The following is a 72089-nucleotide window of genomic DNA, read 5'->3' on the forward strand; positions in this document are numbered from 1 at the left end:
AGACGAACACTCATCTCGAGCGGCAAGCTCATCCTTAAGTTCTTTGGCTAGTCCTTTGTAAAAAATCATTCGAAGAGCCGGGTCTCCCCAGCCACTTTCAGCTGCCAAAATCCGAAAATTTACCGCGTATACTGAGACTGATTGACTGCCCTGCCGAAGGTCAAGTAACTGACTCAACGCCTCTCTGCCCTTGACGGGGTGGTCGAAAACCCGCTTCATCTCTTCAGTAAAAAGAAGGTAAATAGATAATAAATCTGAATTCTGTTTTGAGATGGCTAACGACCATGCTGCGGCTTCCCCTGACAGTAAGCTCATTACAAAGGCGATTCTTGACTGGTGGGTGGCATAAGTGGAGGGCTGCTGACTGAACACTAGCGAACATTGATGGAGGAATTGAGCGCAAGTGCCCAAATCCCCGGAGTATCTGGCTGGGATGGGGATGTAGGGCTCCCTAGCTTGAGGAGCGGATACAGCAGGCAGGTCGGCGGCTGGAGGAAGAGGTGGAGGTTCGGCCGGCGAAGCTGGAGAGGTGAGCCGGTCCCGGATGTCGGACAGCTGTCCTCCCAGCTGAGTGACGCTGGTAGTCAGCTGCTGGAGATGATCCGACAGTTGGCGCAGCGTCGCTTCATGTTGTCCCAGCAGGACCCCCTGAGTGGAGAGAATCTGTTTCAGCCGGTCGGTCTCCGCTGAGTCCATTCTGGCCAGATGATTCTGTTACGGCCGGGGCTGAGAAAACCGGACTCAGAAGTGGAGAACAGGAACAACAGTTTATTGAACAAAATTCAATAAGGCAAAAATGAAAATCAGCCTGAAGGCGATAACCAGAACCAAGGGTGGCAGTCTAGCTGGAGATCCCTCGACAGCTTCTGGAGAAAGAACACAAAACACTGTTAAATGGGAAAGCACTCAGGCTATAATAATCCGCAGGTGCTGGAGGGAAAACTCATCAGACACCGGGTGAGTCACTTGTCTCTCTGAGAGCGGCTGAGGCAGAAGTGGGCCGGTCAGCGTGGGACGAAACTCAAAACTCCTCTTCAGGAAAACGCTCTCGGGCAAACCAAAAACGACAAGAGCTGGAGGAACTCAACAGACTCAGGTAAGAAACAAAAAACTCCTAATGGGAAAAAGCTCACAGGCTGAAACAGAAACTCACAAGAAAAACTCAGAACAGCGTGCAGATGCTCGGGCAACAGGACACGTGGCAGAGGGTGAGAGATCGTTTCTGGCGAGACACAATGGCTAGAACAAAGGATCATCTGGCACCAGAGTATGGGAGAAGCCTGCTTAAGAAGGCGGACCCTAATGAGGGAGATTAGAGACCGGTGTGTTGACTCGCTGCTCACCGCGGAGGAGATCAGCTCCGCCCTTGCCACGCTCCGGCCCTAGACGCACATTAGGAAAAAAGAAAAAAGAGAAAACAAAAACATAGCCAGGAACCACAGCCATAACAAGAATCACGCTAACACAAGAACATTTGATTGTGTTTGAGGTGAATCCATCATCTCATGAACTTTTTCATGTTGTGTGAGTATTGGGTCAGATTTTGTATCATTTCCAAAACTGAAAATTCTGTGGCTGCTGCCTCTGCTGGTCACTCAGGTACCCTCTGAAATCATTTGGGATAGTTATCAATACAAAGTAAAATGGGTTTGTGAGGTGGTGTGCACTCTTATGGAAGCCCTGTGTTCGTGTTGAATGATGATGATCATTAGGCCTTGCAGTGTGTATCAGGCTGTGCTGTCATAAATCTACTGAGCCCTCTGACAGACGACACCATTCTCTAACCTTGATGTAATGTACCTTTAACTGCCTTTAAATGCAGCTTTCACCCAAGCAAAGAGCAGACACTGAGCTCCTTGCCCCTGCCTTATATCTACAGTCCATCTGCTCAGGCTAACCTGGCCCCACTGGCTTCATATCCACTTTCATCTGAATGCCAGCAGCTAAAATGGCTGTAGTCACAAAGAAGCTTTTTACTCTGACTAAAGAAGTCTGAATCAAGACAATTTTAAACAAAGTGTTTTATTTGATGTTTTCCCTTATTTACAACATGGAGTATTCAGCAATTGTGCGTTTGCAGAGAGGGTCCGGGTCATCTACAGCAGTGTGCAGGTTTTCTTTTGGCTCCCTCGACCTCCCTCATTGGTGGTGTTGCTTGCTCCACCCACCTCTCTGCCAGCTATGAAATGCAAAACCTTTATGCTGCAATCTGACAGTAAATACTGGTGAGGTTCAACCAATAAAGCTGAAGCATGAGAGGCTGTTACAGCAGGAAAAATTTGAATATTCTTAAGGCCTGCACCAGATAGGAATGAGTAATACCAGCTGCATGTGAAGAAACATTTCCAAGTTGATTGAGATGATCTGTGGTACATAGTGAGCAGAAGATATTTAGCTTTATTGTTAAAAGGGGAATATTCTTAAAGCCTGCACCAGATAAAAATAAGAATGAGTAAAAACCAGTTCCATGTGAAGAAACAGAAGATTGAGATGATCTGTGGTACAAACAGTCAGCAGAGGATATCCAGCTTTCTGTTGTGGAATCAGGTTTATTCAAAAAGTTTCCCCTTAGCAATCACTGCATGCATCCCAGAGGATAAAGTTAGGTGTATAGAAGAGCTGATTAGTTATGATGATAAAGTTTCTTCTAAAACAGTATAAAGAAACTGTAAGTGAGGCACAACAACAACTTTACAGTACACTCCTTGATAAGTCAAGTGCTGCAGCATTCTTTTCTCTGACATTTGAGGACGAAACCAAAACAGTCAAAGACTGTGATCTACTCAGTCCTTAAAAATTTCACATATTGTTTGGATGTTTAGGAATACATTTACAATAATCTGTCACATTTTACACCGATATAACACTTAAGTGGATCATATTTTTTAGTAAACCTCAATATTCAAAGCAGTTACAATAGCAAGTTGCATAAATGCAGCTAAGTGCAAAGTACAATATTGTCTGAAATATAATGGAGTAAAAGTATAGCAGCAGAAAGTGGAGGGGACAGTATTTGTGTAAATATACTCAGCCTTAAGTGTGATATAGGCGTAACTTGGACAAAGCCATAACCTGACATGACTGGCTGTTGTAACTATCTGCAGCCTTATGGGGTTATGTGCTCAATCTCCCATATAAAACTATGGTTCTATATTACCTAGTGGGAGGACATTTTTCTCGAAGTATTCCTTCACATTCATGTTGCCAGCTGGCCGGTACTGCCCAACCACAAAGACCTTGTTGCCGTCTGTGGCCACGCCCACGCCCAGTTTTGTGCTGTCTTTCCACACCACCTGAGTGAAATGACCTGCAGGAGGAAACACAAGGGTGGTGCTGTGTTTCTAACTCGCAAAAGAAGACACAATCTTCCAATGTTGTATGAAATTCATCATACTGTGTTCCTACATCTAAAACACTATGAAACAAAATTCATAGAAACAACTTCTGACTGATGTAAACCCTGATTTTTATCTTTCTCAATTAACTAATTAATACAGAGCACAATAAGAAATGAGTAACCTTATTTATTCTGATTCTTGTGTCTCAGTTTTCAAGTGATACATGCTTTAGGGTTGCAGGTATACACGTCTATAACATTAACTATTGTACTCATCTACACAATCTACCTCTGTTTACGGACTTCCTCATTAGGTGGGCTGTGTTTTACCAGTGCTGTTGCTGAACCCAGGTTTGCTCCAGTTGTAATCCTTGATCTCACTGTACCACGAATCTACAGCTTCCTTCCCTGGAGTGTGGAAGAGTCAAAGATGCAGAAAATGAACATGATATGAAGATTTGAACTGGGAGTTGATTGATTTATTTAGAAACAGGTGAACAAATAGAGGAATGAATGAGGTTTGGAAAGTTTGACTGAATGACTTGGAATATACTGAAAAAAGAATGACTTGATGAAAGGACAGAAAAGAAATTGATCAGGTCTGTAACCCACCTGTCAGTTTAATGGTTGCTGAGCTGAACATATTGTAGATATTCTCCCCGTCCTTAGTGTCACTGTGGTTCAGGGCGCCGATTGACAGCAGGTGATTGGCCCATTTCTGAGCCGAAGCACTCAGCTCGCTGCAAAGGGTCATTGGCGGTGAGCTGTGCTTTGCCCTGTAATCATTGTGGGTTTTCAGGAACTCCTGTTGAAAGCTTGCATCTGTAGATAAAGAAATTGTCAATTCATGAGCTTTTAGTACTTAAAGGAAACCTGTCTTGTGCAATTACTGAGTGTTGACAGGTTCAAACATTATGAATGTTGAGGGATGAATCAATGATGATGTCTTCTATGTTCTTGTTGTGGAAAATAATTCCTGAGTAAACAGTGCACTAACCTGCCATCGTGCCAGTGATTATGAAGGCTGGAAGCAAATGAGAACAGAGTTAAGAATAATGAACAAACACACACTCCAAACAAATTTGAAAATAACCCAAAAATTCAATCAATGATTAAATTCACAAATATTGTGAAAAAGCATTAGCTCCGTGCTGGTGATGAAAGGAGTCATTTCATACAGCCCAGGCCTTATCTTGTGGCAGTAAATACAAATACCTTCCTGTTACTGCAGGCTCTTCAAATGTCACGCTGGCACTTACCTGGCTCAGGGTACTTCCTCAGGTCTGGAGAGATGTCCTGTAAAGATACTGTTCCTTTTGGTGTCTTGAAGCTGAAATTTATATACATGAGCCACACCTCTCCCCCTGCATCTCTTTGTAGGAGGAGACAGACACCCAAGCCTTGCCTCTAATTATTTCACTGTGGCCCTTATCCTTTTGGAAATGACTCACAGTGCATGGTGTGGTTGTTTACAGGATATTCCACATTCTCCACATGGCCATTTCAATTCAATTCAATTCATGATTTTTCTGCAGCGTTTTTTTTTTTTTTTTTTTTGTCATTTTTGTCTCCCTAATTTCCTAGATTCCCCAGTTACATTAAGGCATTGTCAGGCCCGAACTCAAAACAGGACTCAGGAGCAGAGAATGACAGTGAGCAGTCTTTTATTGAGTCAAGACAACCTCTATGCAGAGCAAACAAAGGGGCTATGAAACCTGATCTATGAAAATACTCAACAACTCTAGAGAAAACAAAAAACACTCCAAAGGAGGAAAATATCTCAATCACGGATCTATAAAAATTATCAAACTCAAAATCACTCACAGAGAGGAAAATCAAAAGGCTACAAAACTTTAAACTAAAGTCTCTCCGAATGGAGAAAGAGCTAACAAAGAAACAGAAAGAACAGGACAGAAACAAAAAACTCTCCTAAAAGATGGAGGCTAGACTCACTACAACTATGAACTATATGAACTGAAAATCACTCCAAAGGGAGGCAAACCAAGAAAGCAAATTACTCAAAAGACTATAAATGCTAAACTAAACTACAGAAGTTACAACAAAAAATCACTCTGACGAGGAAACAAGACTTACAAATACAGACTGTGGCTGTGAGCTATGATGCAGGCTTTGGTGATCGGACATAAGACGAAACACTTCGGCACAGGACAAAGGGAGACGCAGACTATTTAAACACATGAGGGTAATGGGGAACAGGTGGACACAATCAGGAATCAGGGATGACGAACAGGTGACACAAGAGGAAGGGCAAGTGATCTGAAACGAGAGGAGAGTTAGACTTTCAAAATAAAACAGGAAATGACAAGACAATAACCCAAGACAGGACGACCTCACCGCAGTGTGACAGGCATATCAGACTGAAGATGAAAAAAAAAAATTGCAGTGGGTAATCAAGCATGTGATAATGAGTGGGCGTTTTCTGGTTCTTTGGTATTTCTTTGTTTAGGGTTTGCTCATACAACCAAGTTAATCCAGATAATAACCAGGTGTACAGCTTGGGTTGGGTTACCACCCTGGATCTCAGTGTCTTTTAACAACAAGTCATTAATAAGTCACTTAAAGAGCAGCAGACAAAGCCTGCATTCTGCCAAAAGAGATGTAAACAAAGAGCAAATGAGTTGGCAAGGTGCTGTCGAACAGGTTGTTGTAAACACTCCAGTAAAGAAGTAACTTTTTCCTGCCATCTGAAAGCAGTCATATAGAGCTACAAGTGGTTTTAACAAGTTGAGGCCTGAATTAGACACATACAAACAGAAGGCTTCAAAAGCACATGGATCTCATTAGCTCACTATGAAACACTGTACTCCTAGGCCCTTAATTCAGCATACGTGTACCACAAATCCAGCAAATGTCGTCCTAATCATAGTGACATGATGAGTTGCTCTCCCCAAAGCTTTAATGAGAACTCTCACTCTGAATCTATCAGGACATCTGTATTTCTTAACCATCTTCAGCTCACAAGAAATAAAGCTGTCATGTGTGTTAGGCTAGATCACTGGACCGGCAGAGTGAATGTCCTGAAGCAATGGAAAGAAAAAAAAAAAAAAAAAAAGAAAAAAAAATTGTTATGGACGCTCTATTCAGAAAATCTCACTGAGCTCAAGATCTGGTTTACATGACACCTGAGAGCTCATTCTGAAGTGGTAGAAACTCCATCACAAGTCCCACATTCAAAATGATGAAGTAAAAGTGATGATGAAGTAGACTTCAAAAATGTATAAAGTAGCCCACAGTACTTGAGTATATGTAATTAACCACTTTCCACCACTGCATTTATACATTACAGCAGGAGAATACAGTCCCAAAAAGCATTCATTACTAAAGTAAACAAATAGTATAAACATGAGCAAGGAGAAATGAAATGGCCCTCAGAAGATTCATCTCTCTAATTGTCTTTGTTGTGCAATTCATTCCAGTACTAAAGTGCATAATGCCAGAAGCCAGTCTCTTCCAGTTCCAAGTTAGTCTGAGGAATCTATGTAATCCCGTGTCATGGTTCACTTTTTCTTAATGTTAAGATCAGCGAGGCTGATAAAGTACAGATGATTCCTTCATCATTCCTGTCAGTGATGATTATTTGACCTTTTCATGCAACTCTGAGTACAAAAGCTGTCTTGAGGAATGGGATGGGGTGTAGTGCTTTGGCATCAGCCTCAGCATGAGCATGATACATGATATCTCCATAATCCAAATTACATAGTAAAGTTGATTGTAAATTGTTTTTCTCTTGTCGAAGGAGAAATGAGGTGTAGTGTGAGATATGCGTTTTTGTAAGACAATTTGCCAAAACGCATAAGTATTTCTAATGCACTATATAGATTAGATTCCCACTGAAGACATTCATCAGAGCAGGGATACCAATGATTCTCCCTGTTTCAGTCTGAACACCTGCTAAGGATGGTGATAGTATCTGCATAAGTTCTATTTCATGTATCTCATTATTCAATGGCAAATTGCTGCTTTAATTCACTTGAGAGTGTTGATCATCGTGAGCAGACTGTTGCAATGGAGAGGATTTTGCTCAATGTGTGTTACTGAAAAACAGCAGATAACTGAGTTTGTTCAACGTCCTTATTGTTCTCTTCAGAAACTTGTTGGAGAAAACACATAGTTCATGTGGTCTGCATGCAGTATTTCTGCAGTGGCTGTATCCTCGATGTGTAGTCATGTTTTTGAGGAGGTGCATTTCAGCGTGCGTGTCTCTGACTCTCCCAAATCAAGCCACTTGCTTTGTGCTGATCTAGTTTGGTTTTGGCTGCCAGGACTTTCTGCATTTACCACCCTGTTTGATTCAGCATCTCAGCTTCTCACTGGAAAACAAAATACGACAAACACAATTTATCTTGAGACTTTCATTTCAAAATTGAGATCATTATTACATTCTGCATTCTGATATTTTTTGTTGCAGTTCTTCCTAGGAGGAAGTCTTTTCAACGTTCCTGATGTCTACATGTACAAACTCGTAACAAGGATCCTCCACAGTCTTGACTCAAAAATCTGTCTTTGACACTTGATTTGCTGGTCAGACAGTTTTGCATGTAGATAACTGACAGTCAGGAACCTGTTCTGATCTGTCTCAGAGTGATTATTATAAATCCCACATATAAATATGCAAAAGGATTCCTCTGTTTTGTACAGAGATGGAATCTTTCATTATGAATGACAGGAAGGGATGTAGAGATTTGTCAGAAGACCTTGAGAGCAGCTCTAAACTCAGAGGCGTTGAGGGAGCGGTGAACAGTCACTTTATGTCTGATGAGATGATTGCTCTGTGAGTAGCTTTGCAAAGTACTACTGTCACTGTCTGCAGTGACGTAACATGTTTGTGCCTGTCATCTGATTTTTAACTTTAGCCCTGTGCAGTCCACCTAAAGTCCTAACTGTGCTCCTCATTTTAAAAGTCTAAAACTGAAATTTAACTTTCCCACACACATTACAGCACATAATCTGTTAACTGACTGGTCAGAATCCTCATTTTTGTGGTTTGCATGTCTATGGGCAGATTAAAATCTGTAGACTGATGGATATTTAATGGCATGTTAACCCACATTACAAATTTGTGACCACTTTATTGCTAAATATCTAGTAAAGAGCTTTATGGCTCTGACTCATCTCAGTAGCCTGCAAGCAGTAAAACATTGAACCAACTTAAAGTAAAGCTGAATATACTCCACAGCAATGACAACAATGGCCAATTTGCAATGACATGATGCCACAGTAGCAAACCTCCCTTATGGGGCTTTGCCCCATCAGCCTTCAGCCTGCACCTGACCCTGTATTGCGTGAAAAGTGAAATTTAAGTGTGACGTCCAGTGTTGTGCCGAAACGTGATTTTGTCCCACTGCCCCCCTGGGTCAAGCTCTCCCACCCTGAATGTAAAAGAAATGAAGAGGAGTTATCCCTCTGGAGCCAAAAAAAGGAAGCAGAGAAAAGAAAAGGAGGAAAAAGAAAGAGAGACAGTGTTAAGTGCATTGTTGCCTACTGACTTACTGTGTTGTCACGGACTCTATAGGGGCTAACACAGCTAGCTAAGCTAACAATTAAGACATGATGAATGCTATGAAAACAGGACACAACAACATTAGCTGGCTAGCTAGCAGCAGCCACTAGCCTGATGCTGGTAAGTCCCGCTAGATTTGCTCCACTCACCACCAGCAAAAAAACAACAAAACTTCCTACTACTACTACTACTACTACTACTACTACTACCACTACTACTACTACTACTTGAACTTGAGTTAATAAATATGTTATAAAAATATTTCTTTCTTATCTCTCCTCAGGATCATTACTAACATTTTGAAATGATAATGTTCGCCCTCCCAACAATGATAATGAAAACTGTAAGTTCAGTATTCCACTTTAATTGATAATATATGCTATGCCCTCTAAATATTCTTTATGACAGTAGCATAAAGTAGTAGTAGTAGAAAGTGCTGTGTACATGCATAATCATATGCTTGCCCTTAAAGATTCTTATATGCCCTGTTGTTGTTATTATTTTTTGTATCAGTTCTGTCAACGTCAGCTAAAACTCATAAAAACCTACCTCAGGTCAACCAGGAGAGACTTTCAGGACTTGTTCTTATTTCCATCGAGCGCAAGATGTGAAGGTCTTCGGATCTGGAGATCCTTCTTCTGGAGTCCACTGTTATGCCATTGCCATTCCACTGTTAATTTTGCACTAGCCAAGCCAATTTTGTACTATTTATTTTATTTGACGTTATTTATTTCCAGACAGCTGGGATAGGCTCCAGCAAAGTTCATATTTTATATATTTTTCTTGGTGTCACATTATTAACAACAACAATTACTGATAGGCCTGGGCTTTCAGGGACCTCTGTTGGTCCATGGACCTCATTTTGAGAATCACATATCTAGTTTTTCAGTATTCATTTCAAACGTCCTCAAAATTGTGCATTTATTTGTGTGCAAAAACCAAATTTTTGCAGCGGGCATGGGTGGGGTGGGGGTCCAAGGGATTTCTTGCTTGGAGCCCCAAGAGACCCTAGCAATGCCACTGATTGCAATGAAATTTCATATAGACATTCAGGGTCCTTAGAGGATGAATCTTACAGACTGATTGTTTGTCTAGTGCCATGATGAAGTCAAAATTTGTTTTATGGTTCTGGTTAGATATTCACAGCACAACCAGACAAAATTAGGAAAAGTCCAATTCACTTTGCTTTAAGCTCTGGTTTGGGCTCCATCAACTCTGTACTCAGCTTCTAAATGCCCCACTGTGCTCGCCAGCTAGTGCTCCATTTGGTGCTGGTCATGTGGTGTACATTGGGTTTATCAGAGGTTTTAAGATGAAAACACCCGTCTGCTGCTGGAAATGATGCTGATACATGATATTGTTTTGGGTTTTAGTTTAGTCATTTCATGTTTTATGTTGAAACTTCACTCTCCTCATTTGTCATGTTTGTTTTACTTCCTGTCCTTGTGTGTGTGTTGCCACTTGTTTCCTGTCACCTGTGTTTCATCCATTAATGTGCCTCTGTGCAAACTCTATGCATTGCATGTTTTGTTTTTTTTTTGCCATGGGAAAAATTACATGAATGTGTTGCAATTTTTTCTGTTTTACTTCAGGTAATATCATGAAGCTTTAGATTTTATCCAGCAGATCATCCATATACTAAAAGATTGATGAAGGCATAGAAGCTGTACACCACTTTGGACTATGTTTTTGATTCTTGGTCCTGATTTGCTGTCTCGTTGCCAGGCTAAAAACCAGAGTGATTTCCACATATCCTTCATTTGGGGACAATGGAAGACCGAAATGCAATTGTTGAGTATAATGTTTAAATATGCTGCATCAGCTTTGGAGTTTTAAAGCTGGAGAATGTGCAGTCCTCATATTAGAAATTCTTCATAGCTCTCCATCATAACGACCTGTTCTCCTTGCCTGAAGTAGGTGGCACGACATCAGTCCATTCAAATGTCCTATTTTATGGGAACATGCATAGAGCTTGATGAAGAAAACCTGGGTTAACAACTAAAGTAGATAACCATCAGTGGGACTCACTATCTTTGATTGGTGTTATAGGTTTTGTCGAGCCAGCCTGACTGTGTTAAACTTGCTCCATGGTATACCCCCCAGATGTCGTGCATTTTCATATGCACTATGTAAACAAAAACCAAATCTGCAGTATGCTAAAAATAACCGCAGGCCATGTTGATTTGGCAATAAGCTCCAGTAATAATTGAACCAGTCTGTCTCACCTACTGTCTGACTGTCCCACAATGCAAAGCACTGGAGCAGTCATAATAACCAGCTGGGCTAACAGTGGGAAGTTTTTTTTTTATAATTTGCGTATGCTGTTTCATCAATGAATTTACTTCTGACAATGTTTGACGTGAGAAATCAGATGTGTAGATTTCAAATATCAGCAGTTCTACAAAATAAATAAAACAAATAAAATAATAATAATAACAATGATGATGAATTAAAAAAGCACTTGGCCCCCAATGGCCTGTGGGGGTAGCAAACCAGTTGCCCAGTGATGCTCACAGACCCCACTTACCCCACAGTCACGCAGACCACTACAGCCAACTCAGCAGACTGCAGCAACATTAGCAGAAGAAAGCCAAACCCACAACTGAAAGAGAGTTTTAAGTTTCATACCTCTGTTATTCTGTCATTAATCTATGAATAATGAATAATGATGTATTCAGCATGGGCATTCATATTAACAAAAATACCATCAATCAACAACTTTAATGAAAAGACATCTAGTTAGATTGAAGCAAGGATAACAGGAATAAAATGATGCTTCCAAAACAACAGAAACACTGGGAGAACGACTTCTAACTCATGTTACATTCGCAGTGAAGTAATGTGACCAAATGCTGGTGGATCTGGTTACTTCCTTTGCTCACCTCTCAAAAATTGTGAAATCCACATTTAGAATTTTTTCTCTTTTTTTTTAGTGCTTGAGGGGATGCTGCACAGTAGTGATGGGTTGTCATCAGCCATGTTATTGTTTGTTTCCACTATCCAAAACTGGAAACTGGCTAATCCTGGCCTTACATACTGCACAATAAATCGATTTAACATCATACTGTAGTAGTAGGCTGTAGTAGGCAGTTCTGAATACAGCCAGTGTCTATGTAGGAGTCTTAATCACAGGATATAGGATGCAGCTGGAGAGGCTCTGCTCTGGCTTCTGCAGTCTGACCAATCAGCTGTCTGAAGACTGAGATCAGCTGATGAAATCAGTCAAGTCTGGTGTGCTGCTGCTTGGTTGGAAAGAAAACCTTCAGCCACTCGGCCCTTTGTGGAATACTTTTGACATGCCTGACTTAGGCAATCACAGACCATACAGACACACAGGGAGATACAGAGAGAGAGACATTGAGGGGGACAGGTGGTTACTGCAGATTACACTATGATCTGTGGCAGATGTAACGAGATGAAAAATCAGGATCATCAAAATGATTACAATGTACAATTTGAGGGGGGCTTGATGTTTGAAGCAAGTTTCATAGCTACCCAGCCAATATTTCACTCTAAACCACAAATGTCAACCTCATGGTGGCGCCGGTTAGGGCATCACTAGTTATTAGGGTTCATCCTCTGGGAACCATGAATGTCATTCCGTCTAAGAGGAGCGACATAACCATGCTGCTAGCAAAACTATGAAGTATTATATGAACATCATTTCTATGAGACAGGGTTGCATTAGGTTACTGCTTGTTCCACTTGCTTGTTGTGGCAGTAATCATGTGTATTACTAATTGAAAAGGTCTGTTGTACTTTATTTCTGTTCTTGATGAGCTGTGTGGGAGTGAATGCTGACTCTCTGTCAGAGTCTCTGCAGTGTTGCAGGAATGCATTTGTCGTGGGAGCACAACAGCTGGTATACATCAATGAATGCATTTTTATTCACATCAGATCATGTAACTGCAACATGATCATAATCAAAATCTATAATCAAATAGTTTATAGCTGATACAAAGTTGCAATTGGTGCTTCCCTTCACAGACCAGCTACTGCCACTCTTTGAGAACAAATACAGTCAACCAGTGTCACCACCACCACCACTACAGAGAAGCAAAGAAGTGTTTACCCTCGTTCTTCAAAAAAATGTCCTCACCAATCAGCTTTTGTTCAAAGTTTCCCAACTCTAACATTTGGAACCCAGTCTTGTTACCTCTGCCATATGTATTCCATTTCTAAGAGAGCACATTGTTAAACTATTTAGTCACAGGCCTCAAACAAACAAAGAACTATTTCTATTTGTGAATTACTGTAGCAAATGAGTAGTTTTTCCAAAAGAGGCTCCAAAAAGATCCAAAATTGCTCAAAAAGGACAGATCATATTGTCACTACAGCAAACCACAAAATATGGTGACATTGGACACATAGGAAGCCTGCAATTCAGACTCTATCACAGCTCCATATTCAATATGGAATTGAACTTGCCACCAACTGAAAAAAACAAAAAATGTAACTCACAAAAAGTGCCTGTTAAAGTTTGTCATTGAAGAAGATAAATGCAAATTTTTTGCACAAGCCAACACAATACGCTGTTAGTGATACTGTAACTGGCTGAACAGGTTTTAGGGTTTTTCTGCCAACTACATGTTTGCACAAGACCTCTGACAGCTTACAGCCTCACAGTGCCAGGCTGTCAAACACAGAGGAGACAGACGTGCACATAGCTGACCAATAATCAGCATGAGAGGACAGTATGAAAGAAATGTGTGAAGTGAAACTTGGGTTTTATCTGAAGTAGCTGATGGCTCCTCGTGATCAGAGATGAGGTTGTGTAGCCATAGTGTTCTGGTTTCGGGGTTTGCTTTCTTGTTTCTTCTTGTATGTTGAAAGTTCACTCTCCTCATGTAACATGTTTTCTTTGACTTCCTGCATGTGTGTGTTTTGCCTCTTTTAGTTATCTGGTCATCTGCGTTTGGTTGTTGTGTTCTGTGTGTTCTGAGTTCAGCGTTTGTGTTTCTCTTCAGTCCTTTGATTTGCCTCAGCTGACTGCTACAGTTTTTGTTGCCTGTTTGTTTTTGTGGAATGGAATCATCTTGATTTCATTAAAGCTTACTTTTGTTTCTTGTACTTGCATGTCCTGTGTTTGCATCCCACCCCTTGTTTCCTTGCACCTCTGCATACACAAGAGTGTGATGGATAATGAAACTCCATGTTCTGATCAGGTCGAAAGACAGCTGTTTTGATTGCAGTGAGATCATTCTAAGGAAAACATCAAAGAGAGAGGGAAAATAAGAGATATTCCCACATGTGGGGCACAAGACTTGACAATATGTACAGGAAAATTAAATGTATCATCACATTGATTTAATATTGAATAGATGGCCGAATAAGTCTTAATGTGACCTGAAACTCATTCTGCTATAATCATATGGAGGGGTAATTATTACAACAATCAAGGGAGGACAGGTGAGGAGAAGCAGGTACTTATCCTGTCAGTGGTGATTCGTGGATTGGCTGCAGCTGTGGTGGCTGATTGGCATAGGGAGCAGGTGTAAGTGAGCCATGACTGCGGAGGAACTGCTCTGTCCAGACACACACACACACACACACACACACACACACACACACACACACACACACACACACACACACACACACACACACACACACACACACACAGAAGGACAGACACAGGGAGGGGGCTCACATGACACAAAGGGACAGGGGGGAGAAAGGAGGCTTCCTACAGGCAGCCCGATAAGGAGAGGCAGAGTCTGTGTTACATGGTGATGCTTGATGCACAAACATGAAGTGGATGTACAATGTTTCCCTTTGTCAAGATTTTAATGTACTGATGCTAACCATATCACCAACAGTATTTTGTTGCTGCTCTTTACATTCCCCGATTTTTACTTTGTGGTTGTGTATGTATATACATGTATATAAACAACAGCATGTATTGCTCTATTCTATTTTATTTTATTCTAAATAAAAACAATTACACATATGTTCTATGTTTATAGCATGAAGATGCTCACAGCGATTACACTCATTATGAATTCTTTTTACCAGCCAGAGCGAGCGTACAAGGCAACTACAGCCAAAACTAACTAAACTAATAGAGTCTGTGTCATTACAGGAGGAAGCTGCTATCGTTAAACACTTTTATGGACAGTAATTACCCCACATTAGGAGATTTGGCCATCTCTTTGGCTAATACAAATATTAAAACAGATTTTTTTTTTTAAATTCAAAAATCTTTTCTCTTCAAAAACCTATCTGTCATGTTCATCCAACTAAACTGACTTCAGGCACAGTTTTATTTGTCAGATTTTATTCATATTCAGCAGATACGATTGGGATCTATGTTTTTCCAGTTGTCAGCAAATCTCATGAAACACTAAAAGCAACATGATATGTCCATCTCCATTTCTATGAAAAGCTCGGAAATTTCGTAAACCAGCTGGGTGCTGTAGGTTTTAGCAAACACTCAAACAAGAGGAAGCGTGCATTTGAATCTTTTTGAGACAGCTGGAGGTCTGTAGTACGGAGAAATGATCAGGGGTATTGATACTTACTTGTATCAGTAAATTACAGTAAACTTTTCTGCAATTAATGTTTATTAAGTGTGCCAGGGTTAACTCAACAGCTCATTTACACCTGCAGACCCAACACAGCTAAAATCTGTCACATGATAAAAGGCGTTGGTACACGGCACAAGTGTAACGATGTTACAATGAAAATGAGAAGAGAAAGAAACTGGAGGAAATGTACATTTTGTTCTAATAATCTTAAACCAACAACACACAGACATAGTAGAGTTATCTATAGAAACATCAGGTTATTCATGAATACATATTGAAATAGATTTTAACCATATTTTAAGTTTGATTTTAGAAATGTTGTATGTGGTACAGGGTCTGATTTCCATAGGTAGAATACTCCAGATGCTCTCACAGATACTGGGATTGTCTGAATTTTGCTGCATCAGATTGAGACTTTATACAGTATGTTGTCGCCTTTGGCAAATACTTTTCTGTTAAGTACTGTCAGAGCAGAGGAGGAGGTGTCATTCCATGCACAAATTCCATATGAGACAGAAGTCCACATATTGTTCCATACGTTCCATACTGCATAAATCATATCTTTTAAAGAATGTTAAAACAGGGTTCAGGGCATGCTTTACAATTATGTAACATGTAAAAAAGTATAAGCTAGATCTATCAGTCAGGCTACAGATGCTATATGATCATGTTGAATGCACGTATTTGTTTAAGTGTTACAAGACTTTAAATTTCCACTGTAAAATTATTATATACCCTATAGCTAAGATTTATATCAATAATTTACTATTTTTAGAGGAATTCAAATTTGAGGCAGGTACAAGGAAAAGTTGCAAAAGTTTTGCAGTTGTTACAGGTGTTAATGGTGCTACATCAATGTCAGCTATGTCCTGGGTGTGCCTTGGTACTCTCTGTGTGGGAGCTGTGTGGGTTTGTTTTGAATGCTCTGCATTCCTACTACAGTCTGAAGGCATGCAAATTAGGTATCATGAGCACTGTGTCTACCTTAAGGTGGATCAAAGGCGGATGATAAATTTTCCTATTGACATGAAAAGCATACAACTTTCTTGTCGTTCATCTATCAAGTACAGCTATTATCCAGGCGATATTACCCAATTTCCCCTCAGGGATCAATAAAGTATTCTGATCATGATTTGGATTTGCATAAGTAAGTGCTGTAAACAGGACGCCAATCGTGGCTGGACTTGTGTGTCACCAACTCTACACGTGACGAAAATGCCTTCAGGCCAAACTACCAGAGTGCTGCTTTTGGCAGCTAAAGTGCCTCAGCTCCCAGATGAAGCATTTAACTTCAAAAGCTTTCTCAGACCCCAGTAAAAAACACCATGCTATTTCCCACGTATACTGTACAATTTAGTTGTTGTTTGTCATGTTTAGGTGGTGCTTAAGATTTTCTCAAGCATCAACAGACACATATGGTACAGCTGATATTTACTGTACATGAAGTGAGCAACCACTCTTTGATGTCTCTGTATTGTCAGGAGGAGGCAGTCACTTAGACTTTTTATTTGCTCAGGAGGCGCCGAGGTTGTTGAGATGAGGGAAACTCTCGTGTTTCCTGTTTTTCCAACACTTTGACTCTGTCGACGTTAAGGAAGCTCTCAGGTTAGCCAGTTCCTCTGCACTGAACCACTTACTGTACATTACTGTAGCAATCACTCTTTAAAGAAAACAAATTTGTATGATGTCAGTGTCTGATGACACATCAGACACTGAACAATCATGTTGTGGATGTGTTGTGCTACAGTATGTATGTCAGACTGAACCTAGACACCTTTTCAGCTTCATGTCCCCAAAATCATTATTACTGTATCGGACTATGACTTTGCAATTGTAATTTCATAAGTAGGTTAAACTATGTTTTGTCTGTTCGATCCATATTTTCATCTTCAGTTACTGCCACTGTATTCATAAATAATAAATGAATCTGATCGGCCTGTCTCGAAGTAAATGTCAGGGTGAGTTAACTTAGAACTCCAGATTAAGTGTTTTTTTTTCTATCAGAAGTGAAGTTCATCATGAGCAAGTCAAAAATTAATTGACAGGGACTGAATAAAGAGGGGGATGAAAAATAACACTTGGTTTAATTAATCAACAAGTATTCACAAAATAAAGTGTAATTTGTTGCTCAGACAATCTGACAATGGGCGAGACTCAGTCATGGGATCATTAACATTAAAGCATGGGCCCATTTGCAGACCAGATGTCTGCTCAGTCAGCTGCATAACACACACACACACACACACGCACGCACGCACGCACGCACACACACACACACACACACACACACACACACACACACACACACATATATATATATATATATATATATATATATATATAATTTTTTTTTATTATTTTTTTATTTTTATTTTTTTCTGGGGTGAAATGTCCATGAATTTCCCCCTGATGGAGTCAAAGGTGGAGATGGTGAAAGAATGAACAAGAATGGTTGTGATGTGGAATGGGACTTCTGATCAGCTCAGTGTATGAATGAATGACCAGTGTATGAATGAAAGTGGAGGGGAAAGGGTAACAAACACATTGAATGGATAGTGAAATGACAGCTGACAGCAGCAGAGCAAGAACAGTGTAAAAGGACCAGTGTGTTGGATTTAATGGTATCTAGTGAGGTTGCAACTCTTGATGATAGTGATAGTGCTTTCCTTTCCCTTCCAACATGTAGGAGAACCTATGGTGGCTGCTCAGAATGTGAAATGCCCATCTAGATCCGTGTTTGGTTTGTCCATTCTGGGCTACTGTAGAAACATGGTGGTGCAACATGATGGAGTCCATGGAAGTGAGATGCTGTGACATGCTCCTTCTGTAAATAAATGGAGCTCATATATGCTAACTATAGTATATATAGTACAACAAATTTCACAACAGATTTGACTGATCTGATTTGTCTGACACTCTTTTTCAGGGTGAAGGACCACATGATTTAGCAAAACCATCCATTCCCAAATGACACCAATGCCTAGGTGGCATAAATGAGCTAACAGTGGCTGAGTACACAGTGCTATCTATCTATCTATCTATCTATCTATCTATCTATCTATCTATCTATCTATCTATCTATCTATCTATCTATCTATCTATCTATCTATCTATCTATCTATCTATCTATCTATATGGCAACTGACTGGATATTATTTATTAAAATGACTGTTAAAAATGATTAAAGCGAGGCCACCATACAGGTCTGCAGAAATGCTGGTCCACCTTAGACTGAAGCTGACTGAGGATGAAGTCTATAAATACTGATATATTTAGATTTTTTTTAATTGTGTGGCATTACTGTAAAAATGATCATTAAATATTGGCATATGCTTGATTAATTATGCTTGAACTAAAATTAAAGTACTCTGTCTATCTGACAGGCAGCTCAGTTCGGGGGGGTGGCTATGTTCCCCAAAAATCTATACATGTTCTCTGAGTCACCTAAAACAAACACACAGTGGGACTTGAAACTCAACATATGCAGGAAGGTTATCCTCATCTATTGACAACCAAGCTGATCCAAGACCAGCAGAGGCTCATTCCTGATGGATTATGAGGTAGGAAGTTTGAATATTTCATCTTAGAACCCTGAAAATCTATTTTACCATCCTATAGCTACGGATGTGTTTTCAAGTGATCAATGTGCTGATGCACGAAAACAGTGGATCAGTTAATGAAGCCACTCAGCTCACATCAGGAACTGTTGTGCATTCAGTGTCCTTAAAAATAAAACTGCAAGTGTAATCTTATTCCTTTTGAAGTTTTTAGCTGGTTGCTAATTCAAATCAAATTTGATTGTTGAGTATGAAAAGAATCAACTTGTTAGGATGAACTTGCACTGGCCACCACTCTCCATGTGTCTCTGGCAGCACTCTTTTATGAGGCCATAAAGTGGCAGAAATCTTGTGTAAACAGGCATCTCATGCTGAAAAAAAAAAAAAGAGGACAGGAACATGATCACACCAGTTTGACTCCCGTTCAGCTCGTCATAAAACCACCTAGAGAATTTACTACTAACTACTAACTATATTATGTTATGTTCGTTTTGTTGGCTTCGCCTGAATGTAAATTCACATTTCTGGAGTTCTCGTGCAGTGGTGGTAGGTTGTTTATTCACTGATAAAGCTTCACTACCATGGTGCTGGGTCAGACTGCGGTCGTGAACAGGACCAAAACTTTTCAAGTGAGTACTACTAAACATTGGAGGTTACCATGAGTATTTTAATCTGTATTCATGCGCACTTTATATGATCACAATAAAAGGTTACTTTTTACACATGCTTGGATTTTGGCTCTAAAGTATCATGGTACAGTATGTGTGTGTGTGTGTGTGTGTGTGTGTGTGTGTGTGTGTGTGTGTGTGCATGTTCTTAGGGAGCTGTGCGTGTCCTGAACAGCCTGCAGAATAATGTGTTGGAGCGGCTGTGTGGACGTCAGGAGAATCCCGGCCTGCAGCTTCAGGCCATGCAGGGTTTCCTCCATCGCACTGGTATTACTGTACGTATAAACACTACAACAGCAATTATTCCAGAAGCTAGCTCTGCAGCACCTCTGTGTCCATTTCTCCAGGAGGGTCAACTGGACAAACTCAACATCATCCATGTTACTGGGACCAAAGGAAAGGTATGAAAAAGCAAAGCCAGCAAAGTCTGCTGTAGTCAAATTTAACAACACAACACCAGGATGACTGCTAAAATGCTACTTCCTGTTTTCCAGGGATCAACATGTGCTTTTACTGAAAGAGTACTCAGGACGTATGGCTTTCGGACTGGATTTTACAGGTAGCACAACATAAATCATTTTGAGTTGGGTTTTTTTTGTTTTTGTTTTTGTTTTTTTTGCATTTATGAATTCTTTCAGAATGAAAGGTTATAAGCACATTATGGTGTCATCTGGGCAAAAATGCCATGAATTATTATAATGATTCACAGATACTACTGGTACAAATATGAATACTGTAGATACTGTGTTATTATTATCATTATTATTATACATTGAACTTTATTGAAACATTAAGACTGTGGCATGTCTGAGAGAGAAATCACATAAAAACAAAGGTTATGAATATATTATTATCCAACAACAACAACAGGTATTAAATATAAAAACATAAAATCTGACATCCAAATTCCAGCAGGTTTGAATGTAATTCTTCAGTTTGTAGTCTGGACTTTGTCTCACTTGTTTGCTGTCCAACTAATTAATCGTTAACCAACAGTGCTGTGAGAAGCCTGCTGTCTGAGAGATAGTAAGAGTTTATCTCTAGTTTGTTTTGGGAGGGAACACAAATGCAAACACTTTAAGGACACGTGACAGCAATTGACTGTGAATAAATGTCGCTTGTGTTGGACTGAATCATGGTTCAAACGTGAGACTTCAGCCAGAACAGGAGGAGAACTGCCTGACTGTGTTTGTTCACAGACACACAAGTGTCAGTGCTGTACAGTCCCATGACAGCTGACAGCCATGCTGCTCGAGCAGAAGTTACTGCAGTTACAGAATTATGATGATAACCATCGTTCACTAGTCTGTGAGTGAGTGATGTGAAAAGCTGGCCAACGATACACCTGTTATTGTTACTAAGTGGTTGTTCAGAGTATAGCAAGAGACAAATGAATAATAAGTCAGAATATTACAGAGGACACATCAGTGAATAAATACTAACTTTTTCAAGCTGAGTTTAAACTGTTCTGTTAAAGACAGATTAGACTACTCACAGCATTTTGACGTGTCAGGTGAAGCACAGGTGGAATTAAAAACTACCTATTGCTGCGTTCCATGGAACCTTCAAAGTGAGCCTTAAAAACAATGGTTATAGTGTCATTTGTTTATTCTGCACCGACAAGCTTTATTGCATTATTTGAATCTCTGTAAATTCATTTCAAGTTCATTGTATTTGAGGATTATGCAGCACTTTTTTGTTTCCATGTTTCCAAAATCCAATGCGTCAGCTCAGGGCTGTTTTTGTTCTTCCTGAGAAGTTCTGTTTTTAGCAGTAAAAATAACCAGTGTTTTCTGCCCTCAGCTCTCCACACCTGGTTAACGTCAGAGAGAGAATACGCATCAATGGATGGCCAATCAGCAAGCAGCTTTTCACTAAGTACTTTTGGGAGGCTTATGAGCGGTTAGAGGACACAAAGGTAGGCTCTGTAGATCATGATTTCAGTCCATGTGACTTTCATGAAGGACAGGTGCATCATCTACTTTAATTTATTAATTAATTTCTTAAGAAAGAAATTTGTATGAGCATCAGTGCATTCCAGTCAATTTTGTTGTACTGGTCTGGTCAGCAAATGCACCTATCCTCACTATGCAGAGAATTACCCAGCATGCTGACATGCTCACATTAACAACGTTAATGGTCACCAAACTTCTGAATTCCAGAAGAAGGACTCATTCAAAATCCTGTTGATTTAAGGTTAAGGTTGAGGTTAAGCTGGAAGAGAAAACAAGATTCCAGAGGAAAACAGACATTTCTGAATGAAAAATTGAAATCTGGTCATATTTTAAAGGTAGCAGATGTTCCTACCAGATCCAGAAACATTATTATTAACGGCAGCCGTGAAGAAAAAAATCATTCAGTCCCTGTTTATCAGAACCACAGTAGACTTCACTCACATCATGTTCATGTTCATGTTCATGTTCATGTTATTTATACTGATGCTATCCAATTTTCAATTCTGACTATACTGTTTGTTAATTAAGATAAAACTATTGCTCTCTAAGTCCTCATTCATAAATATGTGAAGTCCAGGTTGTCAAAACCTGTTCAACTAAAGGCAATGAGCTCTTCAACACATAACAATTGGACTTTCATGAATGTACAGGATGTCCATGGAGGCACCATGCCCTTCTATTTCCAGTTCCTGACTCTGCTGGCCTTCCACATCTTCCTGCAGGAGCAGGTGAGCTGCACACACACACACACACACACACACACACACACACACACACACACACACACACCCACCTACCCACACACACACAGGCACATACACAGTCGTCGTCGGTGGTCGTCGAGCAAGAAAAAAAAAAAAAGGTATGAACCCAAAAGTGCAAACGGGAAGACAAGAAAGCCACATGCAAGGGAATGATCCCACAAAGACAAAAGAAACACAGAGACTTAAATAGGAGGGGAACTAAACAGACACAGGTGGACACTCTTCACCCTAAAGTTTAAATTTACATTAAAGGGACCTGCATTTTGTCCACATAAGGAAGGTAAGTCCCCACAGTGTGACTGTGTAAACAGATTTATGTCCCCACAACATGAGTAATACAGTATATGGACACGCACGCACGCACGCACGCACGCACGCACGCACGCACGCACGCACGCACACACATAGCCTCACAAATGATCAGATGTACAGATGCTGGCTTGCAGACACACAGACAGACACAAACACAGACACACCACAACATACCACACAATCCTCTGAGCTCCAACCCTCATATTGTATACACACCCACACCCACATTAAGCTTGACTTTGTGGCATTTCTGTCAACATAGGTGGATTTAGCAGTGGTTGAAGTTGGGATTGGAGGGCAATATGACTGCACAAACATAATCAGGTAATGTTTTGACAATTGTAATGGCTTGGTAATGGGCTGAATAATGTAAAGCAATAGGAGTTAATTATCTGTGTTGCTTAGTAAAAAAAAAAAAAAAAAAAAGGTTTCGTGTTGCAGTTGTTAAGTGCTATGTTTGGTCCACAGGAAGCCATGGGTGTGTGGGATCACATCTCTTGACTTGGATCACTGCAGTTTACTTGGAGACACCATGGAGGAGATTGCTTGGCAGAAGGCTGGGATCTTTAAGGTTAAACAACATAAATACATCAGGAAAGACAGACAAAAAGACATTATAAGCAAGGCTGAGACTCGACTGTGGAAAAAGTGCTGTGTCTGTATTTGGAGGGAGGTGATGCACTTAAGTACAATCAGTAGTGGAAAGTATGTGAATACTTAAATCTTCTACAATTTTATACTTCTACTCAACTATTTCAGATGGAAATATTGATCTTCTTACACCAGCTACATTGATAGCTAGTTATTATTTACTTTCAGATTCAGATTCTGCCTACAGACTTAATTGTAGTGAAACTACCCAACAGTAAATTATATTACTGTTTACTTGGTGATGCATTAATAATAGTAATCCAATAGTGTTGCATAACACTTTGAAAACCCCATTCTGCATAATAAGTGCTTTCACCTTTGATAAGCTCATTTTGTTCTAAAGTGCATTTATGAATACAGGACTACTTCACTTGTGGACTATTTTTACCTTGAGGTAATCTGAGGACCTCCTCCACCTCTGGCCACTGTTGGAGTTCTCTTGGAGGGCATTAGTGAAACAGCTGTTTAACACACTTCAGCTTTAACTTCATCAGTCAGTCCTGCTGGTGTCCACTTTGTTGGGCTACAGGTCCCAGAGAAAGACAAGAAGCCATGAACAATCTGAAGAAACACTTAAAACACTGCCAATGTAGATTGTTAACTTTACACTTCTATCAACATAGGAAACCAGGAAGAAAGAATTAAAACTTCCATCAGTAACCTTGAAGCCAGAGTGCCAGTGTCACAGCAGACAGACGTGTTGTTTGGAGTTCAGTGTTCTGATAGTTGCCTCTGTCATCAGCCAGGTGTCCCAGCATTCACCGTCAGACAACAACCCAGCCCTCTCAGAGTCCTGCAGCACAGAGCTGAAGCGATCAGGGTGAGGATACTGTCTCGCCTTTAGCCCCATCAAATCTAAATATGTGACTCAAACAATACAATAATAGACCCACATTTGAACAAAATGTAAAAAACGTGTGAAAGTGTGGATGAAAGAAACAAGCAAACCCACTGATTCTGTAGGCTAGGAAAGAATGATTCCTTGTGTGTTTCTCATTGTTAAAGCTGGGATCCTTCAGTTCCAACCCTGACAGCAGTCATCAGTAAAGGCAGCTTGGTGTTTAGGATTAAAAATCATCCCAGCTGTTTTAACCATGCTGGGGCCTTCAACGGGAGAGTGCATTTGATATTCTTTTCAATTTTCTGTGTAACCAAGGCCTGTAAACTTGCCTGTGTCGCATCCATTTCTGTCCTCTGCAGTGTCCTCTGTGGGTCTGTCCTGACCTGGATCAGTATGAAGCTGTGGTTGGTCCTGTGAGTCTGGGACTGGCAGGAGAACACCAGCGCTTAAATGCATCACTTGCGTTGCAGCTGAGCTACAGCTGGCTGCAACACCATGAGGCCAAGGAGAGAGGAGGTAGATGTATTCCTAAATACACTGTGGAAAACATATGAAACTCTTTGGAGGAAAGCTGGTGTCGAAATATGAGTTTGAAATGTTTATAGCTTTCAAATGGAGACCAAACTCTACAGTCATTAACAGTCTATATATGGACAAAAATGAGTACGTTTAAGCAAAGGATTCTTCCTAAAGGTGTCACTTTGTCAGCTCTCTGAAGTTTGACACTATGATGAACTCCTTTTGTTGATTTTGTATCTGTTTGACACATCTTTCCTTCTTCAGAACAAAAACAGTTGTCTGATCAACATTACAAAAAAAATCTAAAAATGAAAAAAATGTTGCATGCTATAGAAAAAAATATTCTCTAAGAATAGGAATAAATAAATGCATTGCTATGAATAGACTTGAAAGTTTGCTGCTGTTGTCTTCTGGGTAAGTAAAAAGAAAGTCACTGAAAGTCAGACAGGACAAGCAATTGATCTGAACACACAAAGAAGCAAATCACATCCTACTGTACAATTTATCAGCCTTTGTGAAAAAGGTAAGATGTCTACCTGTGAGCCTGCAGTTCTTTATTCTTTGACATGGTATGTGGATTATTGAAGAAAATGTTGACTGTTATGAAATCTCACAGATTTGACTCTTCACAGATAGCCTCAGTTTAGCTCACCCCAGCTGCAGACCAGGCTCTCCGGCCGTCACGTTCCAGCCCAGCGCAGCCATGCTCAAAGGCAAGTCGTCAAACAAGTTTAGCATGTGCTGATTAAAAAGCAGGATATTCTTAGCCAGAAAACACTGAGATGAAAAAGTGAGCATGCACTGTTTATAAGGGTGAAAAATCAATCCAGACAACAAAACGAAGGATGTCTGCAGTGGCTCCCTTCAGTCTTGTGTGAAAGTCCATGTCTGTTTTCAAAGCTGAATGAACCCCTTTGTCCAAACACAATATGATTAAAGTTAATTCCCTCAAGTCAACATGACCCTCTGCAGTGGTTCTCAAACTTTCTTTTGGTTTTTGCACATATAAATGGACAGTTTTTGGGACAGCTGACATGAATACTGAAAAAAAGTGGTCAGTGGTTCTCAAAGTGAGGTCCAGGGACCAATAGAGGTCCCTGAAAGCCCAGGCCTATCAATAATCGTTGTTGTAAATAAGTGGCTGGGGGCTCCAAGCAACTGCCTGGCCTGGTTTCCTCCTCACGGAGTTTGAAGCCTGCCTGAGAACTTAACACATGAAATAAGTGTAATTAAAAGTATTACTGGGTGACTTTCTTCCTCTCCCCTCCTAATACCCACAGGTCTACGGGAGACAGAGTGGTTAGGACGAAACCAGGTGCTGAGGCGTGGCTTTATCACATATTACCTGGATGGAGCCCATACCACAGCCAGCATGGAGGCCTGTGTCTGCTGGTTCAGACAGGAGACACTCCAGAGAGACCAGATTCAGTATGAGAACACCAAGCACACTGCAGTTTAACTGCCTCAAAATGGACAGACATTTGGGGGGGGGTCATCCAGTCACAAATACACATTTTACCTTTCAAGTGTCTAGACAGTTGTCTAGGTTTTGAGATATATGTGTCTGAGATTTCTGCCACCACCCCAATGCAATGGATGTGAATTTAGTTTAGTTTATGTTGTAGGGATGGAGACACAAATCTCATACACAGATATTGTCAAACTCTTTTGAGAGCCGACCCTTTAAAGCAAGGGTCTCCCTCTGTCTTCCAGAGGCCCTGGTGTCAAAATCTTGCTGTTTAACACAACAGGAGACAGGGACTCTTCTGCTTTACTAAGACAGCTGCTGGTGAGTGTAACAGAAACTACAGTGCTACTAAAGCAAAGTGAAACAACATGCATGTGTGTGAGCCATCAAACTGTATGTGACTGTGTGACTTGCAGCCCTGCCAGTTTGACTACGCACTGTTCTGCCCCAACATTACTGAAACACCTAGCAGCAGCCCAGGTGAGATGAGATGGTGATGTATTGTCATTAAACTTTGTTGTAATGTATTACTAGAGGCCAGATTTGGAACATTTTTTACAAAACATTTTTTGCAAGCTTCTTGAGAAAGTGAATCATTAAAGCGATTCGCTAATGCAGTGGCTTACACTGAGTGATCTGGAAGGGATCCAGCATTGGTTGGATCAGTGTTTGAACTGATGGATGCTGAGGGTGCCAGATGTACCATCACATGGAATATAACCTAAATAAATAATATAAATCCAAATTGGAAAGATTAGGAAAAAAATGGCCTGGAAAGAAAACATTAAAGAAAATTAAACCTGGGAAATTTTCACTGCATTTGAATCAAAATGCTCGACTGACATTTTGATTGAGGTGACTTTGTCCCCCTGTTCCAAGCACACTCTACATGTTCTACTGAGAAATGTCTTATCTGACTAACATTTTTCACTCTTGATTTTCACTTGTTCATTCTACATCACCTCTGTATACCTTTAGAGTTGGTGTATCTTACATGAACGCTGTTTCGCACATTTTCTATTTTTCTAGATGGAAATTCTTAAAAACAGACATCAACAAGACAGGATTACGAAATTTCATTTCTTAATCTTCTGTACTCTGCTTCTCTGTGCTGTTGTTTTCTGCAGCTCACCACAGCATCACTGTGTGTGTGCAGCAAGTCTTGGCTCGTTGCAGAGAAAACCAGAGAAGCTGGCAGAAGCTGAATGCAACAGAAGCAGGAAATAACCACCATCGCCCTCTGGTGGCCAGCACTGTGAGTCACAGCCATGTGTACCCCTGCATCCTCAGCGCCCTCCAGTGGATCAGCCAGAGAACAGAGCTGGAGGGTGCCCCTGCTGAACCGTTCAATCTTAGCAAGGTCCCTCCTCAGTCCACTGCGGCCCCTGACAGGCTGAGAGAGGCAGCTCATGTCTCTGTGCTGGTGACTGGCAGCCTGTACCTGGTGGGAGGAGTGCTGAAACATCTGCAACCTTCATTGGACTCATAGAGACCCAGAAATCATCATCATCACTGTTGATCACTGCAATCAGTCTAAGAACATAGCCTCTATGAGCTCATAGTGACTTTCTGCAGGGAGGGTTTTGTTAAAACTTGATATTGATATTTAATGTTTCTCTTTCTTTTCATATAGATCTCAGCAGCAACACTGCAGTGCTGTAGTGTATCTATCTTTTATTTATAATGGTCCTTGGTCCTGTTATTTTATGACAATATTTCTATAAATTTCCCATCTGGAGTCAGTACAGTAAAAGTAAAGTACTGTTTTATGTACTGTATCCTCTGTGGTATTACTATATGGTAATACATCTTGAAATTCTGTTCTGTTGTAATTGTTTGTGGGCCTACAATAATCTCACTACTGTGGCAGCATTAACAGTGACAATACTATCTACTTAATATGGTTTGTGAGGTTTTTCTTTGCAGCGTCACTATGACATCAAATAATATTTATTACGCCATAAAACCAAAACTAGACACACTCTTCTGGTTTAAGTCAGATGTTGGAACTTGGCTGAAGGGATTTGCTCCCATTCAGACACAAGAGCATTAGTGATGCCCAACCCTGATGTTGGGTGATAACGTCTGGCTCTCCATTGGTGCTCCAGTTCATCCCAAAGGTGTAATATAGGATTGAGGTCAGAGCTCTGTACAGACCAGCCAAGTTCTTTCATGTCAAGCTGGGAAAATCATGTCTTAATGGAGCTGTCTTTGTGCAAGAGAACATTGTTGTGTTGAAGTACAGGAAGGGACAAACATTTTCTCAAATGCTCAAATCATAAAATACAGTTCCAGACCAAAGGTGTACAAAAGTATGTATACAGAGTGTGGGCAGTGTCCACATACTTTTGGCTATGATAATCATATCAAGTAATGTAAGATAAATGTGCTATATAATTTATCATGCTACATGTGCATATCCTCTGATCACGTTCCTATTTAGGGAAAAGTTCTGTGATGTGAAATGTCGAGTAGGTTAACATGTTAGATCACAGATCATCAGTGCAGGAACTTTTTCAGCTCATGGTCTGCAGATGTCCCCAGTGCAGATTTAATTACATTTCTGAAATTTACAGCTTCAATAAGAGGAAAGTCTTTCACATAATGTCAGTTACTAAAAATAATATCAGCCCTCAAAATTATTGCTATAATCTGTAAAACATTTGGTATAACATTACTATAATATAGATTTTGGTGTGTTTCATGGGTCTCAATCGTGAGTTTATAGTGAATTCACTATGTATATTGTATTTTTCATGTCATCCCATGAATATTTTAACAGATTTTTTTTTTCAAAAGCTTTACATGTGTCTTTTTAACCAGGATTTAGGCTCATTTCTGAATGTACTCCTGACTCATTTTTACAAGCCATAACCCTGCTGATGATCAATGCCAAGCCTGGATTACCAACCGGGAAATGGAAGCAACTGCTCGATCATTAATTTGATTAATTACAAATTTGTATGGGAGCAAGCACTGCTAATGTACAAATCAAACCTCTTGTAGCTGGGGCCATTATAAAATGTAGTTTTAACACAGTTATTGAAGTTGATATCGTAATTACATACTCATAACTACAACTACACTTCAAACTGACACAGCAAACCTGTATTATCCCTCTGCAACCCGTGTCACCAGTATAATGGTTTCTGTTGTTCTGTACTTAAACTGGCTCTTTTATTGTCAATAAAATGTGTCATTTTGTTCAGCCTGTGAGTGTAACCTGTTGTTACTTAAAGACCATGGTAAGAGAAATGACATGCAGTGTCAGTTCTTGATTGAATTATCGCCAGTGATTTAGCTTTACATTTAGTTTGGGTACTTGAAGTGGACAGTTAAAAATGGTCTAAGTCATAGCGGCCGAGGCGACTGCTCTTTTAGTTCCTATTATGGGCTGAGCTCCAAAAACACTGGATCCTGTTTCCCATAATGCAACTGAATATGATGGCATCATCAGGGTTCATCATCAGGACTTCACAAACTCCTCCAGAGACACTGAAGACTTTGTGCTGTTTAGAATTCATAACATATACATAATGTCCTTATGTACAGGTAAACTGACTTTAATGTGTAAAGTGCTCCTTTAAGTTTGACAAAACGTACATTTCTAAATGTATGTAATCTCTTGCTTATGTTGCATGTTGAACATAAAGTATGCCATTCTTTTAGAATAGATATATCACATCTGCCACAAACTGCAGAGCCCCATAATACAGTAAAATGACTGCAGCAGAACAACAAAAGCATGTCTGCCTGCCCTGTCCTCACTCCCCTGCTGTGAATTCCTGGTAGTAATGTCAGAGCTGAGCTGACAGACAGACACAATCTCAAAAGCTAAATGGAATGCAATGTTCTCCGACTATATTTACCCTCCAAATATTACAGGATGACATTTGCTTTGATCCCTCCCAGCTTTGTTCAAATCCCTTTCATTACTTGAGCATTTGAGTGTACATACTTCAGACCAGGTTTGGGTGGTGAAGGGTTAATGTGGGATGTTTTGGACAGTCATGGGGCCCACTGGGGGGCCACTACTGGGAGCCGCTGTCTTTCTGGCTTATTAGCCCTTCATCAAGATTACTGCAGACAGGGGGCCAGACGACAGGACAACAGATTGAGGCCTGACAATCTCTTTATACCATACAGAGAAAATATCATTAGAGAAGAGGTCAGCTGTTTTTCTGAACCGCAGACAATCTCATGTTGAACATGTGGAGATTTAGGTAGACATCCACCTTTATTGGAAACAAGGTATAAACTACAGTGTGCTGCAAACGGATGACATCTTAATGAGAGTGAGGAGGGAACAAAGACCCTCACAGACAGGTATGGAGAAAGGCCCCAGTTGGCAAGTAAATGACTTATTGAGCTAATCAGGTATTAGAGACGGCCGGACCAATTAGTGAAGTCACAACAAAGATTTGTTTTGGTGAGGCACTGACATTTCTCCCCCAGTGAGAAACCTCAGGGATTTGGTATCTAGTGTTGCTTCTCTTTAAGATGCATGAACGGGCCAGAATCCTCTTACTCCCAGTATCCATACTAATTCCCAGAGGAGGAGATGAACTGCAGTGCTGTGGTTTTCACAGCCTTGTCATGGCTTCAGCTGTCAGACTGCTACTCATTTTTGTTTAACCTGTATTTGCAAAGGGAGGCTTTGGTGAATAGCTGCTTCTATCAACATTCAGACTACCCAGAGCATTAAGAAGGGAAACAGGTGGCGTGACTGGTGTAGATAAGCAATGCACAGTTTAATCACCTTTATATTCCCAGAAAATGATTAGGAAACTTTAATAGACTGAAACCAGAGGAGGCCTCCTAATGACTCTTACCTTTTCCTGTAGGCCCACTCTTAATCAAAATTTCTGCTTGACCAACACTTAATCAATGGCAAGGTATCCTAAAAACTACTGGCCACACCTGTGGCTACTGCCAGCATTAGGTCGAACACTCAACTTGAGCACAAGGATCAAACATAATATGAAAAACAACAAGGAATAGTAACAATTAGGTTCAAGCATTACCTTATTTTTGCTCACAACCCCAGTTTGTTACATACAGACAACTCACATAATCAAGTAAGCCTCCAAGCCCAAGCCAAGATAACCCTGATGGCATCATCAGGCTTATTTTGAGGACATTATACAACTGTTTTCACAGTATTTCACACAAGTGGTAAATGAATGTTTATGTGTAAAACCGCGTCGACTGTCATATCAACAGTGACCATAAGCATGCAACACATTTTCTTTCCATCCTCCTAGACTTCATAGCTAAATGGTTTCCTTTATTGTCTGTTTTCTTTGTGTTTATTGTTGGTGTACGATCAGGAGTCTGCACAGGGTGTTTCCTTTTGAAAATGTACCAGATTTTCTACACTGTTCCAGACTCTGACTGTCTGCCTTGCTCGATCTGTTCTGTGTGTCACCATCAAAAAGTAGACTCGGCACATATTCTCAGCATCATGGATGGAACACGGATGTTATGTGCCTGGTGGAATTTTGAAATGCTTCAAAGACTGTGCATTGTGGAATGCTAGAATATGTTGCACAGCTGGAGCAGTTGGACGGTAAGGCCGGATGTGTCTCAGTCGCTTACTTGTACATCTGTATTATGAGATGCTGAGGGACATAACAAAGCAGCAGTATTTGATGCTCTGAGAATGAGAACAGGCTGGTCTTTTGTTTAATGTTTTGATCACCTTAGTTGTCAGGTGCAATGACTATGGCAACCTCTAGGGGCTGGTATCAGGCAAGTGCCAACCTCTGGGGCTGACAAATGAAGCCAATGTGAAAAGTGCAAAAAACTGCAGTTCCTCAAATGGCCACTTGTAGCTGGCTCCAGAAGTCAGTCCCCATAGAACTGTACAGCAACTGTATAGGTTCCAAGAAAACAGTTTTGGTCTCTATCGCTAATTTCACAACAGCTCTTCGTCCGTGTTTTATACAGTCTGTGGTATCAGGCTGCAGGGGTTTTAGTCTTGTGCATCATTTCTAGTAGAAGTAGAGTAGAAGCACAGTTTTAAAAAGGACCATGCAAACTGTAAATTATACTAACTTTTTACTCATGAGAGGTACTTGTAAGGCATTACTACCCATCCCTGGTTTTCACCTCCTGTTTACCCACAGAGGATATCAATATACGCTAAATATTTTTCAGCATTCATGATACCATTATTTTGAACAGACTAACAAAAAAAGGAAAACTCATGACTTTCTTTGCACCACTGATTTTTTTTTGGATTTTTTTTTTTGTCAGAAAAACCACATACACAAAACCAAACCACACTTGAATGAACTCTAGAAAGGAGGCCACTGGAATTTAGCACATATATCCTGACTTTTTGCATCAAAAGAAACACTTACATTTAGTTTAATACAACGCTGAGCTGCTGTGGACATGTAAACATGGATGCAGTAAATGTGAATTGGTTGTTAAATGGAGTTTGAATAGCTCCCCATCTGAGCTCGAGCAGCATTCTTTGTTGGTGGAGTTTAAAAAGGGGGGGTGATGTTAAGGTTCACAAGGCAGTTGGAGTTCTTTTGAGATGCCATTGTTGTGGAGGGCCAGACAGGAATGGATGTTAAAATGTGCAGGGGAGGGAAATGTCTGTGGGGTGTGTGTGGGGGAGAGAAAGAGAAAGAGAGTGGAGGATGAGATGTACCCACAGCAAATCTCCTGTCTGGAAATGTATAAGGAGCCCATAAATTATAAGCAGAGCTGTCCCTCCTCTCTGTCGAGAGAAGGTGGGGAATGTTAGAACAGAATGAGAGACATCACATTGTCACACTCTCTCTTCAAAAATCAGTGGTTGCTTTTGAACTGGAGAGGTGTTTTAATCTTGCATCTGTCTGACTCTGTGTAAAAGCTTCATGAATGAAGTTTATCGAGTGTTATTTTGACTGTAGCACACTGTTGTGGTCAGAATGTTAATAGTTGCACCTCAGTGGGAAATGATTGACAATTATAAAACTCTATTACCATTCAATAGCAGAATTAGCATTGGCTGGTCATTAGCAAACAGCTGCAGCTCCTCCCACTGCTTGTAAAATGCCACCAACAGTGTTTCCTCTTCAGCTGCTTTGTAGCAGTGGAAACTTGAAGAGACAGTGACACAGACACAGAGTAAGAGTGTTATCAGCCTCAGAGATTACACACAGTTTAATAGAATGGAAACGTTTTTAGAGCAATTCAAAACACACACATGCTCTGCTTGGACTTTATGATGAATTAATGTGTGCATCATGCTCTATATGGGAGGTTATTTCAGTCTTTTAAGTTTACATTAAGTTTTGCTCAGGTTGTTTTTTAACTTAAAGGGGTACTTCACAAATTCCATCACACAACAAAAGGTTTTCAGATTAAAGGCTGCCTTATTTCAACAAAAGACCAAAGCCAACATGGTGCTAGTCCATCTCTTAATATTTTTCCCATTCCTCTGGTGTCTGTGGCTCTCAGACCCAAGCCCATTCGTTCCTACTGAAGATATTAATATTTACAACCAGTACATCAATATATGAATTCATTTAAAATGCTCACTAATTTCCTTATGATTTCCTTCTTCCCTTTGTGTTTTTGTTGGGGACTATTTTCAGATGTGGATTAATCTAAATTTGGTGTTCTTGTGAGGGTTTGGGGCAGCAGGATGGTGTATGTGAGATTGAGGCAAAATAAACTACAGTGTGTGTGTGTTCATGGTAACAGTGTGGCTCATTGATTTTTCTAAAATGTTTTTTGGACAACAATGCAGCTATACAGCAGGAATAAGAGGGATAAGATGTATCAGGCTTTGATACACAGAGAATTCTTGCAGCATACATTCATTGTTGGTTTCAGTATTTTTATTTGTTGACAAAAAGAAAAATATACAATATTTGCATCTAACTGTTGATGTCCTGTTGAATCTGGCACCCCATTCATATCATTATTATTGTTTGTCAGTTTCCTATTTAGGTAGGAAATAGGAATTTGATAGTGGTTGACTTGAAGTTTGTTGTCTGGAACTCCTCCCCATTGATTGTCCATTAGAAACACGTCACTGTATGTATGCAGCATTATGAAACACGAGGGGAAAACAAAGAAACAACCTATAAAAAACAAGCAAACAAAAGAAAGCAATTCTCAGATTTTACTATGCAGTCCGGATGCAACAGTTCGAATTCCTGTTTAAATGTTTGTGATGTAGTTCATCTGTGAATTACTCCTTCCTGTGTCACTGTATTAGCATACAGTGCGGGCGTAAAGCAGGAGGGAGTGTTGGCATCCTGTTTGTAGCGATCATTTTCCATGTGTGAAGTTTATAATAGCTGTATTGTGTATTGTCAGCATGTTTGTTTACCCTCAAACCAGCTTCCAGCAGAGCCTTCTGACCACTGCTCCGTATGGTAACATGGGTAAGCTGCAAATACTGACTCAGAGGGACAGATTGGCTTCTTGTCCGTTAATCCAGACAGTATTTGTTGGTACAGATGATGACCCCCTGTCATGGTTTGTCTGCACCCTGGACTTAAAATGGATTTATCCGTCCAATGGCTCTGAAAGCATTCATCCAAGTGGTTAAATGATGAGGACATGAACACCTAATTTATCCTAGTGTCACCTGCAGATGATTACTCTTTTTAATCTTTTTAATTTAATATTTTTGCTTGTTTGTTTGTTTGTTTTTTAATACAGGATCACACGTGATATGTATCAAATATTATTCTGGCATTTCATTTTTCTGCTTTTTGTTTTATCTCTTATGTCAGTTGTTGCACATAGACTTTGTTAATAAAGATGCTAATAAAGCAATTTAGAAAATATGCTGGAAACCATTTGCTTGAGTGAAGTGAGTGACTGTTTATTTAGCATAAGCATAGTGTGAAATGATGTAAGAAAAAAAAAAGTTGAAGTAAAATGCCATCCCCTCTTGGGTGATATTTAAGTGCTACATGTGATGTCAAATGCTGCGATAATATGTGACAGTGACTGTTAATTGAAGTGTAAAAAAACTACAGAAAAAAAGGGTCCCAGGGTCACCATTGTACACATAATCAAATTAAGCATGTTGCCATATCCTCCTGACTACCAGTAGTTCAATTTGTCCTCTGTGGGGGACATTTGTAAACCTGAATATCTCCCACCCACTGCATACTTTTACATACATTTTTTTTCCTGGTAGTCAGGAGGTTAAGATGTTAATACAGGCAATTTCAACAAAATTCATTTTGTGTTTAAAAAAGCAGCTTATGCTGCTTTCAAGTAGCTTGTGTCAGTCTGTTCAGATTTGAATATTTGGTTCAACTGAATTCTCTTGCCTCTCCCCAACTGTGATGAAATAGGTTAAGACTCAGAGGTCTATTAAGGACAGTACATTGATCTCCCTGACTATGGTTGGAGCTGCTGTGCCAAGTACCAAAAGCAAACACTGGCCAGCTCCAGTTTGGACCTCTCACACATAGCTGAGAGTGTAGCATTAGCGAGCCTGATAAGCACCGGCTGAAAAACAATATTGTGCATGTACAAGATTTAGTCTGTGACAGTAAACACATGGGCTTGCCAGCAACTGGGCTGACAAACAGTAAGGTTAATTGTGATAAAGAGCAGGGGGAACTGACTTTGACTTCGTATTCATGACTCATAGATTAGAGCCAGGGAAAACATGGCAGCAGTGTACTGTATTTTAAATAAATTTGTTCCTCACTTTGCCTTGACAGACCACGAGCATCCTCAGGCCTGCTCTTTGTGAGGCACACCTGGTTGAGACCCCATGTCAGTCTGCTGTCTATTTCTTTATTTTATGGCAGCTTTAATGAAAGCGGCAGCCAGTCACTAAGGAATGTGGAGCTGTGACTCACTACGTTACACAGGCGACAATCACTGCTTGTTGAAGGCGCAGAAGTGAGGAGGGGCGTCTCTTCTTAATGCCCTCCCCTTCCCCCTCCTTCCACAGAGCGATTAATTAAACTTTTTTGTTGTGAACGCAGCAGGTTGGAGTTAAGCCTAACGCTGGGCGCAGGGCCTGGGGTTGCAGATGGGGGTCGGAGTGTTTTTGGAAGTGGGGGTGAGTAAGGCATTCGTCTGCCACAAGTCTCCACCAACCAGATAGGTGCTGGATAAGCTCACTCCACCTCTGCCTCCAAAGGTGGGGGTGGAAGTTGAGGGGACTGAAGAGCAACAATCCAGAAACCACGTTGATAATAATCCTGGACTGGAATCCAGGCTCGAGTCAAAACAAACATGTCGGTGGGTGACTTTCATTCATCTTCATTCAAATGAAATACAACGCTCAAGTCAATAACAAGTGATTAGGTCAGACTGGACAAATAAAATGTGATGTGATGAGTTTTGCTCCTGTTTCATTAAGGTACATTAATGGTCCAGTGTGCAGAATTTAGTGTCTCTCTCTTTCTTTCTCTTTCTGATGCTGATCTTCTCAAATGCCCCTATTTTATACATTCTTGAACATCTCCGAAAGCCGTAACAAGCCGTGTGTATAAAAAGTCACATTATGGTGATGCTGTTCAAGAGAAATATGCCCACTTGGCTGAGCATTTTGGCTGAGTTTATTGGTGTGATATTTCCATTGTTCCATTCTAGTCTCTTCACAGACCTTTGTCAAGATATCATCCATTCCATGTCTTACCTAAGAAAGGCTGGAAACTGAAGTCAGTCAAAGACAGTTTTTCAAAGAGCAAACAATGTGGTGTCTTAGTAACCCTGCTCCACTTTATATGCACAACAAAAAAATGCCAGTGAAAATAATGACATTTCCTGCCTGAAAAAGAAGGCAAAAGCATTCAGTGGTATGAGTTGATCCTAGACACACAAAATCATCATACCTGAAAGCAGCTCTTCGAGGTGCATCAAGTGATTTGTTCTAGTTATCTTGGAGGGTTTTTCCAGGACAATGCCCTTGATTTCCCAAAGAACCGTTTTTTCATAAACAGAAAACTGGTGCTGACGCTGTGATGTGGGGGACTGGATGTCAAAAGATTATGATGAAAACAAAACTAAAACAAAAAACAAGTCATTGTTAATTGTTAAAAAGTTTGTAGTTCACAAATTTAAGGGTAGGTAAACTGGCATGTAAGCAACAGTAGATTCTACCATTACCAGTTTTAAAAATGCTATTAGGAGTGGCAATAGCCCTTCATTAAAAAATATCTGCGGCTGTCTTTTGCTCAAGAATGTTAAAATTTAAGATAACTAAGGTCATGTTTATAAATCTATTATGCTTTCAAATACCACTGTAAACACATAGGCAAAATAATATTCCTCCCAAAGGTCATGGCACAGGTAAGGAAGAAGCTACAGGACAGCATGTTGCAAGAAAAGCATATTGACTGGAAGACGTGCCCCTGTCCTCTGGCCTTAAGTTAAAACCTGGCAGTTGTGAATTTCATTTAGTTTGTATTCCATTTTGAAATTTGGTGACCTCACTATATCTATTTGAAATGGACCCTAAAACATGTCATGAATGTTTTCATTACTTTAATTCTTTTCTTAGAGATCTTATTTCTTACAGTAGCTATTCAGAACATTAATTGTTGGGGAAAATATACATGGGTGGCACGGTGGGGTGGCACGGTGGGGCAGCAGGAAGGTCGCCGGTTCGATCCCCGGGCCTTTCTGTGTGAAGTTTGCATGTTCTTCCCGTGCATGCGTGGGTTCTCTCCGGGTACTCCGGCTTCCTCCCACAGACCAAAAACATGCTCATTAGGTTAATTGATGACTCCCCTGAATTGCCCCTAGGTGTGAGTGTGAGTGTGAATGGTTGTTTGTCTTGAGTGTTGCCCTGCGATCGACTGGTGACCGGTTCAGGGTGTACCCTGCCTCTCGCCCGTTGACGGCTGGGATAGGCTCCAGCCCCCCCCCCAACCCCGAAAGGGATAGGCGGTATAGAAAATGGATGGATGGATGGAAAATATACATCTGAAACAGCTGATAAATTGTTAGTTGTTTTGATAATTATTGCTCAGAATTCAAAAATGTAATTGTAAAATCCTTTTTACAAAGAAAAATGTCAAACATTCCCTAATTCCAGTTTCTAAATTGTAAGGATATGCTGCTTTTGTCGTCTGTGATTGTAAACTGAAAAGCTTTCTGTTCTGGACTGTTGGTTGGACAAATCAAGTCACAGTATTATTACATCAACACAGATTTTTTTCAGTATCTTCTGACATTTTACAGGTCATACAATTACTCTATTAAACATGAAAATAGTCAGCAGTTTAATCAATCATGAAAACTTTTAGTTAGTTGCAGCCCTAAAAATGTCCATGTGAGATGTTGATTCCCAGCAACACTGGGATTGAATGGAGTCGCTCGATATATGTACACACACACACACACACACACACACACGCACGGACACGCACGCACGCACACGCACGCACACACGCGCACGCACACACGCGCGCGCACGCACGCGCACGCGCGCGCACACACACACACACACACACACACACACACACACACACACACACACAGATGCAGTCAGGCAGTGGTTGAATGAGTCCAATCCAGTAATCCACCTCATGTTTTCCACTCCTCACTCTCTGCTGGGGTGATTACTCCGCTTTACTCTAGACCAGCTTGGTCCCCAGAGAGGCTCTCACACACTCCCAAACACACTTCACACACCAGTGTCCCAGTGGTCAGGCGTGGAGGTGCTGGAGCTCACTCCCAGCAGCTAACTTGAAGCAACGTGGATGGAGCACTGCACTTTGCTGGATGGAGAAGCCGTGGACTGACAGCATTGTTCTACACTGACTGGAAATCTCAGCAGCCTGTGATACCATGGAGTTTGAAAGAGTTTGGTTCAGATACCAGAGAACACTGCTCATCATGATGATGATGTTCAAACTGGGTAAGGCTCAACATGTGTACTTTACTACTATCATAGAAATGTTTAGAAACACATTACCTTAATATGTACATTTATGACATGCAGTGTATATATGGAGTATATCATACTCCATCAGAGTAGGAACTTTCAGGCAGTTTCAAAAAATCTCAATTCCATCCACAAATTTCGCTGTAATCCTTGCTTGTATGTGCAACACAGCATGTTACATTATGTGAGCACATACATGACCATGCATTAGTATCTGTTCTTAGAGCCACTAAATGATGGTACTTTAGAAGTAAATGACAGTTTGGTAACCATTTATTTTACAGGTCCTTAATTTCTCAATAATTAATAACAATTTTCAGGACGTTTCCTGGAAAGAACCATGTAATTTGGTATTCACTATACTGCAAGGAACATACAGTATATAGACAATGTTTACCCAGTGCACCTCCAATTCATATACTCCCACATAGTTTCTAGTGTGGGTCTTTTAGTCAGTGCACAGCAGGTCGGGTGAACATGTGACATTTGTCAACAAGCAAGCATACAGTTGCACATATGGTGAATAATACATATAAATGAAGTACCAATTTACAAGTTATTTCCAGTAGACTTCCAAGGAAATTATTAGGAAGTCATGGACCCATGAACTAAAGACTCAATGATAGTCTACATATCTCACTTTAGTATTTTTTTTCTTATCTAGCAAATAGCAGCATCAAATCCATCTTTAATGGTCGCTAAAATCATCATTTGTTTTGCATACACTATATTGCAATGGAGACAGAATCAGTAACTTAGAACCAATTGATGTATGTAAGTGATTTATGCAGTAATTGCTAAAGATTTCTGTGTTTTTAGGTGTATGTCGTTTAGATCTCTAGTCATACCACTACATTACTAAATGTGACTTAAGTGTTTACAACTCCCTAATTCCTAACAGATCATGAACTCATTTATCAGGATCTTACTGGTTTTCTTGTGTGACAGATCTGCAGCTGGTTCAGCACTAGTCCGAGGGTGTGCCCCAGTGTGGATATGTGTATGTGTGTGTGTGTGTGTGTGTGTGTGTGTGTGTGTGTGTGAGAGTGTGTGCGTGTAGTGTGGGGGTATGGGTGTGTGGGGGTGTGGGGGTGTTTCTTGGTCGACCCCTGCACCTTATGAAACCCTGTTGACCCATTTTTCCCGCGACCTTCGTTTGTGTGAAACGTCTGAAGCTCATTTAAATGGTGACGGACCAGAGGCAGGGATTGGCTGCGGGTGGCATTGTTAAGGATCACCATAGTAACGAGTTGAGCGTCCGGCTGTACTGCTGCACAGCTTTTTTGTCTCAGCTTTGAATGGAGGGAGTGATGGGTATTAAGGAGCATGGCAAGAGACCTGGCACTATGAGCTCTTAAGGATTTAAAGAAAAAGACAGCAGCTGAAAACAGGAAGCGTAGAGTACATGTGATGATGAAGAGTTTGTCTAGAAACACTACTATATTCAAGACTTCCTTTTAAAGAAGAGTACATGAAAGAACAAGCTGGTATTTACCAACCGGTTTACTTAAAGGAAACAGCTTAAAACAGGACAGGAATTTAACAAAAGGGCCCAAAAAACAGCTGGAATGAAATCACGCCTGAACAGCCACTTTGAGGAAGAGACAAAACACTAGCAGAACCATCCTCTGTGGTTCTCGCAAGGCCAAGGGCTGCCATCTCCAGATGATACGCTCAGACGAGACCGGTGCATTCTAGGCTTTCAATGTAAAACTGTGACCAAGTCAAGGAGGAGCTCTAGTGAGAGGCGGAAACAGGTGACCCAAAGAGATGAAAAATATAAGGGTGTCCACAGTAAACATGTGTCAAAGCTTAGCCTAGTACTTAAGTATTTCACTTTTTAAGGAAAAAAAATTAAATCAGTAGGAGGAGCCAGCTGATATGAAACTCCTCAGAGAGGACTCATTATTCTTAACAAACACACACTGGAGTTCACTGTAACCTTTCGATTCTGTTTTATCATTTGTTTAAAAAGCCTTTATATGAAGGTGGCCTTACTTTATCCAGACAAAGCACATATATTGTAGCCAAACTAGACAAAAACTTTGTTTGAAACGATGCAGCCTCTGCAGCAGGAGACAAAAGGATGTGCGTCTGACTCAGTGTGTAACTGTGACTGACTCAGAGAGGATTTGTGCATTTTTTTGTATAAAGCAAAGAGCCACCTGCTGTGGAGCCTCTGCAGCACAAAGCTGAACCAAGGCAGAGCTGCCAGTCCCTTGTGGTGATTCAATAAAATTCCTCTGAGCTAAACTCGTGTGCGAGCCAGGGGCTTCCCTTTCTCTGTGATTCATAACATTGCTGCTTCCTTCGCCCTGCAGCAAGACTCTCTGTTGACTTTGTGTTCTTGTTTTCATGACTCGAGGTAAACACTTTCTCTCAGCCCCTGACATTTGCACCTGCCAAGGATCCTATCTCATTTAAGAGTGTCTTTATCTCATTGTGTTTTAGGATGTGCAGAGGCCCTTAGAAACTTTAAATTGTCTTATCATATTCCTTCAATCCTTCAAAACAGCTCACAATTATGTAGTTCATATAGTTAGTTCACAGTTTATGGTTCATTTGAAAAACTACATTTCCACTGTAGTTATTATCAAACATTCCTCAAACAGGAAATGCTGAATTTGTTGGGAATTATTTTCAGCAGTGCTGTCAGGAGTATTTGAGGCAACAGTACGGTGTATGTGGGATTGAGTCAAAAGAAAGTACAGTGTATGTTCATGGTAATGAAGGAACATGTCACCAAGTGCAACAGGGTGGCTCAATGATGTGTTTTATATGTATGTCTTTGGACAACAGTGGAGCTTGTTAAAAAATGTGCAGCTGAAGTGCTCAAACCTGACTCAAGTGTGTGCTATTGCACAAGACCTCCTTAACATTAGCCTGCAAACTAATAAAGTAACTTGAATAGCAAACATGAGCCAAAACGTAGTTGAGACATTCGATAATGTGAAGTTTTTCCAACAATGTGCTTCTTCTGAACTTCAAAGAACACATTATTTAACACAGGACAAACTCACGGTGCAAACCAATCCATATAGACTCAACTAATATGTTGAAGCCATATGGAAGCTTCAATATAACCATATATTAAGTGCAAACCCTTTTAATATCACAAGCAAACTTTATCAAAGAGGAATGAAACAGCAGCCTTACATGTGAATGAACTCCCTGCTTTCCATTGGAGGGAGTAGTGATATATTTGTGTTTAACAAAACCCCCGCTGAGGACACATTGTGAGGTCTCTGGAGAGCATCTGTGGTTTGATTCTGACATCCGTCTACTTGCAGTCAGTCAGTTGCTGTGCGCAGTGTTACTGCTGACATGCTGGTACCAGTCACTGCCAGGATCAACCCTGTCTGGTCATAACCATGATCTATGAAGTACTCAGTAAGGGGGGGGATGGGCTGTGTGTAGGAAGAGCTGTTATCAGCTCCCTGGAATGTGTGAGGGGTTGATTGGGTTTGGATGGAGGGGTGAAGAGTGAGGAGACCCTCACAGTCTCTATCAGCCCACTTCTGCTGGATCCATGAGGTTATAGGTAGTGCAGGTTGACATGCATGGTTCTGACTGAGGCTAGTCATGGGAAAGATCTGGGGTTTCTTTGACAAAGGAGTAAAACAGCAACAATGAGAATAAGTAAAAGATGATCTCAGCACAATTGAGAGCCAGCAGTGGGAGGTAAAGGAGAGACATGATGCAAGACAGAGGAAATGACACCTCTGAAAAATATCACCGTTTAAGTTGAAATGAGGAAGAAGAATCAAGGAAAACACACCACCTTTACCATCAATCCTGCATCAATTAACACATTCTGCAACATTTGGCTCACCTCGTGAAATATGGCAGGTTGGGGGATTTACTGCATTGAAAAAACAGATGTCTATCTCTGTATAAACTTTCATGGCTAATGTTGCTCTCTCTCTCTCTCTCTCTCTCTCTCTCTCTCTCTCTCTCTCTCTCTCTCTCTCTCTCTCTCTCTCTCTGTGTGTGTGTGTGTGTGTATGTCAGGTTGCATTCAGTTGTTTACACATCAAAGTTACAGATACAGTGAGTGAAAAAATGAGTTAGAAAGAGAAGTTCAAACCCTGGCTTCTTTACACCCCCACAGAGATGGCTAATCAATCTCAATGGGTGTGAAAGTCAGATCATTGGTTTTGGAAACTTACAGAACTGGTTGGACACATCCCGAGTCCAACGTCAGAGAGATGAGGGGGGGCGGGTTTCTGGAGCTATTCAGCCATCCGTCCTATAGTTCTGAGTATACTGGCCCCTGTACTCACAGCTGCTTTTGTGACGGTAGAGTTCTGGTACTGTGTGGTGGCATGCTGTTTGCAGGTTTTCAAATCAAAGAGAGCTGTCTCTACATTTAAAAATCATGAAATAGAAACTCTGTTGAAGCACGAGACAAACTAGTTGTGAGATTAAAAAACATACATTAGTAACTGAAATGATAAGAAGTAACACTTTAAAGTCTTTTTAGAGTAAGTACAGCATTCAAATTAAAACAGAGGAAGCATAAACAATACAGGACTCTTTACAGCATTTATGGGGCATGGAAGGCATCAAAACAGCAGGAGGAGATGTGAGGAGGAAAGATTAGTGTTTAGAACAGATAAAGGAAGTGATAACAGGGGCATGTGAGAGGAACTGGAGGCGTCAAAGGGGATGCTGTGAGAAATAAGCATTGTAAGTATTGCAGGGGGGATACAAATACATTGTTACTGAGATGTTGTTAATGACTAGGAGCACATCATCTGCTATTCTGCTGATGATTGTATCCAAGGTATCCCACCATGATTCCATGCATGGATGTGGGTGCCTGTGATGGAAATCTAGCACCTTGTTAGGAGATGAGGTGAAGGTGTCAGACAAACCTTGCTTGATATATATTTGGTTTCTCTACCTTAAGCTTCGTATGCTTGATGCAGTGTTCCAGATGTGAGGGTGTGCGCACAAATACTGGTAAAAGCAGTAAACTGAAATAATTAATTAAGTTTATGCTATTAAGTTGCAGCCATGTTTAGTCTATCACCTTCTCCTTCTGGTAACCCTCCTTGAATTTGTGCTTCACAGAAGGTATTGTACACTCTCTGGCACTTAGGGGAACACTGCAGTGCATAACACGTGGAGCATAAAGTCCTTTCTGCATGCTCGTAGGTTACCTGCCATCTACAGTGGCTCACACCACGGTGTCTCGCACAAGCATAAACCAAGCTTTAGGGTCGATAGAAAGATATTTTGAAGCCAGATTATGTGACTTTTGAAAAGAAAAAAAGAGCTAGTCTAGCTGCTACAGACATACTTGGGCTGGTATAACTATTAGCTAATGACAGGTAATGTTAAGTAAATACTTATGTTAAGTAAATGTGATGATGTCTTTACAGACTAAAGAAAATCTTGCATCTGTGTTAGGTGTACTTTCTTATAAAGAAACAGTATTTGATCACACCCAAAAAACAACATGCTGATAAGCAGCAGCAAGGCTAATCTTTGACCAGGTACATCCACATAGGTTAGTGAAATGTCAAATTCAAGAAGGTTCTTCCTCTGAAGAGCTCATGTAGAAAGTTTGCAGAGTTTCCAAGTGGGTTCAGTAAGTAATGTATTTACTGTGTACAAGTGGAAGGTGGTGATAAGGCTGGGGACCAGAGGGACCATGAACATGCACAACATATTTTCTGGCAATGAGACCAGTCGTTGTTGGCTATCCTGCTCTGACCTAATGTGTTGATATTGCTTCTTCTCAGTCCCATTTCTGTCAGAAAAAAAGTGAAAAAAATAGATAAACAAGGGCAACTATGTGGTAATCACGATAATCACAGCATTTTTCAGGTGTGTAAGCTCACTAATGTTCCATAAATGACAGTCCCGTTGCATTACAAGCCCTGCACTGAAACAATTTGTGAGTGAAACTTTCATTGACAACACTGACAGCTGCTAGCTTCGTCATGTAATAAGTTTACTTCTACTTCTACTTTAACACCATCTGCTGTGACCTTAAGTCCAGAGGAAAGAGGGGCTTGCTACTCTTCATCACCAGATTGGTTTCTAAGTACGGCTAAAGGTCAGAGTTGTAGGAAGCCCACTTTATAAGCCAGAGAGTAATGCTGCTCAAGTTAACAACGGAAGGACAGTGTGCTGTGCTGGCCAGCAGGTATTGACATCCATTACAGATTGGTCCTTTACTATTGCCCTTATTCTTGGATCAATATTAGATCAATAGAATGTAAAGTTGTAATATATGAGTTTATCTATTGCTCACACTACTTTGGTGTTTCTTAGCAAGGTCACTTGTCAATTAAAAGATGTATTGCAATACCTTTTTTCCTTTGAATTTCTATAGATTAGTTCAATGTTCTCCCATATTTTAAACAACCAAATCCATATCCCAGAGTTCTAATACATAATAAATAATCACACTCCAGAACTTAAGAGTTAAGTTAAACCTGCTTTAATTGATTTTTTGGCTACCTAATGGCAGCGCACCAAGCTGCACTCACAACACTAACATCTTATCAATTTCATTGACAATTTTTGAGCACGCAAATAAAAGCACAGAAAATGTCTTAAACACAGCAATTTTATATAAGCAAAGGGAAAAAAAGACAAACATGCATAATATACTCACAAGATATTATGTATGTATGTATGTATGTATGTATGTATGTATGTATGTATGTATGTATGTATGTATGTATGTATGATGTATGGAAAAAAATGTTTATGTAAAAAAATGTTTATGAACCTAACACAAGAATTTGGTATAGACAAATATTGCATATTCACAAGGAGGTGAATACGCAATATTTAATTTTGGGAATTTACCTTTCTCCATCCCCATCTTTATCAAAAGCTGTACTTTTATGGAAAAAAGAAACATAAATTGTGATTTTTGTCTTCCATTCCAGGCCTACTTTGCACAGCAGCAGCAGACAAGTGTTTATCATCTCCCTGCAACAACGGTGCGACATGTCTTGACCACCTGGGTGACTATGTGTGCCTGTGCCCCAAAGGACCAGTGTGGTACATGGGAAAAAACTGTGATGAGCTGTATGATGCCTGTATCATGGCACCTTGCACCAACTGTACCAGCAAGCCTGGGACTGACGAGTTCACCTGCCACTGTCCAGATGGCTTCACAGGCCTCAACTGCACCCAGGATGTGGATGAATGTCAGAGCAACCCCTGCACAGGCATCCAGTCCCATTGTGTCAATGGAGTCAGTGGCTATTCCTGCCACTGCCCCCTTGGACTGGGAGGAGAGGACTGCCAGAATAATGTGACCATTTGTTCAGAGGAAACATGCCAGAATGGTGGCACCTGTTTAGACATCCTTGATACTGGGTACCAATGCCAGTGTGCGGCTGGATACCAGGGGAGGAACTGTGAGGAGAACATTGATGAATGCCAGTCTGAGCCTTGTCAGAATGGAGCCATCTGTAAAGACGGGGTTAACACGTACCAGTGTTTCTGTGTCCCTGGATTTCAGGGCTACCACTGTGACTTGGACATCAACGAGTGTGCCTCCCGACCCTGTCAAAACAATGGCACATGTTTGGATGAAGTGGATCACTACAGGTGTGACTGCGCTCCCGGCTTCAAAGGTAAGACACTGTGCAGCTTATGTAAACTGGGCAACTGTCCTGTAGGGCCTCAGACCCTCAGGGGCTCCAAAGGCCACTATTCAAAGTATAGCAATACATTTGTTGTTAATTTGATCTAATTGAAAATATATTTGGAGCTTATTACTAAATAAATGTACGTTTAATCAAATTACACATACTAACTGACACAGAGTACACCTGGGGTAGGATAGCTAGTACAGGAAGTACTGCACTCTTGATGTAGTGATGATGATGGTGGCATGGTGGACAGGTGTGTCGCACATCTGACTTCCATGTGAGACACCAGTACTTGTGTATTTGCTCTTTCTTGGGTCACAGGCCAGACTTTATGCTTGCCTTTTTATGAACTGTAACCACAATCTTGTTTTTATACAAGATTTATTTTTTGCCACAACCATTATGTTTCCCTAGTACTAACCTACATGTAGTTGAGCCGTTCCAAACCTTTTTGACCTGCAAACCCAGTCTGGCGGGGACTCCTCACAGTTTGCATATGTCAGCGCTTTTATTGGAAACCTTTAAAGGGACGTGAATAATGCCAAGAAAAGATGGCATATAAGAAAAAAGAATAAAGGATAAAAGCAACAACAACAACCATTGTCACTGAACACAATCAGGGGCAGTGTAGAATCATTCAATATCAATGTTTTCACATCCGTGCCAGACTATGAAAAGCCAGGCCCTAGGCTCTGCCTAAAACTTCTTTCAATGCTCCTTTTGCCAGGTTTGATTAATATTGTCATAGTACTACTTTCATGCTGACCATGCCGTTATCTAGTATTTTGTGATAGCATTCAATGGCTAAAAAATCACTTTGAAAGAAAATGTACATTTTTGGGTGTATAGATTAGTGCACTCACTACAGATAGCATATTACTTTATTTTAATAATTTTATGTTTTTATTCTTTTAACTGTATGAAAAGAGTTTGCATGGTTCTGTTTCAGTAGCATTAGTCTTTGTTTCTGTTTTCCATTGACCACTGATCTCCTTGCAGCTCCAGTCTTTGTGTTTTATCTGTAGGTGTGCTAAGATAATTAGGACTGTTGCCAATCTCATGCCTTGGCCCACTGCCATCCTTGCTCTGTCCCCTGCAGGGATTAACTGCGAGGTGGAGATCGATGAGTGTGAGGTGCATCCCTGCCAGAACGGCGCCACCTGCCAAGACCACGTTGCCACATACTCGTGTGAGTGCGTGGCTGGCTTCCAGGGCCAAGACTGCGAGGTCAACATTGATGAATGTGCCAGCATGCCCTGTCTGAATGAGGGCAAGTGCATAGATGGGGTTAACAGGTAGGATGACACACACGTTTTTGCTGTGTGCACACACCTACAGATAACAGTTAGAATGATTTGAGTTTTTGAAATGCAATACAAGCTCATGGATAAACAGTTACACACAGACCATAAACTGAAGAGTTTGAGACATACACCTATGCAGTTGTACTTGACAGATTTGTTGGCCTGTGTGATGTTAACTTGATATTTGTAAGATGAAGGAGCCATTGGCATTTGAAAAAAAATGAAACAGGTGCATTTGCCAGCTCTCATCATAAATCCACAGCGTGAAATGAATTTGTTTCCAGTCAGAAATATCTGGAGATTCATATTGATGTGACATTGATCAGCAGAAAATGTTCATGTTGTTTTTTTTAAAAAATATTTTCTAGTCCTTTTTTTCCCTCAATCACAGTTTTTCACATATTTCACACATTTTTATCCAGAGCCAAATTTCTTATAAAATCCAGTTCTATAGTTGGATTGACTCCAGATTCAAGAGAAAAGGTATCAGAGGAAAGAAACATGGGAGCTCAGACCTTCATTTTGAAGTTGGTCTTTTGTAAGGTTCAGTGGTCCAAAAGGTGTGTTGGGTGACCAGTTTAAGATGCCCAGTAGCTGTAACAGTTTTTACAAAACATCTGTTGTGTGCACCTGTGAAACGTTTGGATAACATTTGATTTGAGCCTGTGTCTTGATATGCATGTATTTGGCACATATTTCTTTAGTATTGCTTTCATATTTATTGCCTGTTTTATTGGTCTTATTTTTAGGTGCATAACCAATGATGAGCCTTTTATTTATCAGTCAATAAACTGTATTTACATTTTTTAATTTAGTGGGTAGGTGGGCTACTGAGCTACCCCTATGCGCTCTTGGAATATGAATATGAATTTTGGTGGAATCTGATCACATGCCCTATTATAGTAAAGGCAAGGCCCATACACTGAGTTAGACTGGCGGCTGTGAGAGATTATCTTCTTATCATATCTATAGCCAACATACATATTTAATGCAAATATCTATATGACTTCCTGTAGTCTGTGTTTGTCTGTCTTTATATTTCCCTCCCAGGTTAAGCTGGGCAAAGTCTATGACTAATCCAGCAGTGTGTTGGGTCAGCCTGAGGGTGCATAGCAGACATTAAAGTTGACCATGGATAAGAATTAATCCACTTACTGTCAGTCATTGTTGTGAGTCATTAGATGTCTGGAGGTGGTGAGAATGTCTGGTAGTGACACTGATTGGAACAGCAGGGAGTGAGGAGCGAGGAATGTTTAATTTTGCATATGCTTAGGAACAAGACAACTGATCTAAAATGGTCCAGAAAACAAATTATAGTGCAGGTTTGGACAGGAAAATGAGGTTGTTAGACACCACCTACAGTGCCAACTACACACACATTCATAGAGTGTAACAATGATTGTTTTAGGTGCCTCTTGAAAAAGTCAACTGCAATGACGACCAAATGACGAGTGCGGTTTTTGCTTTCATTGTGTAAATGAGCTGAGATAATGCTACATTTTATTTGTTGTTGCCTATGCAGATTCTGTTGTTTTTATTTGTTTCTAACCATGTTAATCACTGTATTTGCTATTCAAACCCAGACTAGGTAACTTTGGTAATAAAGAAATTGCACTCCTGTCCTTTTACAATTGAAAAGATGAATTGATAAGGAATAACACACCCTTGCTCAACTGTCATGGAGTTTGTTTTGAATGCTTATTTTAGCAAAGTTTAGGTAGATATTGTTGAGCTTTTGGCATTACATTATCACTCTTCTATATTTTTGCTGGTTACAATATATCACATCAGGTCACAGATAAACATTTCAGTGGTATTGACAAGTGAAACAAGAGGTAACCAACTGTACCTCAAAGAGACATCTTCGTTGTCATCTTCCTATTCTACTCTCTCTTAGTGAGGTCTTACGACGATGTCTTTACTGACTTTGAAGAATCTTAGGAAAAGGAAAATTCAACATGCCACTGGCTGCTGTTCAGCAAAACTAGATAGCCATGTATTATATTTTTGTTGCATTCTTTTTGTCTTTATTGCTCCTTCCCCAGAAAATTAACCATTAATTCAGAAAAGTAGCATTCAGAATGTGCCTTTGCTCCATTTCTGAAAGATTTTTTGTGTGAACCAGTGATTTTTAAAAGATGCATCAAACAAAAAATTTTGATATAATTATCCACATCATCTTGTTGACACTCAGTATAAGTCAGACTTGCTTGTGTCTGTGCTCTTCTCTAGCTATGAATGTGACTGCGAGGGGACGGGCTTTGTAGGCAACCACTGTGAAGAGGATATTCTGGAATGTGCTTCTGACCCTTGCCAGCATGGTGCCACTTGTTTGGAAGGGATCAAGCAGTACAAGTGCCACTGCTGGCCAGGTACACCAATACTCTGGGCACCCGCTCTACAAGTGTAATAAACCAGCTCTCAAACATTACAGCAGTGACATATTAAGTATAGGTTAACATAATTTGTTATAGTCATCAAACTCAACATAACAGTATCACTGTGTGAACAATGGTCTGCTAGGGGTCTTGCTTGATCACTAAGCTGAAGCCATAATAGAAAATGCATGTTGAAATGTTTAAGTAATAGAACAAAATAGCTAGAACACAGAAAAGTGTCCTCAGGCTGGAGGTTTCCCACACATAATCAAACCAACAAAGGAGCTGGATGATCTGATGCTTCAGTTTAGAAGATAAGAAAGGGGCTAAAGAGCAGGGCTCTTCAGTATTTATGGAAGAGCTATAAAAAAATAACAGTGTGGTACTATTTAAATATTCAGGGCTGTGATGAATTATGAAGAGTAATGCATGAGCACATTGCGACAGAGATGTTAGCATCTGATTTTGTTGTCAGTGTGTGTGTGTGTGTGTGTGTGTGTGTGTGTGTGTGTGTGTGTGTGTGTGTGTGTGTGTGTGTGTGTGTGGAGATACTTTGTGCAGATTTCACAGGTGGATTCATACACTTAAAAGATAGGTTCAGATTTTTTCAGAGTATGTCTGAACACAGTACTCACATATATGTATTGTATTCTGTTAGTCACTGTAGTTATTCTGTCTGTCCTTACTGGCAGAAGCCCTTTTGTGACTTACACCTAAATCTACCTGTTTCAGAGAGTTTTGATGAAGGTTATTGTATAGACTGTGAATATTCTATTTTTATTCTATGCAATAAAAAGGTCTGCCAAAATGTAGCTAGATTTATCACTAAACTGTTTTTGGAAAAAGTCACTAAAATCATTAAAACTAATGAGGAAGTTTGCAAGTTGGTGCAATAACGCTTTCAGTTGAAGCTAATATAAGGCCTCAGCAGTCTGAGTTATTCAAATAAAGTGGGCCCCTTTCCAAGTTACAGTCTGTTTCTAATGAAATCCCCTCATTGTGCTATCCTGAACATCATGTCCAGCTGCAGCAGAGGGATACATCCCAGTTGTCACATGCAAGTATGTTGACAGAAAGACAAAATATGAATTTTCAGTTTGCTTCATTCAGACAAATTTGACAGCTGAGGTGTTACTGCAACTTGTGTTTGTTTGACACGAACAGCCAATGCAGCCAGCAGTACAGACATTAGCTCTAGCTAGCTAACAACATATAGTGTATGTGTGGTGTATGTTGGTGTATGCTGTATGTGTTGAAGTTATGGTGAAATCACTTGTATGGACAAAGGAAATTATTACAATAATCAATATAACTTTGAACTTCAACTTAAATAACTTTTAATGTACATGTGAGAATTGTCTTAGGATAGACTTGAAAAAAATCCAACCGTATCCTTTAAACATATATTTGTGCAATTGTGTGCATCTGTCCAGGTTATGAGGGAGAGAACTGCCAGGTGGATATAAATGAGTGTGAGCAGCATCCTTGTGAGAATGGTGGTGAGTGTTTCCAGCGCTCAGATATCCTAAACTATGGGATGCTGCCTGAGCTCAGCAAAGCCAATTTCAGCTATGAATGGGCAGCTGGCTTCATCTGCCACTGTCTGCCAGGATTCACTGGTAAGCCACAACAAAAACCCTTTAGTTTGTGGGCATATTGTCTCATTAATGTGAATGCAACGTGATATGAATCTCTTAACATGTTCCATTTTCAGGAGACAACTGCTCAGTCAATGTGGATGAGTGTGAGTCTGCTCCGTGTCAGCATGGGGGAAGCTGTCAGGACCTGGTCAACTCTTATCAATGTGTGTGTCCAGATGGATTTACAGGTACATGAAACCTCTTATCTGCTCTTCTACTCTTATCTCCTAACAAAACAAAACAAAACAAAACAAAACAAAACAAAACAAAACAAAACAAAACAAAACAAAACAAAACAAATCAAAACAAATCAAAACAAAACTGAGCTGCTCTCCTTCCAGAGGCACCCCACAGGTTTGTGCCCTGTCCCTGTTACTTTTCATCCTTACTGACTGCGGAAGTCATGTTTCTGAAATAAACATGACAGTTGTTGCATGGGCTTGTGGTCAGTCAGCCTGTACAGGTGTGACACTGACATACTAAGGCCGAACATCACTGCATCTAAAGACACAGCTGTCAAGTTCAGACAAACGTCACCTGCACTTTCCCGGAATGTTGTTAAAGGGCAACAGTGGAAAATTGACCTCATAAGTTATAAGAAAGGTCTGACACGAAAAGCCTTCTTTGTCAGATGTTTTTTCTTATAGTTGACAAATTATTACAAAAGCAACGTCCATGTTGTTGAACTCAGATTGTCCTTTTAAAGAAACACTTACCCTGTCCTCTGGTAAGAGATATGACTTTCTGAAAGTTTTTGTTTATTCCAAAGGAAGTAAGTGAACAACAATATTGTGAATTAGGAATTATTGGAAGCTTTTCCTTCCTTACACAGACTATTCCGTATCTTATTTCATTTTGGTGATTTTATTATTGGGTTTTCTCACTACAAAAACAACTTCTGTGGGGGATAAGAATAATCTGAAGTAGACTGAACTGAATGTCTTCAGTAGACATCAGTGAAGACAGATACGCTTCACGCCAGGTCTCCTTGGCAAAACAGTAATGAACAGCCAAGGTACTGATTCCTCATTAGACAAGATTTGTCACTACGTCACTCAAAACAGGGGCAACTGCACCAAAAGCTGACCTTGAAACACACAATCTGGACTTAAAAGTGAGGAATTCAGCCAAAAGCTCTCAACAAAACATCAACAAAATGAGAGGCTAATTTGCTAACGGTATTACGGTGACACGATGTGTAGGCCACAGCAGAGCAGAGGGTAGGAGGGGATAAGAGGGCATATGGTATGGAGGAGCATAGCAGAAAACAACAAAGCCAATAAAAGGTGCCATATGTCAGGCCTCCACCTTAGGCATTAAATGGGGGTCTCCTTAGAAATTTGTCAGGGGGGGGGAGATTACAGCAAAGCTGCTTAGGAGCCTAATTAAAGCGTAATGAAAAAAAAAAAAACCAAAACATGATACAAAACATTGTGAGCAAAACAGGCTCGTTTTGACACGCAATCTGCACTTCATTCTTCTGGTATGCTCTACTCCAAACACTTTCTTGTGCAACAGCAAGGGAAGACAGAAGAACACTGTACAGCTTGAAAATATGATTCTATTAACTTAAGAGGTTGACTTTCCATCTGCACAAGATGGTTGTACCTAAAACTGCCTGTTAAGATGGTATGGATAAACTCTGTTGTACCCTCATCATTGCACTTGGGCCATGCTTATAGAGTTAGAGAGTTTTTTGAATGCTGATGCAGAACATTTTGGGGTAAAAATGCATGGATTGGTGTAACAAATGTTATTTAAATTGAATTAAAGAGAACATATCATTAAAAAATACCATTTTCAGGTAACTGTGACCTCTGGTGAACATAAAATAAAACACAAAATTTTGACTGCAAAGTTTGGATTTTAAAAAATGCTGACAGCAAGACTGTGACTGAGACTGTAAGACGTTAATGTCGCTATCTCTGAACTTCAGAAAATCCGATTTTATTGCCAGTAAACCAGAACTTAATGTGTAATTTATCTAGACAGCCTCTGACTTTAGGCATGATGATTCAGGCAAAAGAGTTCTTAGAAAAAGTTCAGAAAAAGATAATTTCAGAGCTCAAATTTCATTTTTTCCACTGCTGCTAAACCTCTTTCTTAGTCAGTACTAGTAATACCAGAGCATATGGTGAAATAACTGGCTGACTGACTGACATGCAAATGTTAATTAAAGGTCAATATGGGCTCCATGTATTGGTCCAGCCATGCTCAGGCTCCACCTGAAACCTTGAGCAGGCAGCACCTCCTGCAGGTTCATTCTAGCAGCTCCTGCCACTAGTGGGCATCCACAGGCCAGCACATGGAGCAAGGGAGGGGACTGCAGCACTGCATTCCTCTTGTCAAACACTGACAGGAGCCAGCTGGAGGCTTACCACTCTGCTTGGGCTGGGCTACAGACAGGAGAGAAGCAGGGGGTGTGAGGGAGGGAAGAGAGGGATTCTGGGAGGGATGGAGGAGGGAGAAAGAGAGGGAGGACAAGAGAAGGTAGGCAGGGCTGCCTTGTAATCACTCCTGTCTGTCTGCCTGGTACAGAGTGGAGTAGAAGAGACACTTCTTTCTGATCTAGAGAGAGAGAGAGAGAGAGAGAGAGAGAGAGAGAGAGAGAGGGGGAAAGAAGACCTGGTTGTGTCACTTCTGTCATCCAACAGTGTGAGGACTGTGTTGGCTGTTGACTCAGTGGATCATGAGGGGAAGCAGGTTGATGCTGCTGCTGCTGCTATGTTGCTGCTGTGGGCCCTGGTGGCTGACAGGTACATTTTAATGCTACATTAACAAAGCTGAAAGTTGCGTGCTTGTGTATAAGGGTGGAGTCTTGGCACAGAGAGGACAAACAGCTTTAGGGTTCCTTGGGTGTAGAGTATTTGAAAGGACTATGTTAATGCAAGTTGACTGCTGCTGCCAGGGCTTTATGTTGAGTGCGGTCTGATGAGGTGGCTGACTACTGAAACCAGGCAGATAGTTATGTGTAATTCTGGCACAGGTTTGGCAGGCATGTTTGTCTGACACCCACATTGCATAATATATCAATGTCTTGTTGATATAATCAGTATGATGACCCTGGTTTAATTGTTAAGGAAATCTGTGAAAATCTAATTCACCTCCAATTGTGCAACTGTTTGCTTTTTCCTCTGGTCATTTCCTCATCTGCAAATGACACTGACCGAAAAAATCATGCCTTGGCTCAAGCAAACCTGCCTGTTCATCTGTATGCCAGCATGCTTAGCTCTGATTAAGTTATTTACTGTAGCCTGTCTTCCCAGGTTCCCAGCCCAGTCCCCTTGTTGTTTGATTGATTAACCAGATTTCTGATTAAGATATTAAATATGACTTAAACTGTGATCCATCTGAAGGATGATGTTTTTACCGCCAAGGAGGAGTTGAATCAATGTTGTTAACATAAATGTTAGTACTAAATGTGTGAATCTCTCCATACAGGCATACATTGTGAGGTGGACATTAATGAGTGTGACAGCAATCCCTGCCAGCATGGTGCCACGTGCGAAGATGCTGCCAACTCCTATAGGTGTCACTGCCCTGTGCCAGAGTCTGGTCTGGAGCCCTGGGGTGGGCGAGACTGTGACATCCTTCTGGTCGGCTGCCAACAGCACGAATGTCAACACGAAGCAGGTTGTGTCCCTGTGCTGACCGATGATGGAGTTCACAGCTACACCTGCCAGTGTCCGCCTGGCTGGAATGGAGATCGCTGTAACACCTCCACCACCTTCTCCTTCATCTCTGAGGGCTATGTCCACATACAACTGCCTGTTTCAAAAAACAGGACAAGACGAGAGACTAAAGACCACAATCATGGGCTCCACATGCAGCTTCGTTTCAAGAGCACTTTGCCTGACATGGTGCTGTACTACAGAGGCACTATGGAGCGCTTTGTCTCCCTGGAGCTAGTCGGAGGCTCCCTTCAGGCCAGGGTGAAGTCAGGGAAGGTACTGCAGGTCATTTACCCTGGCCCAGTCAATGACGGAGAATGGCACCAGGTCACTGTAACCATGGATGAGAGACTGGTTCTGGTTGTAAAGGGATCTGGGTGTAAGGAGGAATGCCGGGTGAAGAATGAAGGTTACAACCATCTGATCTTCCTCCAGCCCAGCTCCTTTCAGCAGCTTTATGTTGGAGGGGCACCGCAAGAATATTTAGCCCATACGTCCAGTGGAAGGGGGTTCATTGGCTGCATGGAAGATCTTGAAGTTGACCTTAAGCTGCTTCTTCCTCAGGACCTCATCAGAGAGGAAAACCAGGGCTTGGAAATGGGATGCAGCAAAAAAAACTGGTGTGAGGACGAACCATGCATGGAACGTGGTCGGTGTGTAGACATGTGGGTTCATGCCAGCTGTATGTGTCATCGGCCCTACTCTGGAGAAAGCTGTGAGAAAGGTGAGAGTACCTACAGTATACCCTATAGGTTAGCAGGAATGCTAGTCTACTTTTAGAGCAAAAACACTATTTATGGACCACTACATGGATTAATTTGTGGCTAGTGATAAGAGCTTACACTGTGGCCAATACTTAGACCAACCACACATTTTATTGTACTCAAAGTGATGGTACTGCTTTTTGATGAGGGCATGACAGAAAACTATAAATGAAATCTAAACTCCCTCCAAATGATCACCTGGTCCAGACAAAGCTGCATGTATCAAAGTCTGAGCTTCTCTATCTTCTTCATGTTGTAGTAGAGTTAGCTCTTAGCTGTTTGAAGCTCCTGTTTCATTTCAAATTATTGAATTCAATTAAAAATTTATAGTTACCATGTTGTAATGTAATTTTGAAAATGCACCAATAGTCACTATGCTTTGCAGTTTCATTAGTGTTTATACCATCGTGTAGTCTTGAGAGGTTCCTCCACACATATGAAGCAATTCCCAAATCAGCTCTTGTCAGCTACAAATGATTTCACCTTAAGAATTGCAAACTGTGGCAAAAAATAAAAAAAGACCATCAAGGCAAGGTAAAGCCAGTATATTTGTACATCACCTTTCAAAAGCAAGACAAAAGTGTTTATGTAGGATCAAATCAGCCAAGACATCAAGATATCCTGACTTCTTTGACTATGCTGAGTATTCCCAGTAGTATGGGTCAAGCCACAAAACCACAGGATCCTTCACGTCTCATGACACATCTGAGTAGGATATTTTCGTGAGACCTATCCTTCCAAAATTCCTGTTAAAAAAGTTGCACTGTTAAAAGCCAAGTAGAGTTTCATATGTCGAGTAGTATCCCACTCCCTGACTAGTAAACTGCTATTTCAAATAAAACTGGAGTGGCCCTTTACGGAAACCAGAGTAAAATTGATACAGGTGAAGCACGGCCCGTTGTGTTGGGGTAAGATACTGACAACTTTGTATTTTCAACTCCCACCTCAGAGTATCCATCCTGGACCTTTGGTCATGAGAACACTACCAGCTATGCCGCCTTCAACATCTCGGAAACCCATGGAGACAACTTCACCATCTCCTTTTTAATGCGGTCCCTCAAACACAATGGTCTGCTCCTGCAGCTCTCCCGAGAGGAAACGTCTTACCTGACAATCTATCTGAAGGAGGGAACAGTTGCTATTTACAGCCCTCACACCACAGTGCTCTCTGAGGCCAAGTTCGTCACTGATGGAAGCAATAATTTGGTTACTGTGAAGGTGCACTATGGCCATGTGGTCTTTCCCAAAGCAGGGAATCATCGCGCTTTAGGGAACGTGAGTGTAGAGGCTGGGGATGTGGTGTATGTCGGAGGGCTCCCTGCAGGCAAGAACATGAACGCCTGGGGTGGAAACTTCAAGGGCTGCCTTCAGGATATTCGGCTAGACCACAAGCATCTGACCACTGAAGATCATCCAGAGGAGGTCGAAGTTTACCAGGCAAGCACAGAGGAGAATGTACTGCCAGGATGTCAAAGTGATGACACATGCAAGGTAAAGACAAACATATATAGTCTGCTGTATGATCCTAAGCTAGAGAATAGAAAAACATAGACAAGGCCAGATCGGAAATCCTATTCAGTTTTTTTGGACAAATTTCAGTTTGGACAGAAGTGGTAGACTGAGGCACTGATAAATCAACATTGCCATCTCTACAGTCACTATAACATGGCTACAGTATGTAATTTAGCAGACTGCATGACATCCAACATACAACCATGTTTCCAAAAAGGTTGGGACCCCGTGTAAAACATGAACAGAAACAGAATGTGATGATTTGCAAAACACAGAGACTCCATATTTAATTGAAATAGCACAAAGACAATATCAAATGCTGAAACTGAGAAATTTCATTGATATTTTAAAATATCCACATTTAGAATCTGATGCCTGCAACATTAGGTTAACTGGCAACAGGTTCATAACATGATTAGGTATTAAAATGGCATCCCAGAGAGGCTGAGTCTTTCTGAAGTGAAGATGGGGAGTGGTTCCCCACTCTGTGACACACTGCACTGGCAAATAGTGCCACAGTTTAATACTTCTCAATTTAAAATTGCAAAGAATTTAGGGATTTCATTGTCTACAGCACATAATGTCATGAAAAGATTCAGAGACTCTTAAGAAATCTCTGTACATAAGGGACAAGATGAAAACCAATATTGGCTGGCCGTGATCTTCAGGCCCTCAGACGGCACTGCATTGAAAATAGATGTGATTCTGTAGTGGACATCACTGCATGGGCTCAGGAACACCTCCAAAAACCATCGTCTGTGGACACAGTTCATTGCTGCGTCCACAAACACAAACCGAAACCCTACCAAGCAAAGAGGAAACTGTATATAAACCAGATACACTGCTGCCTTTTGAAGTCCCGATGAACTGAGGCAAAGTTGAAAACTGTCTCCTGTGGTCTGACGAGGCAAAATTTGAAATTCTCTTTGGAAATCATGGATGTTGTTGATGATATGGGTGTACATTAGTGTACATGGCATCAATAACCTGCACATTTGTGATGGCACCATTAATGCTGAACCATATATACAGGTTGTTGTGGAGCAACATATGCTGCCAAGAAGAAAACGACCCCCAACTGTTGAGCAGCTGAAATAATGCATAAAGCAAGAATGGGAAAACATTCCAGTTTCAAAATTACAGCAATTGGTCCCCTCAGTTCCCAAATGCTTACAGTGTGTAGAATGTTGTTAAAGGAAGAGCTGATGTGACAGTGGCATACATGACGCTGTCCCAACTTTTTTCAAACATGTTTAGGATATCATTTTAAAAAACACTGAAATTTCTTAATTTCGACATTTGTGTATGTTGTCTTTGAGCTATTTTCAATTAACTCTACTTGCATTTTACACAGTGTCCCAACTTTATTGGAAATGGGTTTGTATATGATATTGACAAAAGTGTCTGGCTAATATTGAGCTTTCATGAAAAGTTCCAGATAAACACTATTATGATTTGCCAGTGTGAGGCTGTAAGACTCAACACATGCTAATTGTGTTAGTGTCTTGAAGCGCTGTCTGATAGCTGGACTGTACTGTATTTCCTCAACCCTATTAACACTGATCTGGTTGTGAATCCCTTTGAGCTCTAAGTTACCATTCAATCCTCTCTGCAGCTATTACTTCTGCGGTCGCATCAGGTGAGAGATTTCACAAGTGATCATCTAATCCATCCATCTGTGTTTGTCTGTGCACAGGATGAGCCCTGTTTCAATAGTGGACAGTGTCAGGTCACCTGGAATGACTTCAAGTGCGACTGTCCCATTAACTACTCAGGGCAGTTGTGCGAGACACGTTTGTGGTGTGTCGACAACCCTTGTTTTGACGGAGTTCGCTGTGTGGACCTACAGGATGGTTATGAGTGTGAGTAATCCTTTGGCAGTCATTATCACTCTCTTTATCAAAATAGAGCAAGTCAAGTCAGGTCAAGTTTAGTTTATTTATTTGGCTCTTAATTTCTTAATTTGACTTACAGTCTTGAAAAGAGTCATTTAACATTAGATGGTAAAGACAGGGAAGAAACTCCATGACAGATATACAAAATATAAATACAGAAACAACAAATATAATCATGTATAGATAAATGTGAAATGTGATACTCACAACACAAGGTAGAGGATAGAATAGAGGATACCAATTGCATCAAAGTATCACAATTAAAGGGGCCCTCTAGTGATTTTATGAAAGTCTCTTTGTTTAATGGCTATACCAGAGATCATGCTCATGATGAATTTATGATGTGATAATAGTAGATTTATTCCTCAGTTGATTGAGCCAGGTGCATATTTAATTTTTAAACATTGCTATTGAAACAATACTGAAGCGATTTGGTATTGCACTCTCATAAAGCTGGTGGAAACAGATTAAAAGAAGAATGAACACATCAGATGGCAAAGTTTCCTGACATTTACTCCCTTGTACAGGCCAACCATTTCCAATCTTATTTGACATGTGCCTGGAAAACACCCATATCTTTCAAGCTGCATGGCCCCAATTTGTCTCACAGGCTTTCATTAAAAAAAAATGTTGTTCCAGTGCCCAGACTAAGAAAATAACCCGATTGACATGACCACAGTAATTTTCTCTTCCAAAGGGACAGGGGACATGATCCAACTGTTTGCACAGGCTGAGTTGCAACAACCACCATGAAAAAACACTGTAAGGTATCTATAAGATAGGTGGCTACCCCTTTAATTGTGATACCTTGAAACCTAAATGGCCAAAATGACTTGTAGCCTATCTCCTTCATTGTGTTGACTGTCAGAAAGATGGGAAAAATAAACACTGGTGTTAGTTAATGTCATTTGTTCCAGCTCCACTGGTATGGAAATCCAGATGTGGGTGATTATGAATATTCTGCTAACATTGTTTATCTTCGACTAATTTATTACCAGCTGTGACAGCCAGCTAACAAACAAATATTTTTTATGGTATTTGGAGAACCTTTGGATAGGACACTGAAACTAAGTCTGCAAAATAAAGCAAGATGATGATAACAGCAAGATGGACACACTTACTGTATATGCAATTCAAACTGTCCTTTTAATATTACTATAATGATACCACATGAGAAAAATAAAAAGTAATTCATAAGTAGCTACAACAATGAATTCAGTTTGAACAGTTGTTTTAGTTTTATTTCACTGGTTTTATAAGAGCCCTACTGTGCAATTGTAAATTGTACAAAGCAACTATATATACGTATATATATATATGTATACCAAGTGTTACGGTTCGAGCTAAGGAAGGCCAGGACCCAGTTGCAGAGACAAAGAAAAGTACAAACAAAATATCATCTGAACCAGGGAAAAACGCATACAAGCGAGTAGAACAGAAATTCACCACAACAGGGAAAAGTACCAAAACAAAGATGATCAGAAAAACTAAGAGCAGTAACAAAGTAGCAAAATAATGTAAACTCAAAATCACCAGACTTCTGGGAAAAACTTTCTACCAGAAAATGCAAAACAAAAGGCGACTATGAAAACTCACAGTGAAGTACAATAGTTCAAGAGAACACTGGAGGCAGGAGGAGCGAGATGAGAGACAAGAGAATACTCGGCAGCGAGCTGCATGCGACAGAGAACAAAGAAAATAGTCCGGCACAGGAGATGAGCATGAGGTGCCTTAAGGAGCCGAGCTGACTAACTGATGAGATGCAGGTGTGTCTCATGAAGCTTGCTCACAGAGCAACTCAGCCCCGCCTCTCTCCCGCTCCAACCTGCTGAGTGACAGTGGAGGAAAAAACACAGTATCAGAAAAAAAACACAATGACCCAAGACCACAGCCAGAACACCAAGGGTTAGAGTACTTCAGAGACAGCAGCTCAGTTTGTAGTTTTCTGATCAATACACTGATGGTGTAAACTGGAGTAATATCAAATTAATCATGGTTTTGAATCAGCATGTTAGTTAATTCTTTGTTTCATTAATGTCTCAGACCTGCTCACAAGATCTTCTGCTTCCACAGGTTTAGCTGAAGCCATTTTTCAGGACAATGCTCTCCAGTACCTTGCCAACAGCTCACTGCTAAACCCTGTTACCAACATCACCATGAATATACGGACACGAGACTCAAATGGAATCTTGTTGCGAGCCTCCAGCAGAGCTGAGGTCTTCTGTCTGGGTCTGCTCAACTCTTCCCTACTTGTCAAAATGGACAGTGGGGTGAGTGCAGAGCTGCTGGCATTCACAAGTCACAGGGCCATTGCAGATGGAGCATGGCATCAAATTCAGCTTACCATGGTCGATCCAACGCAGTTAACATCCCGCTGGCGCCTCACTGTAGATAACCAGAGAGTTGGTGACAGCTTCGGCGTTGGCGGCAACCTCAACTTCCTCAATTACACCAAAATCTGGTTGGCCGAGAAATACACTGGATGTTTAGGGGAGGTTAGAGTGGGTGGAGTCTACCTGCCGCTCATAAATGTACCAGATGCCCCTCAGATTAGTCAGTTTTCAAGACTGGGTGGGCATGAGCCAATCATAGGATGCCAAGGTACACAGATTTGCGATTCTCAGCCCTGCCTCAACCTGGGTGTATGTCAGGACCAGTTTAATGAGTTTAATTGCAGCTGCAGTGCAGGATGGGAGGGGAAGCTGTGTGAGACGGAGATAAATGAGTGTTCTTCAGGTCCATGTGTCTACGGCACATGTGAAGACCTGTTGGCAGATTACCAGTGTAACTGCGAGCCTGGATACACAGGGAAGGACTGTCAGGAAGAGGTGGATAACTGTCTGGAGTACAGCTGTTTGAATGGAGGAACCTGCGTGGAAACAGTGGGAGCACACACATGTTCATGTCCTCCTGGCTATGTTGGCAAACGCTGCCAGTGAGTACACACTTTTTTGTTTCTCTATAAAACATTTTAGACTTATAGCTATTGGTCATATTCATGGGAATTACCACTGAGGACCTGATTAGGCTGCAAGCAATTATGTACCTGGTTTTGCTCAATATTAAATCTGCCATAATTGATGTACTATAGATTTACAGTATTACCACTAGGGATCACTTGCAGAAAAAAAAAATGGTGGTGCGTTGTGCTCTACTATCACAGCCCTACAACTATGATTTTGTCATCTTTACAAGCTATATTGTATCACTTCAGATAATTAATTCTCTGCATGTAATCAGCATTACTACTTCTAAATATAAATAAAGTTAAATTAAATCATAATTATACCACAGTGGCATGCAACCAAACATTACTATTTTATCTTTAAACAAAAGCTGCCTTTAATGAAGCTGTCACATTCCCTGTGCGATGGAAATACTGTGATTGGTCACTGAACGGTTTACCCATCAAAAAGGAGAGCTTGATTTGTCAACCACTTCAGAAGGTTGGTGGTTTGACAGTCTAGGTGTCGAAGTATCCTTGAGCAAGTTACTGAACCCCAAATTTCCTCTGACACTGTGCCATTGGTGTGTGAATGGTTAAAGCTCATAATGAGCTGGTGGCCTAGCTACCATTGTATGAATGTGTGTGAGTGTGTAAATGTAGATTGTAGTAAAAGTGCTTTGAGCGGTCATCTTACTAGAAAAGTGCTATATAAATACAGTCCATTTACTATTTAGCGCTAGCCACTATTAATGTAAAGTATCAAATCACTCCCACTCAAGTTTAAATAATTTTGGAATACAAAATCATTACTAAATAATTATTGGAATAATTGTGCAGTTTTTAATTTCACATATACTGCATTTGTGTTATCATAGATGGCGTTTCCCTCCAGTGGCGTGCGATGCAAACACAGAGTGTCTTAATGGCGGGGTTTGTATTGGAGGAGACTCTGGAGGTAACTGCACCTGCAAGCCGGGATACACTGGGGCCAGGTGAGAGCAGCGCACTGAACATTCCTCACCACACACCTGCTGCTCAGGAGAAAAGTGTCTAAAACCACAACCAAGTGTAAAGATCGAGAGAGAGGGACTGTGTGTGTGTGTGTGTGTGTGTGTGTGTGTGTGTGCGTGTGTGTGTGTGTGTGTGTGTGTGTGTGTGTGTGTGTGTGTGTGTGTGTGTGTGCCGCTGCTCTGTCAGTCAGCATTGTGTTAAAGCCCTGCTGATGTGTTTCAGGTGTGAGACAGAGATAGACGAGTGTGAGTCCAGCCCTTGTCTCAACGGTGCCACCTGTCTGGACAGACTCAACCACTTCCAATGTGAGTGTGTGCCAGGCTTCAGCGGCAGACTGTGTGAGAGCAACGTAAGTGGCAGATCTATTCAGCACATGTGGTAAATTAGAACCTAAAATCCATGGCTTATATTCAGGTTCCCTTTAGCTGCTGCATTTCTAAAACATCACTTGTTTTTTCTAGCACACGAAGAAACTTTTCATGCAAACTTTTAAGTGAGGATTAACAATTCAAAATCGCTAAATGAAGATATGATACTGTATAACTGAAGGTGAAGAGGTTAGAATATTTTTGGGATTATTATTATAATTAATATGATAAAACTGTAAATGCTAATAAAGTACAGTAAAGAATAATATAATTATTATAATAAAAGAAAAGGAAAGCCGGATTACAGCACCATGGTGTAAAGCAGTGGTTCACAACCTTTTTTCCTTGAAGCCCCCCTTGCCTGTGTCCAAGACAACCCAGGCCCCCCCAACCCCAACTCCTACATGCATACACACTCTAAAAGAATAAAGTGATTAATTACAAACTTTTATTTGCAAAAATAAATCATAGGTAATAAATAGCTTAATGAATTTAAATGTGGAACAAAAATATGTTTTAATTTGGATTATACAGAGTTGTAATTATCCAATTGGGTGTGTTATTGGGATTTTATAAATTTAATATGCACAGATATAATTTTGGTAACCTCACAAACTCAGCGCAGACAAAATTGTGTGCATCCCCTGTCATCTCTGGCGCCCCCCCAGGTTGGCAACCACTGGTGTAAAGCATGGATGATGTGTGGCAAAATGTACCAAGACAGGGACACAACAAATGAATCTATCTATTGTACACAAATACAGGCAGACCTGTCCACCCCCCTGTTTTATCCAGGATCTGTCATATTTTACCTTTCTCTCCAGCTGTCCTTCTATTTAAATATTTTACCATAAATGTCACAGATTTTTAACCTCCGGCATGGTAGGTGGGAGTTTCTAGAAAACTAGCGGTAACATCTATTGACAAGGAGTCATTCAGTCAAGTGATACATAGAAGCAGAAAGCGGATGAACATGAGAGGAAGGTGGACTCTTACCCATACTCAATAAAGAGGGGGCGACGCCGGAAAATTTCCTTTATTTCCAGCTCCCAAAGTAACAGCAAAAGTATTACCGGCATTCAGTATTAAAAATAAAGATAGAAACATTACAAGACATGCTAAAGGATATGAACATACAGTGCTTAAATGTACAGCATGTTGTTTAATCCTAATTCCAAAAAGACACTGTGTAAAATGTAAATAAACATGGAAAGCAATAATTTGCAAATTGTGTTTGACATATATTCAATTGAATACAGTACAAGGCAAATTATTTCATGTTTAATGTCACTATACTGTTTTTGGTAAATATCCACTCACTCTGTATTGGATGCCTGCCACATGTTGGGACAGGAGTATGTTTACCACTGTGTTTCTTTTAATACTCAGTCAGCATTTGAGAACTGAGGACACTGTTGAGGTTTTGGAAGTGAAAGTTTTTCCCATTCTTACTTGGTATATGGCTGTCGTTGCTCAATCGTCCATGGTCTCCTTTGTCGCATTTTGCTCCTTATAGTGCGCCACACATGTTCAATGGGAGACTGATCTGGGCTGCAGGCCAGTCTAGTACCTGCACTCTTTTACAAAGAAGCTGTGCTGTTGTAACACATGCAGAATGCAGCTTGGCATCGTCTTGCTCGAATAAGCAGCGATGTCCCTGAAAAAGACGTCATCTCAATAGCAGCTTATACTGGTCCAAAAGCAGTTGGTGCCGTGGACACCAACGACACCCCTATACTGTACCGTCACAGATGCTGACTTTTGAATAACAGTCTGGATGGTCAAAACACAGCGCCAGTAAGATGAGTTCGGATCCAGAGAAGTCAGTGGCGTCTGGATATTGTTGATTTATGGTTTTGATTTTTGCTTTGAATCTTGACTTGCATTTGCAGACGCGGCGATGAACTGTGTTGACCCACAATGGTTTTCGATTTGTTCCTGAGCCCCTGTAGTTATATCCTTCATACAGTCAGTTTTTAATCGAATGGAATGCTGTCTGAGGGATTGAAGGTCACAGGCATTCATTTGTTGGTTTTTGGCCTTGCCCCTGACATTATGACAATTATATTCTCCTCCACCTCTGAATCTTTTGATGATATGAATTAGATGGTGAAATCACTTAATGTCTTTCACTTGTGCACTGAGAATCGTTGTTCTAAAATCACTGGACTGTTTGCCCCACACAGTTTTTCACTGTGGTGAACTTTGCTAATCTGACTTGTCAGGTTGTTTGTTGCACAGAGCCATCTGGAAGGTCATCCGTGAGAACAGTGTGGAAAAGGGCAGGCATTCTCAAAAATACTTGGCTGGTGATTGCGTGAACCATCCGCCTATCAACATCTATCATGGGCTAAGTTCAGCCAAGCAGATCAATGAATCATCAGTCAAGAACAGAGCAAAAACATCGTTTCCTGAGAGATAAGCCGTCAGTGGTCTTCTATGCTCTTCTTTCAATGAAATACTCTCCAATCCTGATAGAAGTGATGGTCTTGCAGCATCTACATGTTGCTGTTGACCCATCCTAAACCACGCCTGCCCATAGCTGTCAGTAGTTCCTCCTATGACACTGATTGGTCCAGTCCACCGTGGTTGAGCCACAAGCACATAACTTGAAGCCTGGCAAGATGGATTCTTGGCTCATGTGATCTTGTGTGAGGAAAGAACCACATCCCACCCTCACTTGTGAACTGAGCCTTTCGAGGATGCCCCAATCATGATACCATCACCTGTTACCAATGAACCTGTTTACCTGTGGAATGTTCCAAACAGGTGTTTTTGGAGCGTTCCACAATATTCCCAGTTTCTCACTTTTGTTGCTCCTGTCCCAAATTGTTTGAAACGTGTTGCTGGCATCATATTGACAATGAGTGCATTTTTACAACAACAAACAATTAAGTTTAACAGTTTGTACTGTATTCAATATAGGTCAAACAAGATGTGAAAATCACACGGGGTGTCAAATTTTTTGGAATTGTCCTTGTGTATCTTTGATGTGCAGAATTTTAAGACGAAGAAAGTTAGTTGTTACATTTACTATTAGGATTTTTATTTACGCTTTCCATTTGCACTTTTTACCTTTCTAAAATGATGTTTTACATGTTTTGCCTGACAACAGAAATTAGAAACAGCAGTCAGATCAGATTCACAATATTCTGTATGTATAATACCTTTGGGTGGTGTTTATCCTGATTTTCATTCAGATAAGGGATCCTAACTTTTCACACTACATCTTCCTTGAAATTCTACAGTGCATAATTTATGAAACACTGTTTTTCTATGTGAATTACATCTACTTACACACACACACACACACACACACACACACACACACACACACACACACACACACACACACACACACACACACACACAAAATGTACAGTCTATACATCACATTCTGTCCTGTCCTCTTGCAGAAAGAGGAGCATAGGGAGCGAATCCCCTGGCTGGCAGTGACCATCCCCCTGACAACCCTGTGTGTGTTACTGGCCATCCTGGTGGTGTTTTTCCTCATCATGACAGCACGGAAGAAGCGTCAGTCAGAGGGCACGTACAGCCCCAGCTCACAGGAGGTGGCTGGTGCCAGGTTGGAGATGGGCAGTGTTCTCAAAGTTCCCCCAGAGGAGAGGCTGATCTGAGGCCTGCAGCCCTGCCTCACAGCCTCACATCCAGTGGATGTTTACATATAATAAAGGGTATATGCCTTGTAGTGTGGATTCGAAATCAATGACTGATCATCCACCTGGGAAAACTACTGATGTTGAAGCCTCAGAAATGGACAGGTCAAGACCATAGGCTGAGAGAGACAGCACTGATTATTCAGACTATCCTGTTGGGGAGAGTATGGTCTGAGCATGCGCTGACTCTGACTTTCCCTTTGAAAGTTTGAGTCTTGAAGACTATCTCAAACTTAAATCTCATGGAACCAAAACAATATGAAGACTGCTTAAACTAAAGGAAAGGCCAAAAGTCTGTGGATCTTAAGAAATTTACTCACACTGGCTGAAAGTCACTGAAACTGAAATTCTCTGACATCTGGCCTTGTAAGGGCAATTAATCCATCATTTATGCTTTAGCAAAGCAAAACCTTCAAACCTTCCTCTGTAGATTCCTCTACTGATTCTGTTTTGCACGACAGGTGAAAGATAAACGTGTGAGGGAGAGAAATACATTTGAAGCAAAAAACAAATTACAGAGTTAAATTTGCATGAGTATAGATTCCACTGTATTGTCAGGGGAGCCATTTCATCACCAACTCTTTGTAGTAGTATTGCATTACATATACAAAGGAGATTTTTTGGAGACACTAATTTAAATCCTCTATCTTGGTGGTAATACTGATACTGCATGGCTTCAACTCCTGCTATAGTGAGTTGTGCCACCTGATTTCCTATTTTTTTTCTGTCCTTTCACCATAAATTTAACTTTATCTTGTCTTAAAAAACTTGTGGCAGCAGTTGCAAAATGAAGATTGAAAAAAAAATTGAAGAAGCAGTGTGTTTTGGAAACCTCATATTCTCTTTTGCTGAATTGGGCATTTTAATTTGCCGTGATATCGCCTCAAGCTCTGGTGATTTCAGGTACGTAATGTATATTAAATAATCACTGTCCCATTGGAAAATCTTAGGTTGAAGGCAGCATTCTTCCATGATGTGTCTGTAGGTTTTCATTCAGTCCATTTCTTTTCACTGTATCTAAGCTGCTGCAGTCTGTAATGGGAATAAAAAGGGGCAAACAGTTGACATGATGGAACACGAATCCAGACCTCCAAACTGGATGTGCTGCAGGAGTCAAAAACTGTTGTGTTAATAACTGCTGTATTATATTGTCAGTGTGCACTGTATGGATCAACAGGCTACCTGCTTTGCCCATTCTTTGTTCATGTGTTAAGATACTATGATTGCTATGTCCATTTCGTTGTGTATAATGCAAAAACTCAAGTCACTGTATTTTCTTTTTTTGGAATATTTTCAAGAGGAACAGTATTTAATTGTATGAATCTTATTGCTGTGGTCTACGGTGGACACATCAGTATTTATAGACATAAATAATGTCGTTCGAGTGTCAGGAAACAAAAAACGTGAGAGTTTAATTTCGCAAATTATGTCTACTTGAATTGTAGCTAATTTAAAGGAATAATTTTATGTTTATGGAAACCCACTTCGCTTATTTTCTCAAGAGCAAGATGGTAAACAGTAACAGTAAGTATGGAGCTGAAGTCAGGAAACAAGTTGCCATTTTTACTCTTCTTTTAGTGTGCGGATTAAACAAATAAGATAAAATATCTTAATTAGCCAACTTGACATGTGTTTGTATGTTGACACTTCGGACAGAGCTAGGCTCACTGACTCCAGCTCCCTCTTACAGAAACACACTCACATGAGACTGATATCCGTCTTCTAGTCTGTCTCTCAAAAAAAGCAGAAGAAAAAAAAAGAAGTGTATTTCCCAAATGTTGCACTAGTTGTCATATCAATAAAAAAATGTCAAGTCATCATTTTCCATATTACCATCTTATGTAGCTGATCCAAACAGTCCTGTACTCTAGATTTGGGATAATGTTTCACAAATACTAATCAGGCTGCTCTTGTCCCTAAAAGTAATGCTGAGTTTCTTAAATTCTTAAGATGAGAATTAGCCCTTAAACTGCGATGCCACTCACATTCTTACTTCAGAAAATCCCACCCACTTGCCTTTCTCTCTGTACTCACCAGTGCTGCTAACTTTATGAAACCATTTAACCAGGATGCTTTTACAAATAACTAAAGGTGCTGGTGTGATATGAATTACTGACTGACGTTTTGTACCAGTTTCATGGCAACAGAACAGTTTGTGAAATGGCAGTGACATGCAAGTCACAGCTGAATATGAACCAGAAAGACAATGGTCATTACTGTTGACTGTAGTACAGTATAAATGTCATTTTAAAAGAATAATAAGTAGAATTTTGCCCATGATCATGTTTTAGTTAGGACTGTTACCAATCGCCAATGACAATTTCTTTCTCGATTTAAAAGTGTACTTTGACTTTATTTCGTCTGATCTAGTTCAACTGAACCAGTATTGCTTACATCTGAACATCATGTCTGCATGCTTTTGGTTTCAAGCTGTTTTTCATTGTTAGATAACATTGTGCTTCCAACTTTGTGACAGTTTGTGTTTATCACCTTCCTGTTTCCTTCCCATGAAAATGTCTCAGAAAAAAACAGCTGCATAAAGATATGGCTTTCCCAGTTTAGTGTGGAAGAACTTGACTGGTCTGTACAGAGCCCTGATCTTAACACCTTGTGGATGAACTGGAACATCAAATGAGAGCAAAACCTTATCACCCAACATCAGGGTGATGTATCCTATTCTGAATGGGAGTAAATCCCTGCAGCCACGTTCCAACATCTGGTTGAGAGACTGAAACTGGAAGTGTGGCAGCACAATAATGTTTATGGTTTTGGAATCAAATATTCAGCAGTAAGATGTGGGGGCAATGTTTAGGTGTCCACATACTTCTGGCCAGTCACCAGAAAACTGACCAAAACCCTTTTTCAATAAATAAATATTTGTTAGAGATCAGGTCTGATGGGGACTGATCTCCTCACATATTTTGTCCTGCCATGGTTATGCCATTCAAGTATTAGACTGACACTGACCCAAGAGCAGTGGCAGTAAAATGAGACCCTTCTGACCTCGAGTATCTTGTGGCCCTGGTCCAGGTCTGTTCCCCGGCTGGGTCTCAGTTCCTCTGAGTTGAGTTGACCCTGATGACCTCTTCTCTACACCAACCCAAACTCACACCCCATAAGTGTAGTGTGTCCACCTGACTGTAAGTTAGGTTTACATTTTAAGTCATGTTCATGTAAACGTGGTTTCCTTGTGAACACAGGAATCATATATGGTTTACAAGTGCTGATTAGAAAAAGATGCTATAGAGTACATTCAAACCCAACCTCACAGCCTGCTGCTGCTTTTCTGACTGAGTATGAGGATGCAGTGTTGTTGTCATTCCTGTAGGGACTGATAAAGGTCAGAAATCACTTAACACTCTATTAAAATGACTGCAGGGAATGTATGGGTATGTGCGTGATGAGGTGATAGTATGTGCCTTCATGTTCTCCTGCATCCATGTTTTTATGTTGCTTGTTTAGACAGACTAAAGCCTTTTTGTAATCTGTAATTCAAAGGAGAGGTCAGTGGCAGAACGCGCATGTCAAGTGTACAGGGACACAGCTCTGCTCAAATATTCATATGTTATTAAAAGCACTGTGGTATTGTTCAGACAGTATGGTGATGTGGTGAGACTAAACAACAGAGCATACATAGGACAGATGAGTACACACAATGTACAGAATGGTAGTGATTTAACACTGGAGTTGTTTTTACTAAAGCTGTACCATGTACAGCACACTGTAGATTACATGAGGAGTTCTATTCCAAAATATTATATATCCACTTTTGGAAATAATAATTCCCTGGAGTTGTTTAAAGACAGGATTCAGTTTGTTTGTGAGTGATACTAATGAAGAAACCCAGGACTCAGTACACACACTACACTCCTGTGTCTGTTTGCTTAGTGATTACTCAGTATTCACTGTTCTCTAAAAGGTGAATTCCTCATTTTGGAATAAAACTCTTCATTTGTACTCAGAACACTATGAGGATATTTGTTCATAAAGTAAGATGTATACTTTCAATCCAAGTGGATAGTAATTTTGTGCATATGGTGGGAAATGGCAATTTGATTGGAATCAAAGTTGGAGGGTGTGAAATGTGTCTTAAAGATCAAGGAAAAATAAAACAAAGAAAATGAATGTCTGCGGTGGATGTTTTCATTGAGTAAAAAACTTCTATATTTGATTTTGTTTTAAAAAAATATATTTTATTTTCACTTTTTTAAATTCATACACATATACTTAATATGAGGTACAGTTTTTTTCCAAAGGGAGGGGAGTGCCATTAAAAAAATAAATGAACAAAGTGGTTCAA

The 72089-nt window shown here is 40.5% G+C and overlaps 2 protein-coding genes and 1 pseudogene across 2 annotated transcripts; 2 read left to right on the top strand and 1 right to left on the bottom strand.

Annotated features, from left to right (window-relative positions):
- Positions 1-2076: 2076 nt before the first annotated feature.
- LOC139332875 (Golgi-associated plant pathogenesis-related protein 1-like) lies at positions 2077-4359 on the bottom strand. The gene is made up of 5 exons (XM_070965022.1): positions 4335-4359; positions 3950-4159; positions 3668-3745; positions 3158-3307; positions 2077-2179 (listed from the first exon to the last, which is right to left on the bottom strand). Exons 1-5 carry the CDS (start codon positions 4339-4341, stop codon positions 2097-2099), a joined length of 528 nt encoding a protein of 175 aa, XP_070821123.1. The 5' UTR covers positions 4342-4359; the 3' UTR covers positions 2077-2096.
- Positions 4360-19523: 15164 nt separating this feature from the next.
- Positions 19524-27609, top strand: LOC139332233 (folylpolyglutamate synthase, mitochondrial-like; annotated as a pseudogene).
- An 11149-nt stretch (positions 27610-38758) lies between these two features.
- LOC139333009 (protein crumbs homolog 1-like) lies at positions 38759-69196 on the top strand. The gene is made up of 13 exons (XM_070965243.1): positions 38759-38970; positions 45909-46604; positions 47722-47917; positions 50159-50298; positions 51738-51923; positions 52019-52132; positions 55386-56339; positions 57329-57870; positions 59588-59753; positions 61860-62721; positions 63609-63725; positions 63967-64093; positions 67529-69196. Exons 1-13 carry the CDS (start codon positions 38901-38903, stop codon positions 67748-67750), a joined length of 4392 nt encoding a protein of 1463 aa, XP_070821344.1. The 5' UTR covers positions 38759-38900; the 3' UTR covers positions 67751-69196.
- Positions 69197-72089: the final 2893 nt, after the last annotated feature.

This window comes from Chaetodon trifascialis, chromosome 6 (assembly GCF_039877785.1).
Source record: "Chaetodon trifascialis isolate fChaTrf1 chromosome 6, fChaTrf1.hap1, whole genome shotgun sequence".
Taxonomy (NCBI): domain Eukaryota; kingdom Metazoa; phylum Chordata; class Actinopteri; order Chaetodontiformes; family Chaetodontidae; genus Chaetodon; species Chaetodon trifascialis.

Excerpts from the sequence above, each read along its gene's own strand:
- LOC139332875 (XM_070965022.1), bottom strand. Across the intron at positions 3,746-3,949 it reads AGCAACCATTAAACTGACAG|GGAAGGAAGCTGTAGATTCG; the intron begins GTGGGTTACAGA and ends TCCACACTCCAG. Across the intron at positions 2,180-3,157 it reads GAAAAATGTCCTCCCACTAG|CTGGCAGAGAGGTGGGTGGA; the intron begins GTAATATAGAAC and ends TGCATTTCATAG.
- LOC139333009 (XM_070965243.1), top strand. The coding sequence starts at position 38,901 with ATGGAGTTTGAAAGAGTTTGGTTCAGATACCAGAGAACACTGCTCATC. Across the intron at positions 50,299-51,737 it reads CAAGTGCCACTGCTGGCCAG|GTTATGAGGGAGAGAACTGC; the intron begins GTACACCAATAC and ends GCATCTGTCCAG. Across the intron at positions 63,726-63,966 it reads CCGGGATACACTGGGGCCAG|GTGTGAGACAGAGATAGACG; the intron begins GTGAGAGCAGCG and ends GATGTGTTTCAG.